We start from the raw sequence: 71552 nt of genomic DNA, 5'->3' as shown, positions 1-71552 counted from the left end.
GACGGCGACGTGAGGGGCGCGGCGACGGGCGACGGCGACGGTGAGGGGCGCGGCGATGGGCGACGATGAAGCAGTGCACGGCGACGGCGACGGTGAGGGGCACGCGGCGACGGGCGACAAGGAGGCAGGGGCGGCGGCGTCGGGGCACGGGGGCGCGGGGCGGCGATGGTGTCTGGGCGGCGTGGGATGGTGTCGGGGTGGCGCGGGACGGCGTCGGAGGCAGGGGCGACGACGGCGACGGCGACACGCAGAGGGGCAGCCTGGCGGTGGCGGCGGGGCGGGGAAGACGAACTGAATGAAAATTTTCACAAGTGCTAGTTATATAGACGAAGCATTGGTCCCGGTTCGTGACAGCAACCGGAACGAATGCCACCTTTAGTCCCGGTTGGTGCCACCAACCCGGACTAAAGGCCTCTTTTCAGCAGCCCAAAGGGCTGGAAGCAGAGGGCTTTGGTCCCGGTTGGTGGCACCAACCGGGACTAAAGGGTGGGCATTGGTACCGGTTGGTGCCACCAACCGGGACCAAAGGAGTGCATTGGTCCTGGTTCGTGGCACCAACCGGGACTAAAGGCCTTGTGCTGGCGCGGTGCGGTGGAAAGTTTAGTCCCACCTCGCTAGCTAAGAGAGCTCAACACCTGTTTATAAGCTGCGTTGCAGCTCAGGTGCTGAGCTCCTCTAATATGCAGGCATTACTTGCCTACCCTTGTCACTGCCATGTTGGGCCTATTGGGCCTGCGGGCCGGCATCCTGGCCCATGTGCAGATGGGTTTCTAGTCATACGCAGGCTGTGTGGCCCATTAGGCGGCATTTTTTTTATTTTTTCCAGTATTTTTTTTGTTTTTTGAATTATTTATTTTCTTTTGATTTTTGCTTTATTTTTATTCCTTTTGCTTTTAGCTCAGAATAATTATAAACTTTTTGTTACTCCATTAGTTTCCAAATTTGAATAGTTTAAATTTTAAGTCTTTGAAATTTGTGTGAATCACTAGTTTGTGAATAACTTCACTATAAAAATATATTTTGAGTGATTCTTTTTCCTGCTATTTAATATTACTATGTTTTATCATTATATTCAAAAACATATTCTGTTATTTTAGTTTCTATCAAAAAAATTATTTTGCTACTAAAGAATATCATAGTTTTGCTTTAGTTGAGAGGGTTATGGAAAAAACTGGATACACTTCGTGTACAAAATGGACAATCTCTTTCGAAGTATCAGGGTTTCATACGGAAACTCATCTGTTACACAGGGGTTTCATTTTTTAAAACTTATTTGAACTCCTGACTTTTTGTGTGTTCAAAATGCACCATTCAAAGCCACATCGCTAATTTTCAACCCTTTCTGACTTCATTAGTTATTTTTCATGCATTTACTGATTATTTTGAGCTATAAGACCCTAAAATTGAAAAGCATTTCAAATGAACTCTGAAAAACTGGATGCACTTCATGTACAAAACGGACAATATCTTTCGAAGTATCAGGATTTCATACGGAAACTTGTCGGTTACAACATGCATTTCAAATGAACTACGAAAAGGTTGAAAGTTGGCATGGTATCATCATAATAGTTGTGGAGAAAGTCTTCACTTTTTCTTCACTTGTGTCCTTTCCTTATTGCGCCGTAACCATGGATAATCTTCACCATTTATCAGGATGCTTGGGTCAGCCTTGACTTTGAAGGGAGGAATTTCATGAAAATTTTCATAATCTTAGGACATGTCTGTCTTGCCCTCCACTCCCAAGATGTCCCTTTTTCCTAATAGAACCATGTGGCGCTTTGGCTCATCGTATGATGTATTCGCTTCCTTATCTTTTCTTTTTCTCAGTTTGGTAGACATGTCCTTCACATAGATAACCTGTGCCACATCATTGGCTAGGACGAAAGGTTCGTCAGTGTACCCAAGATTGTTCTGATCCACTATTGTCATTCCATACTGTGGGTCTACCTGTACCACCCTCCTGACAGATTGACCCATTTGCACTTAAACAAAGGGACCTTAAAATCATGTCCATAGTCAAGTTCCCATATGTCCACTATGTAACCATAATATGTGTCCTTTCCCCTCTCGGTTGCTGCATCAAAGTGGACACCGCTGTTTTGGTTGGTGCTCTTTTGATCTTGGGCGATCGTGTAAAATGTATTCCCATTTATCTCGTATCCTTTGTAAGTCAATACAGTTGAAGATGGTCCCCTGGACAACAAGTACAACTTAGCACAAATAGTGTTCTCACCTCTGAGACGTGTTTCCAACCAACTGCTGAAAGTCCTGATGTGTTCACTTGTAATCCAGCCGTCGCACCGCTCCGGGTGTTTGGAGCATAGACTGTTCTTGTGTTCATCGACATACGGGATCACCAAGGTAGAGTTCATTAGTACTGTGTAGTGTGCTTGAGAACAAGAATATCCGTCCCTGCATATTATTGAGTCCCCTCCAAGCGTGCCTTTTCCAGTCAGTCTCCCCTCATACCGCGATTCAGGGAGACCTATCTTCTTAAGGCCGGGAATGAAGTCAACACAAAACCCAATGACATCCTCTGTTTGATGGCCCATGGAGATGCTTCCTTCTGTCCTAGCGCGGTTACGGACATATTTCTTTAGGACTCCCATGAACCTCTCAAAGGGGTACATATTGTGTATAAATACGGGGTCCAGAATGACAATCTCGTCAACTAGATGAACTAGGACGTGCGTCATGATATTGAAGAAGGATGGTGGGAACACCAGCTCGAAACTGACAAGACGTTGCACCACATCACTCCTTAGCCTTGGTATGGTTTTTGGATCGATCACCTTCTGAGAGATTGCATTGAGGAATGCACATAGCTTCACAATGGCTAATCGAACATTTTCCGGTAGAAGCCCCCTCAATGCAACCGGAAGCAGTTGCGTCATAATCACGTGGCAGTCATGAGACTTTAGGTTCTGGAACCTTTTCTCTGCCATATTTATTATTCCCTTTATATTCGACGAGAAGCCAGTCGGGACCTTCATACTAAGCAGACATTCAAAGAAGATTTCCTTCTCTTCTTTGGTAAGAGCATAGCTGGCAGGACCTTCATAATGCTTTGGAGGCATGCCGTCTTTTTCGTGCAAATGTTGCAGGTCCTCCCGTGCCTTAGCTGCATCTTTTGTTTTCCCATACACGCCCAAGAAGCCTAGCAGGTTCACGCAAAGGTTCTTCGTCACATGCATCACATCGATCGAAGAGCGGACCTCTAGGTCTTTCCAGTAGGGTAGGTCCCAAAAAATAGATTTCTTCTTCCACATGGATGCGTGTCCCCCAGCGAACAGCTAGTCCGCCGGGACTCTTTCCAAAGATTACGTGTAAATCATTAACCATAGCAAGTACGTGATCACCGGTACACTTGGCGGGCTTCTTCCGGTGATCTGCCTCGCCTTTGAAATGATACATATTAGTGGCCATAACAAGTCCTTATATTTTATTGGCCTCGCCTTCTTCCGGTGATCTGCTTCTTCCGGTAATCATTGACCATAGCAAGTCCTTATATTTTATTAAAATAAAAAACAGCTATGCGACAGAAGTTTAGTGGCGGTTGCAAACGCCCGGCACCCGTCTCCGGAGTGTGACACCCTCACGGACGGCACCGCCGCCGGCACCTGGAGGGGGAAAACGGATGCATCGGGTCTACACGGAGGGGATGTAGCAGTCGGTTTGGCCCGGATGTTGCTCCCAGGTCTCCCTCTGAGCTGACCTGACACAACCGGGTGGAGAGGTCCACTCTTCAAAGCCCGTCCGTGGGAAGTCAAAGAGTTAGATCTCGTGGTCAACCGCTCCTGGGTTAGTTGGGACGGGGGCCCTGGGGGTAGCAATGCCACCGGAGCGTCGTACCAGGCCCTCATACATGCGGCGTGGTGTTGTGGCATGTCCGAAGAGGCGGCACGCGTCTCCGGGGTGTGGCACCCCTCACGGACTGCGCCGCCAGTGGCACCTGGAGGGGGGAAACGAACACGTCGGGTCTACACGAAGTGGATGTAGCTGTGGGTTTGGCCCGGATGTTGCTCCCAGGTGTCCCTCTGGACTGACCTAACACAACCGGCTGGAGAGGTCCACTGGTCAAAGCTCGTCCGTGGGAAGTCAAAGTGCTAGATCTCATGGTCAACCGCTCCAGGCTTAGGTGGGACGGGGGCCATAGGGGTAGCAATGCCACCGGAGCGTCGTACCGGGCCCTCATACATGCGGGGTGGTGTTGTGGCATGTCCGAAGAGGCGACACGCATCTCCGGGGTGTGCCCCCCTCATGGACGGCTCCGCCGTCGGCACCTGGAGGCGAAAAATAGACGCATCGGGTCTACACGGAGGGGATGTAGCAGTCGGTTTGGCCCGGATGTTGCTCCCGGGTGTCCCTATGGGTAGACCTGACACAACCGGGTGGAGAGGTCCACTCTTCAAAGCCCGTCCGTGGGAAGTCAAAGGGTTACATCTACTGGTCAACCGCTCCTGGGTTAGGCGGGACGGGGGCCTTGGGGGGGTAGCAATGCCACCGGAGCATCGTACCGGGCCCTCATACATGCAGGGTGGTGTTGTGGCATGTCCGAAGAGGCGGCACGCTTCTCTGGGGTGTGGCCCCATCATAGACGAGCCACCGCCGGCACCTGGAGGGGGAAACGGACGCGTGGGGTCTACACGGAGTGGATGTAGCTATGGGTTTGGCCCGGATGTTGCTCCCGGGTGTTCCTATGGGTAGACCGAACACAACCGGCTAGAGAGGTCCACTGGTCAAAGCCGTCCGTGGGTAGTCAAAGGGCTAGATCTCGTGGTCAACCGCTCCTGGGTTAGTCGGGACGGGGGCCCTGGGGGAGTAATGCCACCGGAGCATCGTACCGGGCCCTCATACATGCGGGGTGGTGTTGTGGCATGTCCGAAGAGGCGGCACGCGTCTCCGGGGTGTGGCACCCCTCACGAACGGCGCCGCCGCCGGCACCTGGAGGGGGGAAACGGACGCGTCGGGTCTACACGGAGTGGATGTAGCTGTGGGTTAGGCCCGGATGTTGCTCCACGGTGTCCCTCTGTACTGAACTGACACAACCGGCTGGAGAGGTCCACTGGTCAAAGCCCGTCCGTGGAAAGTCAAAGGGCTAGATCTCGTGGTCAACCGCTCCAGGGTTAGGTGGGACGGGGGCCCTGGAGGGTAGCAATGCCACCGGAGCGTCGTACCGGGCCCTCATACATGCGGGGTGGTGTTGTGGCATGTCCGAAGAGGCGACACGCATCTCCGGGGTGTGCCCCCCCTCACGGACGGTGCCGCCGCCGGCACCTGGAGGGGGAAAACGGACGCATCGGGTCTACACAGAGGGTATGTAGCAGTCGGTTTGGCCCGGATATTGCTCCCGGGTGTCCCTATGGGTAGACCTGACACAACCGGGTGGAGAGGTCCACTCTTCAAAGCCCGTCCATGGGAAGTCAAAGGGTTAGATCTCGTGGTCAACCGCTCCTGGGTTAGGCGGGACGGGGGCCTTGGGAGGGTAGCAATGCCACCGGAGCATCGTATCGGCCCCTCATACATGCGGGGTGGTGTTGTGGCATGTCCGAAGAGGCGACACGCATCTCCGGGGTGTGCCCCCCCTCACAGACGGTGCCGCCGCCGGCACTTGGAGGGGGAAAATGGACGCATCGGGTCTACACGGAGGGGATGTAGCAGTCGGTTTGGCCCGGATGTTGCTCCCGCGTGTCCCTATGGGTAGACCTGACACAACCGGGTGGAGAGGTCCACTTGTCAAAGCCCGTCAGTGGAAAGTCAAAGGGCTAGATCTCGTGGTCAACCGCTCCTGGGTTAGTCGGGACGGGGGCCCTGGGGGTAGCAATGCCATCGGAGCGTCGTACCGGGCCCTCATACATGCGGGGTGGTGTTGTGGCATGTCTGAAGAGGCGGCACGCATCTCCGGGGTGTGGCACCCCTCACGGACGGCGCCGCCGCCGGCACCTGGAGGGGGGAAACGGACGCGTCGGGTCTACACGGAGTGGATGTAGCTGTGGGTTTGGCCCAGATGTTGCTCCCAGGTGTCCCTCTGGACTGACCTAACACAACCGACTGGAGAGGTCCACTGGTCAAAGCCCGTCCGTGGGAAGTGAAAGGGCTAGATCTCGTGGTCAACCGCTTCAGGGTTAGGTGGGACGGGGGCCCTGGGGGTAGCAATGCCACCGGAGCATCGTACCGGGCCCTCATACATGCAGGGTGGTGTTTTGGCATGTCCGAAGAGGCGACACGCATCTCCGGGGTGTGCCCCCCCTCACGGACGGCGCCGCTGCCGGCACCTGGAGGAGGAAAACGGATGCATCGGGTCTACACGGAGGGGATGTAGCAGTCGGTTTGGCCCGGATGTTGCTCCCGGGTGTCCCTATGGGTAGACCTGACACAACCGGGTGGAGAGGTCCACTGGTCAAAGCCCGTCCGTGGGAAGTCAAAGGGCTAGATCTCGTGGTCAACCGCTCCTGGGTTAGTCGGGACGGGGGCCCTGGGGGGTAGCAATGCCACCGGAGCGTCGTACCGGGCCCTCATACATGCGGGGTGGTGTTGTGGCATGTCCGAAGAGGCGGCACACGTCTCCGGGGTGTGGCACCCCTCACGGACAGCGCCGCCGCCGGCACCTGGAGGTGGGAAACGGACGCGTCGGGTCTACACGGAGTGGATGTAGTTGTGGGTTTGGCCCGGATGTTGCTCCCAGGTGTCCCTCTGGACTGACCTGACACAACCGACTGGAGAGGTCCACTGGTCAAAGCCCGTCCGTGGGAAGTCAAAGGGCTAGATCTCGTGGTCAACCGCTCCAGGGTTAGGTGGGACGGGGGCCCTGGGGGTAGCAATGCCACCGGAGCGTCGTACCAGGCCCTCATACATGCGGGGTGGTGTTGTGGCATGTCCGAAGAGGCGACACGCAACTCCGGGGTGTGCCCCCCCTCACGGACGGTGCCGCCGCCGGCACCTGGAGGGGGAAAACGGACGCATCGGGTCTACACGGAGGGGATGTAGCAGTCGGTTTGGCCCGGATGTTGCTCCCGGGTGTCTCTATGGGTAGACCTGACACAACCGGGTGGAGAGGTCCACTCTTCAAAGCCCGTCCGTGGAAAGTCAAAGGGTTAGATCTCGTGGTCAACCGCTCCTGGGTTAGGCGGGACGGGGGCCTTGGGGGTAGCAATGCCACCGGAGCGTTGTACCGGGCCCTCATACATGCGGGGTGGTGTTGTGGCATGTCCGAAGAGGCGGCACGCATCTCCGGGGTGTGCCCTCCCTCACGGACGGCGCCGCCGCCGGCACCTGGAGGGGGAAAACGGACGCATCGGGTCTACACGGAGGGGATGTAGCAGTCGGTTTGGCCTGGATGTTGCTGCTGGGTGTCCCTATAGGTAGACCTGACACAACCGGGTGGAGAGAGGTCCACTGGTCAAAGCCCGTCCGTGGGAAGTCAAAGGGCTAGATCTCGTGGTCAACAGCTCCTGGGTTAGTCGGGACGGGGGCCCTGGGGGTAGCAATGCCACCGGAGTGTCGTACCGGGCCCTCATACATGCGGGGTGGTGTTGTGGCATGTCCGAAGAGGCGGCACGCGTCTCCGGGGTGTGGCACCCCTCACGGACGGCGCCGCCGCCGACACCTGGAGGGGGAAACGGACGCGTCGGGTCTACACGGAGTGGATGTAGGTGTGGGTTTGGCCCGGATGTTGCTCCCAGGTGTTCCTCTGGGCTGACGTGACACAACCGGCTGGAGAGGTCCACTGGTCAAAGCCCGTCCGTGGGAAGTCAAAGGGCTAAATCTCGTGGTCAACCGCTCCAGGGTTAGGCGGGACGGGGGCCCTAGGGGGTAGCAATGCCACCGGAGCGTCGTACCGGGCCCTCACACATGCGGGGTGGTGTTGTGGCATGTCTGAAGAGGCGGCACGCGTCTCCGGTGTGTGGCCCCCCTCACGGACGGCGCCGCCGCCGGCACCGGAAGGGGGGAAACGGACGTGTCGGGTCTACACAGTGTGGATATGTAGCCGTGGGTTTGGCCCGGATGTTGCTCCCAGGTGTCCCTCTGTCGATGACCCCCTCCCCCTTCACTCACCTGACGAACTAAGCTAACCCCACCCCCAACCCCACCCTCTCCGTCGACGACCCCCTCTCCCTTCACTCACCTGACGAACTAAGCTCCAGATCGAGCACGCGATCGAGGGCGGCCATGGCGCTCCCATACCCGCGACCAGTCCACGGCCTTGGCGGACGAAGCTGCTCGAATTCGGCGCATCCCCTCCCCTCCCCTCTGTGTGGTTCCGGGAGAGGAGAGGGCCGAGCGGTTTAAAAAAATAAAAAATCTATATGAAATAATAATACATAAAAAAGGAAAATTATAACTATAAAAAAATTTATAAATCTATATGAAATAAAAATGAATAAATATATAAATATAAGAAAACATTAAAAAAGTTATATAAAATAAAAAAGGAAAATAAAACTATGCCGACGGCAAAGCCATCGGCATAGCTGCGGCCATACGGTGGGCGTCACGCGGATTAGTGACATGGGTAATAAAAAAAAGTATGCCTACGGCTAAGCCGTCGGCATAGGTGCCACGTGGCCTCCTCACCTATGCCGACGGCTTAGCCGTTGGCATAGGTTGCCTTATCCACCCGCGGGGCGCACCCCCTCCACTCATTCTCTACACCCCCCCGAGCTGCGCCGCGCCGCCGCCCCCCGGCTGCCCCTCGCCGCCGCACCCCGGCTGCCCCCTCGCCGCTGCCGCACTCCACCCCGCCCCCTCGCCGCACACCCCACCCCTGCCGCCGCCCTCCCCCGCCTCCACACCCGCTTAGCCGCTCCCGGAGTCGCTGCCGTCGCCCCACACTTCTCCCGACCCCGCCGCTGCCCCGGCCTCCCACCGACCGCGCGCCGGCTGCGGCTCCTGCCGGCCCGTTCGCCCGGCGCTCCCGTTCCCGGCCAGCCCTGCCCTCCACCGCCGCCCCCTGCTCGCCCGCTGCACCAGCCGCCCCTGCCTCACCGTCCCCGACCGCCCCGGTGAGCTTTTTTTTCTTCATTTTTTTGCAATTTTTACAGCTTGTTATATATGTGATAGATGCATGTTGTATGGATGAATGGATGGATTGATTTATATTGGTTAGTTATAGCTTTGGTCAAGTTGGTGATGTTGTCAAATAGCTATGTGAGATGCGCTAAAAAAATTTGAAGAACAAAATTGGTATATTTTAGATGTTGTCAAATAGCTATAGTTTCATTTTGTGATGTTGACAAAATTTGTATCTGATGAGTAGTTATTTTATCATGATGATCTTGCTAAAAAAAATTGAAGAACAAAATTTGACATTTGATGAAAATTAGGATTTGAAGTATCATGATGATCTAAAACCTTAACTAGATGTCATCAGCAATATGATTTTTTCATAGTTTGAAGTGTCAATGCTTTATGTGATGTGATGCCCTCAAATTTTTGACTCGGTAAAATTTACAGGCTTTGTGGTATTTCATCTCACTGGAGCCTTCGTCGTCTGGGTTTGGTCCATGATCCTGCCGCTGCTAGACTACTTCCTCTACAGCGGAGGGTGAGCTACGAATCCACCTTCAACTCCTAGCCTCTTTTAACTAGATTTAATTTTCACATCAAGTCGCGTAACCTAGGTCTCCCGTCCGAAAGGGTTGCATCGATAAATATGCATTCAATTGCATATTTATCACCGCAGCTCTTTCGGATTGTCCAGCGCTTTCCACGGACAGCCTGAGGATGTGTAGATTGGGTACGTTGTTCATGCTCTACCCCGTTCCGAGACAGGATTTCGGCGGCGCCTCCCTGTTGTTCTCCGGATGCACATTCTCTCGGCATTTTGCCGAGACGTGTATTTGGAGAACAGCGGGGAGGTGCTGCCGAAATTTTGTCTTGGAATGGGGTAGAGCATGGACCGTACTCAATCTACACATTCTCGGGTTGGATTAGGACCCATCTTTACCTATTAGAGATGTAGGTGGATTAAATGTCGTTTCTCGTCAACCTTGTAAAAAATAAAATATTGATGTGGGTAATTTAAATGAATCCTTAATTTTGTTGTGTGGCTTCCAATAAAGTAGAGATATGGCAGATAATCAGTGGATGTATAGTGGGTTTTTCCGTTGGAATCAAGTAACAATAGAGTGGGTCGATAAAACTGATGTGTTTTTGAAAGAGATATTCCATAGTCCAATGAGGATGGTGCCAGAATGCCCGTGTGCCAAATGTAAGAGACGTATCCGCAGAGGCAGTTGTGAATCAAAGAGACATAATTATGCTTGAAAAGTTAAATGAAGACGCTGACGCTGACGATGAGGAAGATCCTCCACCTCCGTCAGACAACAAAGAAGATATGCGGGATAGTGATGATGAGACCGGTCGACAAATAGATTACAATAGTGATGATTCATATGGGTTCTAGAAAATGTATGTTCTTTTAATAATGTGCTTTTCCGTTATTAATGTCTTTCCTGTATGCTTGTTTTTATATATACTTACTAATTGTTTATTCTCTTCTCAATGCAGGTTTGCTAATCATGGGCAAGTCCAGCGGTGCCAGTTTCCTGAGTAATCTCAAAGGAGGACTTACTCGGAGTGGACGAGCCCACAAGGTTCCCTCCCGACTACGCGAGGATGGCACCTCACAGGGAGGTGGAGGGGTCGGGGGAGGAGACCCTAGAGGAGGAGGGGGTGGGGGAAGAGTCCCTAGAGGACGAGGAGGTGGGGCGAGAGGCACCCGGGCCAAAAAACTCCGGGCCGTGTCCGAAATAGGAGGGTCTTCTTCGATGCCCTCCTATGCTGATGCAGCTTCTGAGTCTGAGGAGGAGGAGTATGTTCCTGATGTCGAGGAGGAGGAGGGTGAGGAGGAGGAGGCTGAGGAGGAGGAGGCCCAGGAGGAGGGTGAGGAGGAGGGCGAGGAGGGTGGAGGGGAGGTTGACCCTGAGTTGTGGGGTGACTTGCCACCAGGTGCTCCGCAGGGGTGGCTGCGTGGTAATGCCGGAGTACCTACACCACCTTCTATCGAGGCGCACAAGTGGCTCATTGAACCTGCGGGGACAGTGTAAGTGCATCTCAATCATATTTTCAACACATGACAACATTTTTTATTGTACACATGGCAACCCTTTGATTCTTTTGCAGTAACTCGATCCTTCGCGAAAAGGGTCGTAAACCGAACGGCCTTCTCACTGTCCTGTTGAAGCAGTTTTGGCCTGGCCTATTCTGCCGGCGGCCAGACAGGGACCCGCAGCTGCGTGTTTTGGCCACAAGTTGGGCCCACTACGAGGCTTGCAGCAACGCGGAGTACGGGACGGCCGCTAAGGCCGCGATCACCAAATTTTGGGTAAGTTCCCTTTTGAATCACTTGTCTTCATAGTTTATCATTGAATCACTCAACTCATGCCTTGTTTGCTTCTGGTTTATGCATGATTGCATCAACTCTATAGAGTTCTTGACGAGCACAAGGCCAGAGCCGACGTGGTCTTACTTGCGTCTGCAAAGAAGAAAGCTCGTCAGTTGCAGTATGAGGTGCGTTGGGTTGCCGTCTCACAGTACTACCACATCTACCTGCAACAAAAGATGACCAAAACTCAAGCACAGAGGCAAAAAATTACCATGAGCAGGGAGCAGTTCATGATGGTAACTATTACTGACTTTTCATTGTTTCAAGGAGTCAACTATATGTTTCGTGCTCACATGTCATGCTTCCAAAATTTGCATAGGCTGTTCCTCGTTGGTGCTATGGAAGACATGAAGGATGGGCGTGTTTGGTGGATAGGTGGGTCGGTGACGATCCAGAGTTTGCTGCCAAGAGCATCAAGGCTCGGGCTAACCGTGGAAAAGACGGGACACACGGCCAAGGAAACAGGAACCACTGGGGCTTCAAGGCCATGAAGGTATATCTATATGAAAGATGCATTTTGGTTCTTCTTTACCATCATGTTCTTATGTATGGCTAACTTCTGTTTGACGTTGCAGGAGGACAAGTTGCAGAGGCCGCTCTCAGACATGGAGTCGTGGAAGCTGGCCCGCGAGTGGAGTGATCGCAAGGAGGGCGAGAGCCAGTACTACGGCAACACCGAGCAACACCAGGAGTCTTACACTCAGAACTATCAGAAGTTGCATCCGGATGTTCCCGTTCCTGAGGTCGCCCAGTCTCAGATCGACGACACGGCGGTGGTGGCCATCCAGGGTAAGTCCCATGGCCGGTATCCGTGTTTCGATGGCTTGATCACTCCGTCGATCTCGTACACACGACTTCGAGCTACCAACCCGAGCCCGTTAGAGAGTACGGGGCGTTCGCAGCCTCCCTTAGTCCGCCAACGTGCTGTAAGTACTTCCCCTTATATTCTTTGTCTCTATCTTTCTTAGTTTATTTTCATCACCGCGCACTTAGAAACAACCTCAATTTTGTAGGCATATCAGGCCTTTCTCGAGCATAGGCATATTGAGGTGAGGGAGTACTTGCAACGAGTGAAGGCAAACGATGATTACAGCCGTCAAGTGATGGCGGTTAGTTTTGCCCTCTTAAACCAAGCTCAAATTTGCACTTTCATTCCTTCTGACTTTGTTGATCACGGCTTGTTTCTAAGTGGACTTGTTTAACTAACATCCAGGCTATGTTGGCGTCTTGGACTAACCGCACGGAGCCACCACAAGTTGGACCCCCACTGAGGGAGTCCCGGACTAGGGGGTGTCCGGATAGCCGAACTATCATCATCGGCCGGACTCCAAGACTATGAACATACAAGATTGAAGACTTCGTCCCGTGTCCGGATGGGACTTTCCTTGGCGTGGAAGGCAAGCTTGGCGATACGGATATGTAGATCTCCTACCATTGTAACCGACTCTGTGTAACCCTAGCCCTCTCCGGTGTCTATATAAACCGGATGGCTTTAGTCCGTAGGACGAACAACAATCATACCATAGGCTAGCTTCTAGGGTTTAGCCTCCTTGATCTCGTGGTAGATCTACTCTTGTAACACACATCATCAATATTAATCAAGCAGGACGTAGGGTTTTACCTCCATCAAGAGGGCCCGAACCTAGGTAAACCATCGTGTCCCTCGTCTCCTGTTACCATCCGCCTAGACGCACAGTTCGGGACCCCCTACCCGAGATCCGCCGGCTTTGACACCGACATTGGTGCTTTCATTGAGAGTTCCTCTGTGCCGTCACCGATAGGCTCGATGGCTTCTCCCATCATCATCAACGACGCAGTCCAGGGTGAGACCTTCCTTCCCGGACAGATCTTCGTATTCGGCGGCTTCGCACTGCGGGCCAATTCGCTTGGCCATCTAGAGCAGATCGAAAGTTACACCCCTGGCCGTCAGGTCAGATTTGGAAGTTTGAACTTCACGGCTGACATCCGTGAGGACTTGATCCTCGATGGATTCGAGCCACAGCCGAGTGTGCCGCACTGTCACGACGAGCATGATTTAGCTCTGCGGCCGGACAGTACCCTGGAGGCCGCACTTGAGCCCGCTCCGATCTTCAATTCAGAGCCGGCTGCGCAGATCAAGGACGGATGGTTAGACACCGCCTCGGGGGCTGCAACCTCTACGGCGATAGAGCCGAACACTGATCTTGTCCCTCACGAGGCTCGTGACTCCGAGGTGCCGGACTCCTTGCCGGACTCCAAACCTCCCGCGCCCCCACCAATCGAATCCGGTTGGGCGCCGATCATGGAGTTTACTGCCCCGGACATCTTTCAACACTCACCTTTTGGCGACATCCTGAGTTCGCTAAGGTATCTCTCATTATCAGGAGAGCCCTGGCCGGACTGCGGCCAGGACGGTTGGGATGCGGACCACGAAGAAATTCAAAGCCCACCCACCGCCCACTTGGTAGCCACTGTCGATGATATAACCGACATGCTAGACTACGACTCCGAAGACATCGACGGTATGGACGACGATGCCGGAGACGACCAAGAACCAGCGCCTACCGAGCACTGGAAAGCCACCCCAACTCACGACGTATACATGGTGGATACACCAAAAGGAAACGACAATGAGGAAAAACGGGACGTGGCGAAGGACAACTCCCCCAACAAACAACCAAAACAGCGACGCAAGCGCCGCCCGAAGACCGGCCTCGATAAAAACGGCCCACATACGGACCCGGCCCTCGAGGAGGGCGAAGCAGAGGACGACGCACACGCCACCAAGCAACCCATCCCTGGCGAAGACGATCTCACATCACCGGATCATATGAACCTTCACAAAAGGCTCGTCGCCACTGCAAGAAGTTTGAAGAAGCAAAAGCGGAAGCTCAAAACAGCGGAGGATGCACTCAGAATGAGATGGAACAAAGTACTCAACACCGTAGACAAATATGACGCTAGTCACCAGACAAAGAGCTACCCGAAGCGCAAGCTGTTGCCCGAATTTGACGAGGAGGCCTTAGAGCCCCCGCAGTCAAAAAGAAAGAAGCCGCCTGGCCGGATAGACGACCAGATGACAGGCCAAGAGCAACAAGGGGCGCCGCACACAAGCCGGCACACGATCAGCTTAAAGATCCTCGGAAAAAGGATGACCCAGCCAGGTCTATCTATGGGCCAAAAAAGAAGACTCCAGGAAGCAATATAACCCGCCGAGCATTTGAAGACAACGGCACACCCAAATACAGGGGCGCCGCACACCCACTATGTTTCACCGACGAGGTACTGGATCATGGATTTCCAGCGGGATTCAAACCCGTAAACATAGAGGCATATGACGGAACAACAGACCCCGGAGTCTGGATTGAGGATTATATCCTACACATACATATGGCCAGAGGAGACGATCTCCATGCCATAAAATACCTACCCCTCAAGCTCAAAGGGCCAGCTCGGCATTGGCTTAAAAGCCTCCCAGAAAATACCATTGGAAGTTGGGAAGAGCTTGAAGATGCGTTTCGAGCAAATTTTCAAGGGACTTATGTCCGCCCTCCGGATGCAGACGATTTAAGTCACATAACTCAACAGCCCGGAGAGTCAGCACGCAAATTCTGGAACAGGTTCCTCACTAAAAAGAACCAAATAGTCGACTGTCCGGACGCTAAAGCCTTAGCAGCCTTTAAACACAACGTCCGAGACAAATGGCTCGCCAGACACCTCGGCCAGGAAAAACAAAGAACAATGGCCACACTAACAAGCCTCATGACCCGCTTTTGCGTGGGGGAAGACAGCTGGCTGGCTAGATGCAGCACCAGCGACCCGAGTACATCCGAAGTCAGGGATGGAAATGGGAAATCACGACGCAAAAAAGATCAGCGCCGGAATAAGGAAAATGGCCCAAACAGTACGGCGGTCAACGCCGGATTCAAAAGCCCTCGGCCGAATAACAAAACACTGCCCCTCAAGGACAACAGTGACGAGCTATCCAACCTAAACAAGATTCTGGACAGGCTATGTCAAATACATGGTACCTCCGGAAAGCCTGCAAACCATACCCACAGAGATTGTTGGGTCTTCAAGCAGTCCGGCCGACTTAACGCCGAAAACGAGGGGCTCGACACACCAAGCGAAAGTGACGAACCCCAAATGCAGCACTCCGGAAAACAGAAGACTTTCCCACTAGAAGTCAAAACAGTGAACTCACTTCATGTGATAACACGAAAGCACAGCACGACACCTGTCATACCAGGACCACGTCCGCAGAATGGGGATAGACCCTACCGCAATTCACCATAACAGCACTTCCTTCAAAGGAGTGACGCCAGGCCTTCAAGCCAATCATACGAGCTTGGTACCACTAGAGGTTGTGTTCGGCTCATCCGACAACCTTCGTCGCGGAAAGCTCACTCTCCATATCGCCCCATTTTACAGTGGCCTTTGAGCCCTATTGGGACGCAAAGCTTTCGCCCACTTTAACGCAATACCAAACTACACGCCTCCTATACTTACAATGCCCGGTCCACGCGGCATAATCTCATTAAAGATTAACTACGAGTGTTCCTCCACCACGGAGAGCGTGGGGCTGCCTTGACAGCCACTCCGACCTTGCAGGTCAAAGCCCCTAAACATAGGTCATTGAGACCCCAGACACGGTTAGGCGAGTCCGGCGTAAATAAACAAGGGGCTTCCCAGCCGCATACCCTCTTAATAAGGGGCCGCGCGTTTCAACGATGAGAGCCAATAAAGCTCAATCTTCTTTATCTACCAAATTATACTTTATTTTAACACAACTTTTGCACGATATTTCTTAAGAAACTAAGTCCTTCTCTTTTACAGATGAAGCACGTGCTACACCCGTCCAGGATACAACACAACGGAGACACAGGCGCAGACGTGCAGCAGGGACCCGTTGCAAGGATTCTTTTCAGATTAAGACCCTGCGTAAACCTTTCTTACTGTCTCTTGTTGATACACATCCCCCGGTTTCTTACCATAGCCGAGGAGGAGGCTGGCGTTTTGGCATCGGCTGCGTCAGAAGTTCCAGTCTGTACCTGGACACTAGGGGCTTAGGGCATTGTTCTGCCCGGTATCATAAAGACCGAACACCTCAGGGACTGTTCGGCTCTCGAGTTAGGCCTTATATGCATCAGCTCCGAATCATGTCTTTGGTCAAATGTTGGGTTTGCCCGGCTCCTGTGTTTTGCTGCCTTACGTTCCGTATCATCGGCTAACGCGGCACCAGGAGAACTACTGCGATTGTGCCCCGGTTCGGCCGGGCGAGCACCTCAGTAGAGAAAGCCGAAAACTGACTGTCATGATATAGCGAGAGACTGGTCAACCACTCGATCGACCATTGGAATGTTTAGAATTCCTCCGCTTTGACGAAGGACCGCTTCCCGGTCAGGCACATACGCGCCCCGAGTTCGGAGAAGAGCGGTGCCGCCAGGGGCTATATAGTAGCCCCACATTCGAGCTCCTATGGCTAAGTGAAAGTGATAAAGCATTATAGTCCGGTTGCCTAGTTTGCTACGCTATCACCTCCTTAAAAGGACCAAGACGTTGGATTAAGTGTGAAAAAGCGCTTTTCTTTTTGCAAACACCCCCGCACCATGTGCGTGGGGGCTGAAGCCAAAGACTGCCATCTTTCAGATTATACATACACATACGGCCGCACAGGAGATAGTTCAATACTTGAACACACAAGTATAAAAAGCTATTGTATTATAAACATGATCTCAGAAATCATACATGTCATTCAAACATAACATTTTTCGAGCACTGCGACTCTATTAAACGAGCGCCCTGCAGGACTTCCTCAAAATAGTGCTCGGTGGGGAATCGGCTTTTGTCCGAACCCCGGGATGCAACAGCGGTGGCATCCATCTCCGCCCAGTATGTCTTACCACGGGCGAGAGCCATCCGTGCACCTTCTATACACGCCGACCGCTTCATCGCCCCAATACGCGGCACCGCCCCAAGGAATTGCTGCAACAAGCCAAAATAACTCTTCGGCTTGGGCCTTCCCGGCCACAGATGAGCGACCACATCCGTCATGGCAAGTCCGGACAATCTATTTAGCTCAGCCCACTCAACCAGCCGATCACTCAACGGAAGTGGACGCTCCGGACTATGGAATTGAGACCAGAAAAGCTCTTCCATTTCGTGATCCTTCTGGCTTCGGAAGTGCACGACTGCGTCCGCCGCACTCGCTGCCAAGTCCAGATAAGGATCCTCCGCACCATACAATCGGCCCAGCTGAGCATACTTCGGATCCGTGAACTTCCTACGCAGCATAAAGGGCTTTCCAGCCACAATGTCTCGGACCTGACGCAGTTCCTCCTTCATAGCCCGCATCGCACTACGGGCATCCTTGGCTTCGGCGTCGGCCTTCTTCAGGTCCTCTTGCTCCGCTCGGCGTTCTCTTTCAAGAACCTCCTGGCGGTCGGTAGAAACTTTTAATTTCTCGGCCATTCCGGCCATCTCCTCCCTGCTTTGGCAGTGAGCAGCCTTCTTGGCTTCTAGCTCTTCCGCTGCCTTCGAGGCAGCCGCCTCGCTTTTTCTGGCTTGCTCCTTGGCCCGAGCAAGTTCTGCTCGAAGGTCTTCCATAGCAGCCGCACCATCTGCATTAAGCATACAAATTGTAAGGAATGGGCGTCAGCTCCCTTACTAGGCGACCGCGGAGCAACCACATACCTTGTGACTCATCAAGTCGTTTATTGACCAGCGAGATGTCCGCATCCGCAACGTCGAGTTGCCTCTCAGCTCGGCAAATCCATCAGTCCGGCTGGCCACCGGACGTTCCGCCACCTGCATAGGAAAGGCAACATTCTATAACTGAGATTATGATCCTTGGCACGCTATCGCTTTCGACAGCATACCAAGTCTCAGGGGCTACTATCTATACAGGGCGCACTTCATGTGCAAAACTGTCAAAAGGCATGTCATTTTTTGCATACCTCAAAGCCCGTCAGCAAGCTTCCGACGGCCTCATATAACCCGCTCTCGGCGGACGAAATCCTTTCAATAACCGTACTCATTAATGTGCGGTGATCTTCCGAGATAGACGCCCTTTTAAGCAAGTCCTGCAGCTCCACCGGCCGTACTCCAATGGGTGCCGAACTCTCTGGCCCCGCCGGACTCGGGGAGACCCTCCGCGACGACACCTCAGGGTCGTCCGCCCCGCATGATGGGGCGGCAGATGGAGGCGTTTCACTCTCCATCATCTCTGGACGAAGGTCTCCCGAGGATGAGCTGTGCTGAGACGGGCTGAGATCCGAACTACAAGATGGAAACTTCTGTTACCCTTGAAAATTAAGCAGGGGTATCTACTATTACAAAATTCCTCCTTTTCTACTTACGGCTCGCTGGAGGGCTGATTCCTCCGAGGAGACAGTGCGGCCGGGGCTCTTCCCGGCACAGGACCTTCCGGTACAGATTTCTTTCCCCGCTTCGAGGCCTTGGCCTCCGGGTCTTCGGAAGCTGTCCTCTTCTCCCCCTGGAAGGAGGGACTCTTGATTCCTCCCTTACTGAAAGCCTCCTTGGCAGAGGTGGTAGTTCCCCTGTGCCCCCCTTCGCCCTCCTCCGAGGGTGCAACCTCCAACATTTTGATTAACACGGGATCCTGCGTGGTCTCAGGGAGGGGGGCCGGACACCGTATCAGTTTTGCTTGCGCTATCCACTCCTGTCCAAGGGATAGCTGGTTAAAAGGCAAACCCACGATAAATAAGTGGACAGTGTGTCCGGACGCAGGGCTACTTACTTGAGTATCCGGGCGATTGCAGCTTAGGCCAGCGTCCTCGGTCAAGACCGGACGCATCTCTTGCGATCCGAAGAACAGTTTGTACATCTCCATGGGTGTCAAACCCATGAAGTGTTGAAGAGCTCGTGGCCCCTCCGGATTAAATTCCCACAGGCGGAGGGGGCGACGTTTGCAGGGCAGTAGGCGCCGGATCAGCATAACCTGTACTACTGCGACTAGATTGATCCCCCTTTCTTGGAGGCCTCGAATCCGGTCCTGCAAAAGGGGTACGTCTTTGGCGGCCCCCAGTCACGCCCCTTGTTGACCCATGACGTCAACTGTTGTGGAGGGCCCGAGCGGAAGACGGGTGGCGGCCTCTGCCTGCTGCCCCTGGGAGCGGTGATATAGAACCACTCCTGTTGCCACAAGCCGAGCTCCTCCTGAAAAGAGCCCTCGGGCCATGGAGCATCGGCCCTCTTGCTTATGACCGCCCCTCCGCACTCTGCCTGACGCCCCTCAATCATCTTCGGCTCCACATTGAAGGTTTTGAGCCACAAGCCGAAGTGAGGGGTAGTGCGGAGGAAGGCTTCGCAAACGACAATAAACGATGAGATGTGGAGGATGGACTCCGGAGCCAAGTCATGGAATTCCAGCCCATAGTAAAACATGAGCCCCCTCACGAAGGGGTCCATCGGGAAGCCTAAACCCCGACGGAGGTGAGACACGAACACAACGCTCTCGCCGGGCTCGGGAGTAGGAATAACTTGCCCTCGGGCAGGCAACCTATGCGAAATCTCATAGGTCAAGTACCTGGCGTCTCTCAGCTTTAACACGTCTTCTTCCGTGACGGAAGAAGGCATCCACCAGCCCCGTAGGTCGGAGCCAGACATTGTCGAAGGTCGAAGGTACCCGAATCTGGAGCCCTGGGTGTTGGAACTCGGGGGCGAGGGGCGGATTCGATTGAGGATTGAAGAAAAAGAACTGGCCTTGGTCTCATTATAAAGAGGAAGAATACCGAGAGCCGTCCCCATGACCGTTTGGAACCCGCCTTCGATGGAGGGGGCGTGGCAACGGGCGCGGTTGGGTTACCCACGTCCGTATTGATGGGAATCCCGGAATAAGGGGAACACGATCTCTGCTTCGACAAGACGTGCCAAGGAAACCGCTTCGCTAAACGCGCTGAGGTAGTACAATAAAAATGATTCAAGTAAAGGCTTGGTAGTGGTGTGATGTCACGCCATCAAATACGTCAGCAGATTGAACTTGTGTAAATATTATTCTCTCTACGGTGGTATGTGGAAATTATTTTGCAGAGCCGGACACTATCCTGGTGTTCACAATCTTCTATGAATTATTCGGAGGAGAACCCGCCTTGCAATGCCGAAGACAACATGCGCGCCGGACTCGTCGTCATTGAAGCCTGGTTCAGGGGCTACTGAGGGAGTCCCGGACTAGGGGGTGTCCGGATAGCCGAACTATCATCATCGGCCGGACTCCAAGACTATGAACATACAAGATTGAAGACTTCGTCCCGTGTCCGGATGGGACTTTCCTTGGCGTGGAAGGCAAGCTTGGCGATACGGATATGTAGATCTCCTACCATTGTAACCGACTCTGTGTAACCCTAGCCCTCTCCGGTGTCTATATAAACCGGATGGCTTTAGTCCGTAGGACGAACAACAATCATACCATAGGCTAGCTTCTAGGGTTTAGCCTCCTTGATCTTGTGGTAGATCTACTCTTGTAACACACATCATCAATATTAATCAAGCAGGACGTAGGGTTTTACCTCCATCAAGAGGGCCCGAATCTGGGTAAAACATCGTGTCCCTCGTCTCCTGTTACCATCCGCCTAGACGCACAGTTCGGGACCCCCTACCCGAGATCCGTCGGTTTTGACACCGACACCCACCACCACCTGCGGGAGATGCCCCACACATTCCCACATTCGAGGAATGGCTGGCACTAGGCAGTGATACTCCGGTTAGTAAATTTGCCTAACTAATGACAAACTAGTTATCGTTCATTCAACACTATCATGTCATATTTACCGTTAGAATCTTCTTTCAAACATGTAGGGGACCGGTGGCTCGACTCCTGCTCCATCGACCCCAGTCACTCCGATCTGGCGGAGTGATGGTGGTCGCGGTGGCAGTTTTGGCGGAGGTGGACTTGGCGGTGGCGGTTTTGGCGGAGGTGGACTTGGTGGTGGTGGTGGTTTTGGCGGAGGTGGACTTGGCGGAGGTGGTGGTTTTGGCGGAGGTGGAGTCGGTGGTAGTGGTGGTTTTGGCGGAGGTGGATTCGGTGGTGCTTGATGTCGATGATGATTCCGTGTATGCGGCCGTTGTGCCATGTCTTTCATGTTTCAACTTTTATGATGTTTCATGTCTTGCACTACTCTTATGTTCGTGAACTTTCGCCGGTGATGATCTTTTGATGATGAACTTGACTATGTTTAAATGATGATGATGAACTGTTATATTTCATATTATTCTGTTTTGAAATGCTGTCAAATGAATTGGAAAAGAGAAAACAGGAAAAAAACTATGCCTACGGCAAAGCCGTCGGCATATATACGCTCAGGAGCCACCAGGAGGCGCCACGTGGCAGAGCTATGCCTACGGCAAAGCCGTCGGCATAGATGTTTGCCGTAGGCATATCTTTGCCACGTGTCTTCTCCTGAGTCGCCAGCAGTTTTGACGGCGCCGTCCGTTGCCGTCAGACGGAAAACTACGCCGACGGCTAAACTATGCCGACGGCTGCCCCAAGGCCGTCGGCATACCCTCCTATGCCGACGGCTATATTATGCCGACGGTCTGACATGAGTACGCTGACGTGATCTACACTGACGGGGCTATGCCGCCGTCAGCCGTAGGCATAGATCTATGCCGACGGCATAGGACCTATGCCGACGGTCCTTGGCCGTAGGCATAGCCCACGAGTCCGGTAGTGAGCCCCTGTCAATGGTCTCTCCCACTGACAGCACAGGCCCAGCGTCAATGTCTCTCCCACTGCCAGCATGGGCCCAGTCCAGATCAATGGCACAAGCGAGAAGCGACGGCGCCGACTTGAGCCGCCGGTTGGGGGTGGCGACCTGCCCCGCGCGGCCTTGGATCCCGACTCCCGAACCCAAAACCCCATTCCTTCCCATAGACGGCGCCCCCCATTCCATCAACCCCAAACCCCAGAGAGCACGAGCCGCGCGACGGGCGCCGTCGGCCTAGGGTTTGAGGTCGCCGGCCGCTGCCGCCTCCGGTCGCCGCCTACTCTCCCATCCGCCCCTCTCTGGAAGCCCCACCTGCCACCTGTCAGCACCCGTGCGGCGGCGCCTGCCCACCCCTCCCCCCTTCGGCGGCGCTTCCCCACCCCTATACCCCTACCCCTCCCCCCTTCGGCAGCGCGCGGCAGGCGACGGGTTAGTGTCTCCTCTCTCTCTCCCTCTCCTCCTCTCCCTCCATCTCTCTCTCTCTGACCTCCGCTTCGTCTCTGCAGGTGAGCGGCCGCCGACCAGGTCACGACACCGGAGCCATCTCTGCTGGTGGAGCGGCCGGCGATCAGGACGACGCCGGCGGCAAGGACGCAGCCGACATTCAAAGTAAGCACTCTTGCATTTGCATATTTGCAGAGAGCGCAATTGGTTGGTTTGTGTTGTCGCTTGGTAGCGCCTTGTTTCGGATTTTGTCAATCTAGACCAGGACTGGCCTGAAACGCCACGCAGAGGGGTTAGGCGCCCGTCTCCGGTAGCATGGCAGACGTGCCACATTAGCCTCACGTTAATCAGAAGAAATTGGACATGGATGGTGGGCTTGGCCACTTTGCTCCAGACTTTTCTACTCCGTTGATAGCCCCCAGGCCCAGGCCACCATCCAAACACAAAGTCGTTCAGGCACACATGTCTCCAACCACTAGTAAGATAACTACCAGTTTCTGCAAAGATCAAGTACAAAGGCTAATTTGTCTGTTTGAGATTGCTTTTACCATGCTTACCACACCCGCGTGCTTAATTCCGCAGTTCACGAGCTACTTTGTAGATCCACAAACAATTGGCATATCCATATTACATAGATTCACGTGTTTACGGAGAGACTACTGTTTCAATCGCACAAGTGCATCGATCTGGTTCACATCAACACACAAAAGACTTGACAAATTTATTGGATCTGATAGGAGAACCACGGAACTTACATAGGGAATGAGCGTTACGGCTTGAGGCTTATCTCTGCGGATGGATTACAGTTTTGAGTTGAGTTGCTCCTCCATTCCTTCAAGATATACCATCTATCCTCCCGCTGAGTTGCTCCATTCCTTCAAATCGGTGATGGCAGCATGTGTGTTGGAAAGAAGAGGTCAACTCCTAGTGTACGCCCTTGATATTCTCCCTCCCTTCAGATCTGACCTGGGTTTATGGGAACTGGTAGAGAAGGGATCATCCATCTGTAGAAATGGTGGAGGTTGCCGGTGGCGGCGCTCAGTGGAGAAAAAGAGGGAGAGAGAGAGGTGTGCATGGTGCTGTGTTTTGGCTGTCTTCTCCGAAATTTTGTACGACATGTGGGGTGTTTTTGCGAAAGGCGGTTAAGTGGCTCAGTGGCAATCCGACTGGATCTCAGCCTTTAATTTAAGATTGAATGGTATAGTAGTAGGAAGACTGACGAACCATCATCACCAACTGGCTCTTTTATAGGAGTAAAGAAATCCTAGCCATGGGACAGGCATGCAAGGGAAATACAGAACAAGCACTACACATTTTGTAACTAAAGATAAATGACCAAATTTGATCACCATACTGTTTTACTTCCAAACAGAAGCATAATCACTAGTAACATCACATACATAATTCGTCAATTTCTAGATGATTTTGTAATCTTAGTAACAATCTTTTTGATAATTTTGGTATTTATATTCTGGATTATAATAATTTGCGTTGCTTATTTCATGTTAGTAACATTCTTTTTTGATATCTTGATATCTGTTACCAGCAAATCACTGATAAGTTGACACCCTTCTCTTGCCCCAGAGTAAAACTGGAATGCGATGTCCAAGCAGAGGAGATGCAGGCGAGCTGGGGGTGCTCAACTTACCCCGGAGGAGTAGGAGGAGGATGACATGAGGATAGAGGAGGAGGTGCGGCGACGCCTTATGGGTGCATTCAGCAAGCTCACGGGGGGACAAATAGGTCCGAGCGCGCTTGGACAGAGGCGGGCATGCGAGGTACCCTCGTGGCAGAGAGGCAGAAACTCATTGAGGTGAGTTGTTTTATGCTTATTTTTGGCTACCAGTTTCTAGTTTCAAAAACATGTCAGGTATGCCATACTGTAAATCTTGCTGCTACCGGTGTTAAAAAAAACACCTTGCTAAAGCCTTTATTTTGAACAGAGTGAAAGTCTTCAAAAGTTTGAGCTCAAAGTCAATTGTTCAGGCCAGGAATTTAAGGAATATATCAGGAAAAGAAGACTTCACATCAGAAAAGTTGGAAAACAAATTGTGGCAACACCACCTGATCATGTGGTAAGTGGGTTACAATGCCTTTCTGTCCATGAACATGCTTTGCCTGCCCATGAGTTGTCTATATCTGAATGTCTCCATTTATGTATGAGTGTGCAGGTTACCTTCAATATGACCGAACTAATGGAAGGTCGCCCTGAGGTATCTGTATTGCAAATGCTCTGCTGTGATTGGAGTGGTTATTTCACGCTATTCCGAGAAACTCCAGACTACTCGCAGGACCCTAAGAAGAGGTACCAGAAAGGAGGTTTCTTGACATTTGCTCTCATGAAGGAGAAGAAGTATTTTCCAGATATTTTTGGATCCATCACTGAGTTAGAGCAGTATGAAGAAGCTTACACAGATGTGTAAGTCGCAATACTTCTTTACTACTCCCTCCGTCCCATAATGTAAGACGTTTTTTGACTCTAGCGTAGAGTCAAAAAACGTCTTACATTATGGGACGGAGGGAGTACAATATTTTATTATTTTTGGTTAGTGCAACAAGTACTTTTTTGAAAGAAGAATCACAGGGAACACTTGAAAGCCTTTTTGTGTGTTTGAAGAAAAACCTAACAAAATACTCACACAGTTCACAAATATAAGATGTTTTAGCCTTTTTCTAAATTGGATGTACATAGACACGTTTTAGCGTGTTTGTTCACTCATTTTACTCCGTATGTAGTTTATATTGAAATATCCAAAACATCTTATATTTGTGAACGGTGGAGGGAGTGGGAAATAACGTGCCACGGTAGTGCTCATGACATTGTTCAACTTCTGTGATGCTCAATAAAGTAATGACATGAAGACATGATGTGGCTTCTGTTCACATACATTTTTTCTGACACTTGGTCAGTCCTTATGTCTAATTCCATGTCAAATATTTAGTTGTGAATCTACGTCAGCTGAGTTTAGCCACTTCACTGAAGATACTGGCTGCTTCCTGCTCAAATAATTTATCAATAGGAATGTCTTGGCCTCTTCGCCGAAGATACATGGCACTTGAGGCTTGCATGGAAAGCAGGCGACGCCCTCCGGCGAAGCCCGCGTGGTCGCCCAGGACGGCGGCGGCGAGGATCTGGCCGCTTCGCTCCTCGCGGAGGGCTTAGGACGCCGAGGCAGCGGCCTCGGGTGGTGCGGCGGCGCCGTTTCTGCGGCGAGCGGCGGCGCAGGTGTTGTCCCCCGTCTTCTTGGCCGCGAGGACGGCGAGTGACGGCGGGCGCTGGCGCCGGTCGCAGCGGGGGCGCGGCCCCCCTGTTCGTGTCTGGATCTGAAGGCAGCTTCCACTTTCCCTTAGCGCGCTCCTCCTCGCCGGATCTGGTCGCCGGCGGCCTCTGGACGCTGGATCCGTGGCTGGTGGGGTTGCCTGGAGCTGCGAAACTGGACCGGGAGAAATCCTTTGGCTGGTTCTCCGGCCACGGCGGCGGCGACACAGGCAGGTGCCGTTTTCCTCCTCGGAGGCTTCATCGAGGTTCGTTTCCTCTCCCTCCTGCTCCATGACCCAGGTGAAAACCCTTGTCTTTTCAAGACTGGACGGCAACGGTGCAATGTGCGTCGCCACCTTCTTGAAGGTGTCGTCTTGGGCATGGTAGGAGTGCACATAGTGCTGTGAGGTGGGTGTCGGGTTGGCTGCGTCAGCAGCGAGGGAGATGAAGCTTGGTGCTCTGTTTATGTAGCAGTGATGCTCTGCGCTCGCCGGATCCTTGCTTGCTTGCTCGCCGGTTGGCGCCATTCTTGGGCAGGGAGGGGATAGGGCTCCTTTCTTCTGCTAGCAGCAACTTGATGCGGTGGCTTGGGCATGGAGCCTATCCTTTCGGGCTTGATCTGCTTCTTGTAAGGTTGCTTCATCTTACTCGCTGCTCGTTTGTTCAGTGTCAGTGCCTTTATGCAGTTTTTCCCCTTGGTGGTTGTAGCGGTGACCTGCGGTGCGGCAATTCATCTGGTTATCCTCGTGCAGCGATGTGTCGGGTTGAGAATCTCCCATGGTGCCTGGCATCATGTCCAATCCTGGCTCTAGGGTGAGCTTCTCCACATTCCAGCGGTCCGACGCCTTTCGAGCCAAGGCGAGGGGCAGGGGTCCCCTCTGGATTTGGAGAGGAGTGGAGGGAACAAGGTGTCACCTTCCGGTGTAGATGAAGGCGTGACCATCGCTGGACTTTGTCTCCGTATGAAGAACCCCTCCGTTTTGCTCAGCTTGATCTACTTCACTAGATGGACGCCATCGACTTCTTGCTAGTGCTTACTTTGCTTATCCCTATAGGGCTTAGTCTTTGGTGCTTGTAAGCTGCTTCGGCAACACTTTGTATCTGCTGCTTTTTTTTGTTCTTGTGTGCGGCTTTTCGCAGTTGTTTAGTGGTTGTAACGATGGCCTTGTGTTATCCCTGGCCGGTTGATGGCTTTGTTAATTTAAAGTCGGGCTCCCCTTAAGCCTTCGTTTCAAAAAAAAATGGAAAGCAGGCGACATATCTGTGCTTTAGGGTCGCTCATGAGTTTTGTAACCACATGATGATGGATGAATCACAAATGCGCATGTGCTTCGGCACATGGGTTGCCGGAAGGAATAACGTACGAGACCTATTTATGTGTAGCAACAGGTCTGACCAATTTATGAGTATAGTACCAAGGCCAATTAGCAATATGAGTGCAGTACCAAGGCTCCAAAGTACATACTAAGAGCATCTCCAACGCACCGCGCGCAAAAAATGGTTTTAGCGCGCGCCCATCATTTGGTTTGGTGCGGCGCGCAGCGCCAGCTCCAGCAGCCGCGCTAAAATGCAGCGCGCGTGGTGCTCAAGCAGCCGCGTAAAAATTGGAGCGCGCGCTCATTCTACAAACTAGGAGGTATGCATTGGAAGCATAGAAACTAGATAGATTGCATAGATTTTTTAACGATACAAAGGTATTTTACATCAGAAACATAGATTACATAAAATAAAAACGACAAACGATAAAAAACTAAATAGATAGCATAAAAAACTACTCTAAGTCGCTATCATCATCACCATTATCATCCTCGACGGTGTCGTCCGAGGTATCTAGCCATATGTCCAACCAACGATCATCGTTCTCCGTGAAGAACGACCTCCCACCTGCTGCAATGAGATCGGACTGCGCGTTCGCCAACGCCTTCCGCCGACGCCTGTCCAACCGCGCCTCGCGGCGCCTTCGCGTGTCCTCCTCGCGAGCCCTGCCCAGTAGACTTGCTCGTAGGCGACGTCCTCCGGGTGGCGCCGGCGCCACTCCGCCATGACCCGCTCGTCCTCCTGGGCGACGAGGAGGCGGCGCTGCCGCTCGGCGTGCTCCGCACGGTCTTGTGCCGTGTTCAGACGAGGCGGCGGGGTGACGTCGAGCGCCTGCTGGAGCGTGTACACATCTTGGAAGTTCATCTGGCCGCGCGACCGGCCTAGGCGCCACGCCGCCGCGTCGTACGCGCAGGCGGCCTCGCGCGCCGTCCCGTACGTGCCGAGGCCGAGCCGGAGATCGCCGGAGCGTATCTCCGTGTAGTAGCCGCCGTTGGGGCGCAGGCGGACACCGCGTTAGCCGGACGCTCCTCGGCGGCGCGTCGGTGGCGGGGCGCTGGGGCGGTGGAGGCGCGTCGGTGGCAGGGCGCTGGAGCGGCGCGTGGCAGAGAGGGAGAGGAAGAGGAGAAGAGGAGGCGTGGAGAGGTGCGTGGCGTGCGCCGCACTTTATAGGCGCGCCGGAAGCGGTGTGTAAAAAATGACGCGCGAGCTGGCGCCTTTTCGCGCGCGGGCAAACGATTCCAGCGCGCGTGATTTTCCCGCCACCGCTGGAGCGCGGCAAAACGCCCCGCGCGCGCTAAAAGCTACGTTTACCGCGCGCGCGTCGTTTCACGTGGCCGTTGGAGATGCTCTAATATGCAGTTTATTAGGCTGGTGGTTGCTATTTCAACCCTGGCAAGCTTGGAAGTTGGAACAATTAAGTTTCCTGATCGTGTGAAAAATATTATAGCTGCTGCTCTGTTTTCATGAATTTTATCTAAAGTAATCATGTTCTGATCTCTAACTAGCGGAAGTTAATTGAGTTCTGTTGTTGTCATTTGTTTCACACAGAAAACAAGTTGAAATATTCAAGAACTTTCTGAAGAGAATGAGATATGGACTTAGGACCCTCAATGTGGACAATTGACGAGAATTTGGTCCTTATATCGTTCGTTTGCTGAATCTGGGGATGTTCTTACTCGGAGAGTGCCCACGCTTCCCTGAAAGTGAGGACTTTGTGGTTGCGAATTGGGACAGGCCCCTTTCTCATCTGTCAAGGGTGACCCAGAGGCTGGATGGACTGATCCATGTATGGTCTTTTCTATCAAAAAACTGGCGTTCAAATTTTTTGTCGCCATCATAGAATTCGACATGCATTTCCAGGGGTCTCGAGCTCGTTTTGATGAAGCTAGGAAGCTGATGCATACGGCACTTGGGAGAGGTAGGCCTGCCCTGGAGCTGGATGACAACCTCAATTTGAAGACCTTGCAGCTACTCCCTCCGTTCCCAAATATAAGTCTTTTTAGATATTCCAACAAGTGACTACATACGAAGCAAAATGAGTGAATCTACACTCTAAAATATGTTTACATACATTCATATGTTGTAGTTTATTTGAAATAACTAAAAAGACTTACATTTAGGAACGGAGGGAGTAGATTTTTGTGGAGCAGATGGGAGGTTCAATTTGAGAACACTGCTGGGGAGTTATCTTCGGGTCTTGAAGTGTGAAAAGCATGATATCATTAGGATCATCATGCGGACTAAACATAGAGTCACCAACGTCCTCACGAGTACCCACCCAAACCTGAAGAGCAAAACCCGAAAGAGTTGTCACCAAGGATAAGATTGCAGAAGAGCTTAGGAAAAATGAAGACGATGCTGAATATGTTCGATGGGGGACTATCAGAGATGAGCATGGGTTGAAATTGATAGATTTTCTCTTGAATGATTTGCCCATTGATGAGGTCCAGTAACTCCAGGAGTTGAGATGAAGAGGAAGCTGTTTCGAGAAGGGTGATGACAAGTGGTGTGAAGATGCCAGAAGTCGTTTTGTGGAGGTCAACATGTATAGTTGTTGCGGTGTCCTGGGAAAATGTATAGTCGTTTTGGCCCTAGTCTTGCTTGATGGGCGCTGAACTTGTATATGAATCTAGATGTTGGCAGTTTTGGAACTCGGTTACTTGGTACAGTACTAGTCACTTGTGTAGTTGTCTTTTCGCATTGGAACTCGGTTACTTGGTACAGTACTAGTCACTTGTGTAGTTGGGCCTTTGGTTTTTGGTATGGTTTGGAATTGGGTTACTGCTTCTGTTTTGTACCCTTTTCCGTTAACGAGGAGTAATGGAACCTGGCTCAGGCTCACAGTTGGGAGGCGTATGGAGAATGCTGTAATGTGTTTGTTTTTTCACTTCTTCTTCGGTACAACCCCCTGAAAACATCAACGGTCCAGATCGTCCTATACCCTTTCGCCTGAAAACTTAAAAAAGGGTAGGATGGTCATTACCCCTGCCCCTCCCCCAGTCCCGCCCCCGCGACGTACCCGCGGGGCCCGTCGACGTACGTACGTGTACGCGTTTTTTTACTGTGACGACGTACGTTCTTTTTACCGCGTCGGTGGTCAAACCGCGCGTCGCCCGGTGAAAGCGCGTCGTGGCACGTGAACTGCGGCCCGCCGCCCCGTCCCGTCCGTCCCCTCGTCTGCCGCCCTGCTTCCCCGTCCCCTCGTCTGTCGCGCCGCCGCCCTCGACTGCCGTCGAATTGATAGCCCAACGACCCGTCCGCCCGCTGCCCCGCCGTCTCCCTATAAATCTCACCCCCGTCCGCCTGTCGCCGCAAACACCGCTACTCCCCGCCCGTCGCCGCAAACACCGCTCCTCTCCCGTCTCCACCTCCCAAAAGGCCGCCCGCGACATGTCGTTCCACCGCGGCAGCAGCTCCGGCACCGGCGGCAACGACGGACCCAGCGCGTGGCCGTCGAGCCTGAGCACGCTGGAGACGGAGGAGCTTTACCGGTTCGGGCTCCTCGTGCCGCCGGGTTGCCGTCTTCCACACGACTGGAAGCTCGACAAGGACGGCTACCCGAGGCGCGGGCCCGACGCCACCGCGGAGGAGAAGCAGACCGGCGGCCGCAACAACATCGCCGGCCGTCACGCGTTCTGGGACGGCAAAGACTACGCCGCCATCATTGTCGCGTACCGGCTGGCGGAGTCCGGCGTCACGCCTGACCTCATCGGCGACCGTCGCCGCCTTCTTGTCTCGCGCCCCCGTCCAGCAGCGCGCGGTCGTCAGGCTCCTCCACCACCTGCGCCGGCGCCCGCTGATCCCCCCGCCCCGCCGGAGGTGGAACTGCCGCCGGAGCAGTTGGTTCTTTGGGAGGACGGCGATCCCGACGATACGCCGGGTTACCTCGTCGCCCTGCACGCGTCGACGGCTGCAGAGGCGGCGGTGGCTGCAAGGGAGGCCGCCGAGCAGGCGGCAGCGATCCAGGCGGCGGCGGCGATTCCGCCAGTGGTCCCGCAGGCGGAGGCGGAGGCGCCGAAGTCGTCGGACGACGACGTCATCGACTGAGAGCGGTTAGCCCAGGTCAGCGACGACGATGACGACGACGACGGGGGTGACGGCGGTGACGGTGCGGAGGTCATCGATCTGTTGGCTAGCGACGAGGAGGAGGAGTAGTTTTTTTTTAAATGTTCTAAGTATGAACTATGTATCGTTTAGGTTCGAAAAAACTCGTTTGGTTTTGGTATTGTTGAATGGACTATGTAAAATATCTCTATGTTCAATCTAGTTTGTTCGAGTCGTGTTTAAACTTGTCTTCAAAGTTTGTTTAAAAAATTAGCTAAATATTGAACGCTTATTTTGAGAAAAATTGAAAATTTTCCGACCCATGCATAAAAATGTTCACAATATATTTAAAAAATTTGCATCGAATATACATAGCACAGAATAAGGTATGCAATTATTGAAAAATTGTAGAATAAAAAAAATCATGAAAACACATAAAATAAAAAATAAAAAGTGTATCTAAATGTTATAAAGTGTTTTAGAAATGTTCAGATTTTGTTTAAATATGTCCATATAGTAAAGCCGGTGGATGAAAAAATTAAAAATTTGAAATAAAAAATATAACAAATAAAAAACAAAAAAATAAAAAGGTGAGATATTTTAATCCATTAAAATTTTGTGAAATATTATTAAATTCATTAACATTTATGAATCAGAGAATATTTTTAAATTCATTAACATATATGAATGAATACAAGAATTTTTAAATTCATTTACATTCTCCGAAATATTTTTAAATTATTTAAATTTATGAACCAGAGAATATTTATAATTCATTAATATTTATGAATCCGAGAATTTTTTAATTCATTAACATTATCTGAAATAGTTTTAAATTCATTAACATTTATGAATTTTCTGGAAAATCGTAGAAAATCCATACGGACTCGAAATGGGACAATTTTTTGCGTGCGTGCCCTGCTAGGGCACAGTAGCACGTGGAAAAAAATTGGGCACGTTTGGCGGATGCGAAGCGGAGACGTGCGACCGAGGGTCCCCTCCGGCCATACCGAAACCACCCCTTCCACAGCAAGTACCTGAGCGGTTTGACGAATTGCACCCAACTTTTGCGAGCGTGTGTGGGGCCCCACCCGGGCACCCCACGGCCAAAATGAACGAAATCCGACAACGAACGCACATTGTGTCACGTCCGGGCAGTATTTTCTGGGTTTTCGGCCCGGAAAATCGTAGAAAATCCATACAGACTCGAAACGGGACAATTTTTTGTGTGTGTGCCCTGCTATGGCACAGTAGCACGTGGAAAAAAATTGGGCACGTTTGGCGAATGCGAAGCGGAGACGTGCGACCGAGGGTCCCCTCCGGCCATACCGAAACCACCCCTTCCACAGCAAGTACCTGAGCGGTTTGACGGATTGCACCCAACTTTTGCGATCGCGTGTGGGGCCCCACCCGGGCACCCCACGGCCAAAATGAACGAAATCCGACAACGAACGCACGTTGCGTCACGTCCGGGCAGTATTTTCTGGGTTTTCGGCCCGGAAAATCGTAGAAAATCCATACGGACTCGAAACGGGACAATTTTTTGCGTGCGTGCCCTGCTAGGGCACAGTAGCACGTGGAAAAAAATTGGGCACGTTTGGCGGATGCGAAGCGGAGACGTGCGACCGAGGGTCCCCTCCGCCATACCGAAACCACCCCTTCCACAGCAAGTACCTGAGCGGTTTGACGGATTGCACCCAACTTTTGCGAGCGTGTGTGGGGCCTCACCCGGGCACCCCACGGCCAAAATGAACGAAATCCGACAACGAACGCACGTTGCGTCATGTCCGGGCAGTATTTTTTGGGTTTTCGGCCCGGAAAATCGTAGAAAATCATACGGACTCGAAACGGGACAATTTTTTGCGTGCGTGCCCTGCTAGGGCACAGTAGCACATGGAAAAAAATTGGGCACGTTTGGCGGATGCGAAGCGGATACGTGCGACCGAGGGTCCCCTCCGGCCATACCGAAACCACCCCCTTCCACAGCAAGTACCTGAGCGGTTTGACGGATTGCACCCAACTTTTGCGAGCGCGTGTGGGGCCCCACCCGGGCACCCCACGGCCAAAATGAATGAAATCCGACAACGAACGCACGTTGCGTCACGTCCGGATAGTATTTTTTGGGTTTTCGGCCTGGAAAATCGTAGAAAATCCAAACGGACTCGAAACGGGACAATTTTTTGTGTGCGTGCCCTGCTAGGGCACAGTAGCACGTGAAAAAAAATTGGGCACGTTTGGCTAAGTTAAAAAAGAGCCTATCTGATTAAGTTAAAAAAATTGGTTAAGGTAAAAAAATTTGATACAGTTAAAAAAATGTGCCTATGTTATTTAGTTAAAAAAATGAGGCCCTGCAAAAGAAAACACCGGCCGTCTCGCTAACCGACGTGCATGCGTGCATGGGGCCGTCCCACTAACAACGACGCCACAATCAGCGCTCGGGCGACGTCGTTAGCCGATGTGCATGCAAATTTTCCTTCTACGTCAGCCCGTCTCGCCGCCGCCGCGATCCGCACGTGCTGCCAGCATACGCCGCCCGTCGCCCCACACTCCAAAACGGCGCCGGTGCGGCCGCGCTGGCCTGCCCTGACCTGACCCGTCGCCCTGTATACGCTGCCGCTGCCTCTCCCACCGTCGCCCCATCGTACAAACGCTGTCGGTGCGCCCGCGCCGGCTTGCGTCCCCTGACCCATCGCCACTATACGCCGCCGGTGCCTCTCCCACCATCGCCGCCGTGTAAGTTTTTTTCCAGTTTTTTTATACGACGAGGCTCATAGCAGTATGATGATATGTGACAGAAATCTATTTGATGCAGTATGAATATCGACGGTGTGATTCCATGTTTTGTTCAAAAGTGGGTTAGCCTAGTTGACAAACTGTCACCCAGTCAGAAATTCAGGTTTTATGAAACGGATATGCATGGCATGTTTAGAATACCATCGATAAAGATGCGTGATTTTTTGCTTCACCTTTTACTCCAAGGTTACAATCCGAGTAGCAAAAAATTCATGGTTGAAGAGAGTTCTGGAAGTACTGCTGGATGTAAAGGTCTTATTTCACTAAGGCCTGATGATGTGTACTCCATATTTGGTTGGAAAAACAATGGAGTGGATGTTTTTGGGTTTCTTAGTACTGAAGGAGAAAAAGCAACCAAAAAATACCTGTTAGTTTTGTTAGCAAGAAAAATGGTAAGATCATGATTGATGATCTCATAGAAAAGATTGTGAAGAATAAGAGCACTGATGATGACTTTATTCGGATGACATTTCTAGTTCTCTTAGGAACTATAATTGCACCAGTGTCTCATGAATACGTTCCGAAAAAATACTATGCCTTAGTGCAAAATATTAAGTTGATAAGGAAGTTCAACTGGAATGCATTCACTTCACGATTCTGTTTATCGGAGATTGGTAAGCTTCTGCAGGACGGCCATGTTAGGCAGTGGCCCCAGGGGAACCTCGCCCTTTTGCAAGTACGTTCTATTTATTAATTTCAACACTTTTGTTATAAAATGTCACGGAAGAACATGTAATTTAATTAGTTTATGTGTTTTGCAGTACCTATACTGGGAGAAGGTGCAACCAATCACCGGTCCAAAATATGATCCGTTGGCATTGTTGAGCCCGCTGATGAGGAACTGGACGGAAGATATGGCTGTGAGAAGAGACAAATACGACTATGAATATGGTCGTGGTGTTGGGATGGTAATCCTAGTAATCATGTTTTTTTACATTTATGAAATAAAGTAAAGTGTGCATATGGTTTGTACGTATAATTCTCTTGTTGCACTTGTAGATCGATGACAACATTACAGAGGAGTATAGGCTGAAAAAAATTGCGGAAGAAGAAGCTCAAAAAACCAAGAAAGCTAGTAGCAAAAAATCTAACGTTACTGGAACGAGGAAAGAGGGCAGTACCTCGGAGGCTTCGAGCCAGAAGCCTACTATGGACCGGATTTTGAGTGAGATGAATGAGCTTCGGAAGGAAATGCTTCGTTTGCCAGAGTTATGCGCACAGGTAACACTTGAGCACGTCTCTTTAATGTCCATCACTGAATTGAAGAACTAAGATGAAATGTTTTCTTGCAGAGAATGATTGAGAAACTGAACAAAACCGGCATCTCCTACAAACCCAGTAACCTGGAAGAGGACGAAGACAATCTGTACGGAGGCATTAATGAGTCTTCAAACGATGGTGGACGTTCGAAAAAAGAGTTTGTATATCAAAAAGATGATTCAGACCGGTTCCGCACACCTTCCAAAATGAATTTGCAAAATAATGATGACGGCGTTGATGTAACTTCTCGTGAAAACACACCTTTTTACTGCACACCTGAGTACTGGCATAGTTTCAAGGGTGATATGGATGATCCTATCTAAGTACCAGAAGTATTAGATGAAAAAGCTGCCACATCTTTAGAGACGGACGAAATCGCATCGCATGCGTCGCTTGGTTCTAAAGGAGTACAAGAGGAAGTGGAGGAGGTTACTGGCAGGCGCAAGCACAAAGGATCACAACATGTCAAGTCTCCTTATGTGGTCCCTAAACCGAACAAACGTGCAAAACGTTCTGCCAAAGGAAGTAAGTTTTTTATGTTTTTAATTGTTATTGCGTAATAATTATTTATGTATTTGCATTTATAATTATTTGAGTTGTGCGTTACAGAATTGTTCCAAAATGGTGGTGTTAACAAATCTGGTGATGAGTATGATGTGGTGAAAGCGTCCATCAAGTACGTGCGCGCGCATGAGCATTCACAAAAACATGCCAAAACAGAAATTTTCAATGATGGCATGGAAGAAGGTCTCATTGTGCGGAGAGCTTGTCACATTATTAACCATGAGTGGCTAAGTGGCGACTTAAGTTAATTTCATATATTGTTTTACAATTAATTCGAAAATACCATTGTTAAATCTAACACATTATTTATAGGTAATTAATGCATACTCATCATTTTTGGTCGACAAAGTTAATGATGATCATTTCATGTTGACAACTTGGAGGATACATTGGTTGCTTCACATTAGACCCGGAAAGAAGACCGCCGGTAACGATTATGAAGCAGAGTCGCATAGTAATGGACCCGTGAACAGATGTGAGGACGAGTATTTCAAAAAATCAAAGGTAAGTTTGATTGTTAACACGGTACATACATACGATAGTATGTGATGATTGTGTTTTATGGTCCTTGTGATGCAGACTTACATTCCTCTAAACAAGCAAAATAATCACTGGATTACTGTCGTCATGCATAGCGGGAAGAGAGAGTTTCAGGTTCTTGACTCGTTGATGACCGGAAAACTTGACAGTGTTACTAGAGAACTCGTTGAGGACCTGGTAGGTTTAACTTTCTAATGTGCATTTGGTAACATTCATTTTCTTTAGTACACTGAATGACATTCTTTCCACCATGTTTATTATATCTTTAGAGAAAACAACTAGCAGAAGATATCCAAGAAGCAAATGCAACCGGAATTGTGAATTATCCGAATGTTTCCAATTGGCCTATTCAAACGTATGACATGCCAAAACAACATGATAGGTGAGTTCTTACTTTGACAAAATATTTAATCTTCTTAAATTGTATGCATTAGGAATTCGTGTGGAATATTTCTCCTTCGATGCTTTCAATATTGGGATGGAGACAAATGGACATGCTTATTTTCACAGGTACGCAAGTCATGTTTGAACTACAATGTACAATGAACGATGTGCTAACACCATTTTTTTAGAGCTCAATTGATGATTCGAGAGAGTTAATGATTGCGCAACTTATCTTTTCAGAAAGAAACAAGCTTGATGAAGTGAAAAACAAAGTTATTCGGATATCAAAGAAGAAGAAATAGATGCGGCACGGAGGAGTTTTGCATGTGATTGGGTGGTACTGGAGGACTTTATTTTCCAAATGCTTTGCGCACTTGCTTATAAATTTTATGTAATAGACTCTGCTTCCGAATAGTTATATGTAATAGACTCGGCACTTTTCCAAATGTTTTTTATGTCCACATGATATTTTGTTTCATAAATATTATATAATCATTCTTTTTTTTGTTTACATGATTTTTTTGTTGCCGAATAGTTATATGTAATCGTGTCGTCGTTAAATTTTTGTACACTAAACTATGGCAGCACACTGCGTGTTACTTTGTTAGCAAAAACTTGGTTTACAACACACTGGGTGTTAGTCTAGTTTAGAAAAGCGCAAAAAATATTTTACATAAAAAAATTGCCCGCCCGTCTCCACAGCGTGTCTTAGTAAGCCTGTTGTTATCAAGCCCAACGGGCGACTACAACAGGCATTTCAGAACAAGACGTGGAAACCAGGCCCAACAGGGCAGCATCGACGCGGCACATCGACGGGGTAGTAATCAGAGGAGTTCAATGTGACGACGGGAGCTGAGTATATAAACTGGTCGTCGTCCCCTTCGGCCGGCGAGGTGGGACTAATGCCTATCAAGTAACTCTTGCTGATATTCATCATAGCACATGTCAAGGTCAAACTGATCATCATCGCTGTGCTCATCATTCCCGCTAGGACCATCAACACCTCCCTGCAAAATATGACATATAACCTTGCATGTCAATCTGTTTTTGTATTCTTACTAACCATAAATAATGTAAAGAACTTACTTGGCTACCGCTCACACTACGAGATGCATCGACCTCGCTCTCGGCATTGTCATCATCTATATTATTACGCTCATTGTCACCATTAGCATTTATCTGTGCACATGTAAAGTAATATAAATGGTCATACAATTTTAATGTCAATCATTTCTCTACAATTTTTTCAACATACCTGGCTCACACTATCTGCATAAAATTGTTAATCTATATCATAATCCTCATCGTCAGCATTGCCATGTAGCTGTACAAATTTAAAAGGACATGTTAGTGTCAAATAACTAGTTTGTATTCAATATGTTTTGGTCAACATTGAAGGCACTTACATTACCACTGTACGATTCATCCTGACTCATATAGTTGTCTCCGGGAGGTTGGTTCGCATTCAATGACGAGGATCCATTATCTCTACCGGAATCATCACTGGCGTATCCGGTTACTTGCTCCATCTATGCACATACAAATAAGGTGTGAGATCAATGCCAACATTCCACAAAACATCATCGCGAATACAGTAAATTCGTCAACAGTGACATGACTATGTGGCATGCATACAAATTTGAACATACAAAATCATTATGAGGTCACTACTCTCCTCTCTTATTTACCTAAGTAGGGAATCATTTTGCATAAAAAAATGCACAAAAATGCAATGGACAAATAAAAAAAGAACAAAAAGAGCCATCCTAACCTACTGTGCGCCGTCGAGGGGTCCTCGCCTGGGGTCGACGCCGATGCGTTGCTGCCACCCACGTCGTGGAGGGAGCGTACCAGGACAGAACGGCGAGCGAGCGCTGGGCGTTTCACCGGCGACACGGCGTGTGGTGACTATGGACGCCGTCGGTGCTCGCGACTAGACGGGCACATCGGGGTCGACGTCGTGACGGCGGTGGACCACGGCGGCGTTGATGCCGCTAGGGTTTCCTAGGCGGGGATGGGGTGTCGGTTTCACGGCGCGTGGGTGACCACGGACGCCGCCCGACGTCGTGACGGCAGTGGACCACGGCGGCGTTGATAGGTTTCGTACGCGGAGATGGGGTGTCGGGGTGGGACGTACTTTTTTTTCCTTTCCCGGTCGCACTACCGAACCGCATCGCGTAGACGCGGGAGTACGGGGCACGACGTACACGGGCGGCCGGCCCTACGACGGACGGCGGGTACAGTGTACATAATTTAGTATGGACAATACTACCCCTTATACGTTTATTGGGGGAGGGGGGGTTGTACCGAAGTCCTTCTCTTGTTTTTTTATCACGTCATTATCCTCTGCAATATCTATAGATTGCTCAATTCCCAGTTGGGAGCTTTGCCTAACGATTCCGGTAACCTTGTGCAACTCAAGTTTCATGCAATGAAATGTTTAGAATTCGACAAAAATCCCAGTCAGTCAAGTAGCTAGCTAGGCTCAAATGAAAATAAACGTGAAGGCCTCCTTGTTAGAAGTATAAACGTAGAGATAAAGAGAGATAGAGATAAACTTAGTTTAAACACATAATATCTTGCCTTGTACTCCAAACCTCTACCCCTCATGTACTTTTATATATACCCCATACAAGGATCGGTTCAATACAACACATTATTAGCCATCTCATATTTTCCACATGGTATTAGAACGGTTTGTCCAACGACGCCGATTCTAGAACCTTCCACCACTTCCGCAGCTCGCCGCCCCCGGGGAGATTAATCTCCTCTTCCCGGGGACGCGGCACCCGATCAATCAGAGATTAGATCGGTTCTTGTAGTTTAGATCAATTTCTTAGATTAGATACAAAAATTCGAGATTCCAGTTAGATCAATTTTCCTTAGCCACAAATGAATTCCTAGATCTCCACAATCTTATGTCCGGTGAAAATTTGTGTAGATCAATCGTTAACGTGTGCAAATGCGGTGACACAAGCGGCTGCTTCTCCATCATGTGCGCCGGCCGGGTCATCCGATGCAAGCGACAACATCAAGCACCACTAGACACCAGTCGGCTTCCAGACCGCTTCGATCCGATCGCCATCGACGTCATGCCTTGTCTGCCTCTGCACCGAGCACCGCCCGCCAGAGAAGTCTGGGATCGCGGGAGTGCGTCTCCCGCCCAGATTTCCATGGCGAACGAGTGCGCAGATCTCCCGGCGACATTCGCGAGCGACTTCAGTCGGCTTCCTCCCGTAGGCGCCACTTCCGATCTACATCGACCCGATCAAGGCGGATGCATGGCTTCGGTCACGCGCACAGCTTGGATCCGATCTACAGTGGGCCTTACTGCCTTAGGCTCACACGCAGGGCGCAGCTACCCCGATCCATGCGGCGACGGCGGCGGCGCCAACCTCGGCAGCCGACACATCGCCGAGCCATACAAGTCTACAGCCAGCCACGAGCCGTCCGTGCGAACTACATCTAGCACCCGAGTCTTCCCCGAGCCAGCCCCGCAAGCTTCGTCGAGCAGACCAGAATCGCGTGGCTTCTCCGCGGCGGCACGTGCATGATCCAGCAGGCGCGCACCAAGCCTAGGCGCTGGAGAGCCGGCTTCAATCAGCGACGCCCTGCGGCGGCGCGGGACTCCGTCCAGCTCACGCGCAAGTCAGCTTCGATCCGGCAGGCAACGTGCATGCAGACATCACTCGGCCACATATGCGAGATTACATGGTTGCATGCAGGTTATTCATCGATGCTAATTACTTAGGGTTTTCGGCTGCGACCAGATGCAATCCTTGAACTGGCTGCACCTCCAACCGCCCTGCGCGCACACGGACTCCATCGAGAGTTATGTTCCACGAGACCACGACGCAAGAATTTGTCTCGGATCACGGGAGGGCACTATGCCAGCATCAGCCGCGGGCGCCCCAAGCACGCTACATCGACACGCCATCTGCACAGTTATTCTTCTTCGAGCCACTGCATCGACCGATCTACACGATCCGCGCCGCATCATCAAGCTGTAAGACTACGTCAGGCTACAAGCCAACATACTTCGTCGAGCATACCTACGAGAAGCGACCACGACATGCACCGTCCACACGCCAGGCCTGTGTGGAAAGCGATGCAATTGTTCATCAACTTCTTCGACGTGACACGACATCGACACTTCATCGCCGCGAGGGACGCCTTCAAGCGACACATTGTCGACACACCGCTGCGGCGTCATAGTCGACTCTTCATGAGCCAAGGTCTTCATCAACATAGTCTACACACCAACATCTTCGTCAACACACCGCCCGCCGCCTTGTCCACAAGATGGACACCTAGCATCCTCTGACAGAGTTTTCTGCAAGACGCGAGCACGATGACGGCAATGACCGCGTCACGACGACGGCATCGACCGCGTCATCCACGACGGCACGACTGCATCGACACGGCGTCACTACAGTGACGACCCTACACAGCCGCACGGTTCTGGCAAAACCGATGTGTGCTCGATGGGCTTCCTCCGGTCTTGGCAAAACCGGTGGACTCATTGCCGACGGCGCCCTCTGACATCCGCAAGGTGCATAGTCCACGTCTGCAGCTCCGTCATAGTGCATTTTTTTGCGCCTCCGGCTTTATGCGGTTTCATCATCCACGACGACCACACCATCGACCACGACTACCTCGACCACGGCTACATCAACATCGACATACACGACCACGACTACCTCGACCACGGCTACAACACATCGGCGACAACTCCAGTCAACAGCGTCCGCGTCGTCACCAGCATCCACGCCACTCCCGCTGTGACTGCTGGAGGGAATAGAGGAGAGACAAAGGAGGCATCAGAAGGGGACGCAGGCATCGCCCTAGGTGTCGACCCATCAAAGACGTAGTGATGATGGCGCAGCGGAGAAGACGACAGAAGCACAAGACTTCAAATTCAGTCGTAATCATCCGCTTCACTCCCGCTACGACTGAGGAAAAATGTTAGAAGTATAAACGTAGAGATAAGGAAAGATAGAGATAAACTTAGTTTAAACACATAATATCTTGCCTTGTACTTCAAACCTCTACCTCTCATGTACTTCTATATATACCCCATACGAGGGTCGGTTTAATACAACACATTATTAGCCATCTCATATTTTCCACACTCCTACCTTGACCAAGGAAAGAAGACGAGTGAGTCGTTTCAATAATGACCATGTCCCCTGCGATCTGCGCCCGCTACTCATGTGCTCGTTCCCGGAGGCCAGAGTTCGTCGTGGCCAGCGACCGGACTGGAGGCTGGAGCAAGTGCTCACCTACGAAGCTATGACACGTGCTCACCTACGAAGCTACGACACGTGCCGCCAGATCTGCAACTTCGAGGCGTTGGGCTACAAGAAGGGCATCGCGTCGGATAATGCTACCCAAAGATGGCCCTATGGAAAGGCCGGACGGCATGCAGATGCAGGTCATCCACCTCAAGTGCCTCGCCGCGTCCAGAACCCGGAGCCCTTTGTGCTGCATGCGCCTTGGCGGCCACGCGAGCACCGTGCGGGAGGTGCTCAACTTCGTCTATTTCTACTCCTGTCTGGCCATGCTGTTTGTCACGGAGGCCATCTTCATAGCTGTCGGGTGCCTGTTCGTCTTCCGAGCCGACCCGGTATGGCACACTAGTAGAAAACGAAGCTTTAATACCGGTTCATAAAGGCCTTTAGTGCCGGTTCTGCAACCGGCATTAAAGAGTGGAGACTAAAAGCCTCCCTCTTTAGTACCGGTTCGGCACGAACCGTCACTAAAGGCCCACCACGTGGCATGAGCTCGCGCCGTGATATGGGGGACCTTTAGTACCGGTTGCCCAAAATTTTTTGAAAATTTTGGAAGAAAAAATTTTTGATTTTTTTTTTAAATTTTGGAAAAAATTTTGATTTTTTTTCGATTTTCAATTTTCTGAATTATTTGATGATTTAGTCTCGAATCGCCCATCTTAACTGCTCGAGTGTGGATCACTCATTCCAAATCGTCTAACTTCCCGGCCGGTCACCCATCCCTCTCACTACTCCAGCCTGAGCATGCTTAACTTCCAGGTTCTATTCTCCCTCGTTTCCAAGTCTGCACTTGTTGTTTTCCTGACCCTAAGATGTGAATCCTATTAACCCTCAGAAGTTTAGCTTGAGTATGAAGTCACACGTTTCACTGTTTGAGTTTGAAACTATTATTCTAAAAAACAATAATTATGTAGTAACACTAATATTTCTTGAATAAGTAGTTTGACCATAGTTTGACCACAGTTTGACCAGATTTGACCAAAATTCAAAAAAACTGAGATACTTATTTAGTAACACTAATATTATTGCGTAATTATTTAGTAACACTCTATATTTCTTGAATCAGTTGTTTGACCGGTTTGACAAGATTTAACCAAAATTCAAAAAAACATTCTATATATCTTTTTTTCCTTTTACAATTTTGTCATTTCAAAAATTGTCCTAAACCCTAAACCCAGGACTTAAAACGTCGGAAATTCTATGCTAAACAGTAAAAACTAAGGGTTTAAACCATAAAACCTAACCCTAGACTCTGAAATCTAAACCCTAGCACTAAACGCTAAAAACGTCTAAAACGCCCAAAAACTCTATTTTTCCTTTGGAATTTTAAGATTTTAAAAAATCGTCGAAACGGAAAACTTGTTTGGCGGATGCGAAGCGGAGACGTGCGACCGAGGGTCCCCTCCGGCCATACCGAAACCACCCCCTTCCACAGCAAGTACCTGAGCGGTTTGACGGATTGCACCCAACTTTTGCGAGCGTGTGTGGGGCCCCACCCGGGCACCCCACGGCCAAAATGAATGAAATCCGACAACGAACGCACGTTGCGTCACGTCCGGGCAGTATTTTTTGAGTTTTCGGCCCGGAAAATCGTAGAAAATCCAAACGGACTCGAAACGGGACAATTTTTTGCGTGCGTGCCCTGCTAGGGCACAGTAGCACGTGAAAAAAAATTGGGCACGTTTGGCTAAGTTAAAAAAGAGCCTATCTGATTAAGTTAAAAAAATTGGTTAAGGTAAAAAATTTTGATACAGTTAAAAAAAATGTGCCTATTTTATTTAGTTAAAAAAATGAGGCCCTGCAAAAGAAAACACCGGCCGTCTCGCTAACCGACGTGCATGCGTGCATGGGGCCGTCCCACTAACAACGACGCCACAATCAGCGCTCGGGCGACGTCGTTAGCCGATGTGCATGCAAATTTTCCTTCTACGTCAGCCCGTCTCGCCGCCGCCGCGATCCGCACGTGCTGCCAGCATACGCCGCCCGTCGCCCCACACTCCAAAACGGCGCCGGTGCGGCCGCGCTGGCCTGCCCTGACCTGACCCGTCGCCCTGTATACGCTGCCGCTGCCTCTCCCACCGTCGCCCCATCGTACAAACGCTGTCGGTGCGCCCGCGCCGGCTTGCGTCCCCTGACCCATCGCCACTATACGCCGCCGGTGCCTCTCCCACCATCGCCGCCGTGTAAGTTTTTTTTCCAGTTTTTTTATACGACGAGGCTCATAGCAGTATGATGATATGTGACAGAAATCTATTTGATGCAGTATGAATATCGACGGTGTGATTCCATGTTTTGTTCAAAAGTGGGTTAGCCTAGTTGACAAACTGTCACCCAGTCAGAAATTCAGGTTTTATGAAACAGATATGCAGGGCATGTTTAGAATACCATCGATAAAAATGCGTGATTTTTTGCTTCACCTTTTACTCCAAGGTTACAATCCGAGTAGCAACAAATTCATGGTTGAAGAGAGTTCTGGAAGTACTGCTGGATGTAAAGGTCTTATTTCACTAAGGCCTGATGATGTGTACTCCATATTTGGTTGGAAAAACAATGGAGTGGATGTTTTTGGGTTTCTTAGTACTGAAGGAGAAAAAGCAACCAAAAAAAATACCTGTTAGTTTTGTTAGCAAGAAAAATGATAAGATCATGATTGATGATCTCATAGAAAAGATTGTGAAGAATAAGAGCACTGATGATGACTTTATTCGGATGACATTTCTAGTTCTCTTAGGAACTATAATTGCACCAGTGTCTCATGAATATGTTCCGAAAAAATACTATGCCTTAGTGCAAAATATTAAGTTGATAAGGAAGTTCAACTGGAATGCATTCACTTCACGATTCTGTTTATCGGAGATTGGTAAGCTTCTGCAGGACGGCCATGTTAGGCAGTGGCCCCAGGGGAACCTCGCCCTTTTGCAAGTACGTTCTATTTATTAATTTCAACACTTTTGTTATAAAATGTCACAGAAGAACATGTAATTTAATTAGTTTATGTGTTTTGCAGTACCTATACTGGGAGAAGGTGCAACCAATCACCGGTCCAAAATATGATTCGTTGGCATTGTTGAGCCCGCTGATGAGGAACCGGACGGAAGATATGGCTGTGAGAAGAGACAAATACGACTATGAATATGGTCGTGGTGTTGGGATGGTAATCCTAGTAATCATGTTTTTTTACATTTATGAAATAAAGTAAAGTGTGCATATGGTTTGTACGTATAATTCTCTTGTTGCACTTGTAGATCGATGACAACATTACAGAGGAGTATAGGCTGAAAAAAATTGCGGAAGAAGAAGCTCAAAAAACCAAGAAAGCTAGTAGCAAAAAATCTAACGTTACTGGAACGAGGAAAGAGGGCAGTACCTCGGAGGCTTCGAGCCAGAAGCCTACTATGGACCGGATTTTGAGTGAGATGAATGAGCTTCGGAAGGAAATGCTTCGTTTGCCAGAGTTATGCGCACAGGTAACACTTGAGCACGTCTCTTTAATGTCCATCACTGAATTGAAGAACTAAGATGAAATGTTTTCTTGCAGAGAATGATTGAGAAACTGAACAAAACCGGCATCTCCTACAAACCCAGTAACTTGGAAGAGGACGAAGAGAATCTGTACGGAGGCATTAATGAGTCTTCAAACGATGGTGGACGTTCGAAAAAAGAGTTTGTATATCAAAAAGATGATTCAGACCGGTTCCGCACACCTTCCAAAATGAATTTGCAAAAGGATGATGACGGCGTTGATGTAACTTCTCGTGAAAACACACCTTTTTACTGCACACCTGAGTACTGGGATAGTTTCAAGGGTGATATGGATGATCCTATCCAAGTACCAGAAGTATTAGATGAAAAAGCTGCCACATCTTTAGAGACGGACGAAATCGCATCGCATGCGTCGCTTGGTTCTAAAGGAGTACAAGAGGAAGTGGAGGAGGTTACTGGCAGGCGCAAGCGCAAAGGATCACAACATGTCAAGTCTCCTTATGTGGTCCCTAAACCGAACAAACGTGCAAAACGTTCTGCCAAAGGAAGTAAGTTTTTTGTGTTTCCAATTGTTATTGCGTAATAATTATTTATGTATTTGCGTTTATAATTATTTGAGTTGTGCGTTACAGAATTGTTCCAAAATGGTGGTGTTAACAAATCTGGTGATGAGTATGATGTGGTGAAAGCGTCCATCAAGTACGTGCGCGCGCATGAGCATTCACAAAAACATGCCAAAACAGAAATTTTCAATGATGACATGGAAGAAGGTCTCATTGTGCGGAGAGCTTGTCACATTATTAACCATGAGTGGCTAAGTGGCGACTTAAGTTAATTTCCTATATTGTTTTACAATTGATTCGAAAATACCATTGTTAAATCTAACACATTATTTATAGGTAATTAATGCATACTCATCATTTTTGGTCGACAAAGTTAATGATGATCGTTTCATGTTGACAACTTGGAGGATACATTGGTTGCTTCACATTAGACCCGGAAAGAAGACCGCCGGTAACGATTATGAAGCAGAGTCGCATAGTAATGGACCGTGAACAGATGTGAGGACGAGTATTTCAAAAAATCAAAGGTAAGTTTGTTGTTAACACGGTACATACATACGATAGTATGTGATGATTGTGTTTTATGGTCCTTGTGATGCAGACTTACATTCCTCTAAACAAGCAAAATAATCACTGGATTACTGTCGTCATGCATAGCGGGAAGAGAGAGTTTCAGGTTCTTGACTCGTTGATGACCGGAAAACTTGACAGTGTTACTAGAGAACTCGTTGAGAACCTGGTAGGTTTAACTTTCTAATGTGCATTTGGTAACATTCATTTTCTTTAGTACACTGAATGACATTCTTTCCACTATGTTTATTATATCTTTAAAGAAAACAACTAGCAGAAGATATCCAAGAAGCAAATGCAACCGGAATTGTGAATTATCCGAATGTTTCCAATTGGCCTATTCAAACGTATGACATGCCAAAACAACATGATAGGTGAGTTCTTACTTTGACAGAATATTTAATCTTCTTAAATTGTATGCATTAGGAATTCGTGTGGAATATTTCTCCTTCGATGCTTTCAATATTGGGATGGAGACAAATGGACATGCTTATTTTCACAGGTACGCAAGTCATGTTTGGACTACAATGTACAATGAACGATGTGCTAACACCATTTTTTTCAGAGCTCAATTGATGATTCGAGAGAGTTAATGATTGCGCAACTTATCTTTTCAGAAAGAAACAAGCTTGATGAAGTGAAAAACAAAGTTATTCGGATATCAAAGAAGAAGAAATAGATGCGGCACGGAGGAGTTTTGCATGTGATTGGATGGTACTGGAGGACTTTATTTTCCAAATGCTTTGCGCACTTGCTTATAAATTTTATGTAATAGACTCTGCTTCCGAATAGTTAATAGACTCGGCACTTTTCCAAATGTTTTTTATGTCCACGTGATATTTTGTTTCATAAATATTATATAATCATTCTTTTTTTTGTTTACATGATTTTTTTGTTGCCGAATAGTTATATGTAATCGTGTCGTCGTTAAATTTTTGTACACTAAACTATGGCAGCACACTGCGTGTTACTTTGTTAGCAAAAACTTGGTTTACAACACACTGGGTGTTAGTCTAGTTTAGAAAAGCGCAAAAAATATTTTACATAAAAAAATTGCCCGCCCGTCTCCACAGCGTGTCTTAGTAAGCCTGTTGTTATCAAGCCCAACGGGCGACTACAACAGGCATTTCAGAACACGCCGTGGAAACCAGGCCCAACAGGGCAGCATCGACGCGGCACATCGACGGGGTAGTAATCAGAGGAGTTCAATGTGACGACGGGAGCTGAGTATATAAACTGGTCGTCGTCCCCTTCGGCCGGCGAGGTGGGACTAATGCCTATCAAGTGACTCTTGCTGATATTCATCATAGCACATGTCAAGGTCAAATTGATCATCATCGCTGTGCTCATCATTCCCGCTAGGACCATCAACACCTCCCTGCAAAATATGACATATAACCTTTCATGTCAATCTGTTCTTGTATTCTTACTAACCATAAATAATGTAAAGAACTTATTTGGCTACCGCTCACACTACAAGATGCATCGACCTCGCTCTCGGCATTGTCATCATCTATATTATTACGCTCATTGTCACCATTAGCATTTATCTGTGCACATGTAAAGTAACATAAATGGTCATACAATTTTAATGTCAATCATTTCTCTACAATTTTTTCAACATACCTGGCTCACACTATCTGCATAAAATTGTTCATCTATATCATATTCCTCATCGTCAGCATTACCATGTAGCTGTACAAATTTAAAAGGACATGTTAGTGTCAAATAACTAGTTTGTATACACCCGCCACACACAACAGGATAAAATCCGATAAGGCTCCGTTCGGCCACAGGCATCCTCCCCGCAACTCCGAGCTTGCGTCGACTCTGATCTGGGAACTACACCCTCCCGCCTCCTTCGACAGCCACATCTGTTCCCAGCTTGGACCACCACTGCTCAAAAAGGTCAAGCTCTACAAACCCCTCGTCAACGCCGGCCAAGCCTCCAAAGAGAAAGAGCGAGGGTCGGGAGACCCTTATTCCGAGCACCACATCCCGCTCCTTAGAGATCATGGCGCCATGGACACTACATGCGACGAGCCACCCCGACCTATGTACACACCGCACCCGGATCCAGGGTTTCACCAACCTCCAGCCGCTGCAGGAGGCGAGGGAAACCACACGAGGAGCCGGCAGGATCACATGAAGGACGAAGATGCCTGGGATTCACCTCTATCTACCGTTGAGGAGAAGAGACGCGAAGCGCACCACGGACGTAGGGGCGGCCTATTCCGGTGGAGGACCTATTCCAGTGGAGGAGAGGGTTTGGCTAGAGGTGGAAGAAAGGGCCAGCGCAGTGGTACACATAGGGCCGTCCATTAGAGGCTCTGGTACAAGCCAAAAAAAAACTGCTATACATAGGCGAGTTGTTATACAACAATCAGACATCTTCATCACTCTCTTACCTATTGCAAAAAGGCGGCAACAGTTGCACAATATCGTGCATAGTGAACACAAGAGGACGCTAGCAATGCCAGAAATACTTCAGCACGCACTCAACCGCACGTCCCCTGCCAGCTTGGTAAGCACTGAACATCAGCAATGATGAAAACACAAGGCTATATCTCCAGATCCACGATGAGTCAACAGAAACAACAAGTGCAAATTGGCATTCAATCCAGAAATAAGATGCTCCATGAATAAGCTAGGAATGGCAAAATAGGCTTACCTAGCTAAGCAAAAATATATATACATAAAAGCAAGATGCAATATAGACCTTGTATTGTACTCCGTATTTACAGGAACAATTAGCATACACGCAAGACCGAAGTTAAGAAATCATTATCATAGTCTAGCCTTATCATAGTACTACGAACAATTAGCATACACACAATAAGCTATAAGTAGCAGACAAGTTCAAGATGGAACAGTTCACATGTTCTCGGATGCACACATTACTCTTCACCGAACATCTTCAACAAGCGTCAACGAGCTTCATGGTAGGCCTGCGTGGAATTGATTCCCATGCGTAAGGCTGTATAGATCCCATCACCGAGATATCATACTGGCTTCCAATGAGCAAGGACCAAGCAACAGTTACCTCCACTTTACAATCACCAAGCTCAAAACCTTTTTGACTTATGTTGCTGGATTTGGTTGGAAAGACAACACTTCCACTGAAATCTCCAGCCTGCACGACAATTTCCAGCCTTCCTCCTGATTTTACAGATACAACTTGCCTTGAAAGATCTAGATAACCCTGTTCACTCACTGGTATTTTTTCAGCCCGTGAATCAAGCAGCAAAACATGCCCAGATGGGTGCTTACCATTGCCTTCAGTATCGTCCTCAGGCAGTACGGAGCAAACGACTTTGGTTTTGCCACAAGGCAATGAGCCCCGTATCACACGGACACCGAGGATAGTGGCTTGGTGTGATTGTTCAAGATGATCACAGCATAACTCTATTTCACAAAGGCCACGGAGAAGACGCACAGAAACACCGTCATAATCATAGAAGAAGGCTTTACTGATCAATGTGGTATCTTTAGACTCCACTGTGCCCTTCAACTTTAGGTGAACTTCAATCGTAACAGTGCCCTCGGACATAATTGCACGAGAAGGGCCAGTCAAGTGCAAAAAACGATCCTGCAAGCATCATTGTTCACCATTAACTTGCCAACAAAGATGCAAACAATAAGAAAAATAACAGGAAAATACCCATGCATACCTGTTTTGTCAGGATTTGGCAGTCATCCCTAGTGCGAAAGAAGAGAAGGTTGCGACGATAGTCCACGGAATCTCGGGCAGCAACTACACCATATACCTTCAGCGGCCACTCAAGGGCATAGCCTTCTCTTTCTGCAACTTTAATATAGTAGACCTGCATGGTCCTCCCGACTTCAGCACCCACTTGGGTGTGGCCTGGTAAGCTTCGGGTGAAGATCATGGGGCTCAATAACGCTGCATGCAACCAAGTCAAGTGTGTTACAAATCTGACGTCAACTAACAAAAGATTGCACAAATTGCTTTTGCTATCCATTCAAGAAGAATAAATAATCAATGATTAAAGTAAATCACTATGCTAACAGAACGAATTAGCTTGCTTGAGACATGCAGTAAATGGAAGAAGAAAAGAAACTAACAACAACCATATCACAAGCAAATTACTCACTTGGGTCTTCGAAGCTGCCAAAGTTGCTGCTCCTACGTTCCCAGCCTCTACGGTAGACATTGAAATAGTACTCCTCAGCCGCCTTCGCCGCCTCATGCGGATTCACAACTTTTCCGCCCATATTCTTGTCCTCATCATCTTGCCTCATCGATTCTATTTGCTCTCCGAAATCTGGCACCCATCGACCAAGCTGGTCGAAAACTTCAGAGATAAACTTCAATGTGGAGCAATAGCGTGCGAAGGGCTTTCTAATAAGCATGCATTTCGCTAGAAATTTTGGTTCTGTTGAGACTAGCAGGCTCATCTGGTCCCACAGCTCATCAAACTGCCAGGAGAGCAAACCTAATTTGAAGCTTACCCTCGGCACAGCCTCCTCCGTCAGGGTCCCAGCCTGCTTCTTCTCAATCTTGCTTCTGACAGACTCGGCTACGGACATCGAGTTACTGACTGGCAGCTCCTTGAACTGCTCCCGCTCATTGAACTGCTTGGAGACTGATTTGCAACCATCACGAATCTTGCTCTGTGTCTGCACCGTTCTGCCTTCGTTGCCAATCCTCGCCAATTCAAACTTGCCACTCCTTCCATTCGACGACTTCCCTCCGGTTTCCATCTCTATGTCGTCGCCAATTTTTGTCTGGGTATCGGTCAATTTCCCTTTATTGCTGATCCAACAGGCATTCTGCATCGTGCTGATCCTCTTTTGGGCCTCATAGTCGACCCGACCAAAGATCTTATTCGACAACTCATACATAACTGATTTCAACTCTAGAAGATTCTTGTATTCCTCGGAGCCGTAGTGTCCAAACTTCCCCATCTTCTTCTCCAGGGCCTGGATCCAGCAGATACTCTTCTGCATGAAGATGGCAGCCTGACAGAGCTCCTCGCTTAACATGGACTCGCCACTCCTTCCCTTCGAATTTCCTGCAGTCGCCATTCCACTGTCCTCACGACTGTCACCTGACTGTAGCATCGTCGAGGGAACAAGGGACCAAGCAACAGTAATCTCAGCCTTAGAGCCATCAGTAAGGGGAAATTCGCATTTACTTGTGTTGTATTTTTCGGGTTTAAGGAGGAATTGAGCAGCAATCTCAGTCTGTGATGGTGAACCGGCCATTATGAGGACTAGCAGCTTGCCATTTAATTCCACAGAAACTACATGTCTAGTCAGATAAAGGTAGTCATTGCTGGCCATAGGCATTCTTCCACCTTTTGAATCAAGCAGCAAAACTTGCCTAGATGATACTTGCGCAGCGATATCTTCATTACCATCCTGAGGCACTGAATAGCAAACAACTCTGCCACCATGAAAAAGCAATGGTTCCTGTTTGGGTGTAACAGCCACACTGAGGATAGTAGCCTGGACCGACTGTTTAAGTTGCTCACAGCACAACTCCACTGTGCACAAGGCGTTTTTAGCGAGATAGGTACAGGAATTATCAGCATTGTAAAAGTCAAATGTACTGATCAATGCTGTATCTTCAGATTTTGTTGCGCCCTTCACTATTAATTGGATTTCGATGTAAACAGTATCTGTCGAGACAATTGCACGAACCGGGCCAATCAAGTGCAATAAAGAATCCTGCAAGCATCATCATTTGCCATAATCAACAAGGATGAAGGCAACAAACAAAGGATCGAGAACACGAAAATACCATACGTACATTTTCTTTAAGGATTTGGCAGTGCTGTCTTGAACGGAGGAATAGAGGGTTGCGATGACGGTCCACAGCATCACGGACTGCGACCACTCCATACACCTCCAGTGGCAACTTTTGGGGTTCTACTAGTGAGACTTTGATGGAGTAGATCTGCAAGGTACTCCCTGCGACAGCTTCAATTGGAATGTGGCGTGGTGTGCAATGTGTAAATTGCATGGGGCTCAATATCGCTGCATACAAGTTAACAAGTTAGAGATCTACTACATCAAAGTCTCACTAGTAGAACCTCAAATCGTGGAGTAAACTTCCATTTAAGAATCAATCTGCTTAAGTGAGTAAATTCCAAAATGCAAGTAATCAGGTAACTAGCATGCATGCAAGTTTACTCACTCTGATTTTCGAAGCTGTGGCCATCCTTGCCCCATATACGTTCCCAGTAGAGACGGTAGGCAGTGAATCTCTTCTCCTCCATCTCCACAGAATCTTCTTGGCCTGCCCTGCGAAGTTCGTCTTCCATGGCTGAAGAAAAAGATTCTGATTTCAGCTTAATCATCGTTGATTTCACTATGTAGTCGAAGTTTGAGTCCATTCGCTGGAGCATAGTGATACGGTCAGAGATCAACTTCAATTTGCTGATACGGGATACGTACGGCTCAGAAACAAACTTCATCATGGTGCTCCTTATATCTTTGTTCTCTGACGAGAAGGATCTCAGAAAGTTGCACATCTCGTGCCTCAGCTCATCGATCTGCTCAGAGAATGCCGGCAATCTGAAGCCGAACCTTAGCACTGCCATTGCCTCCTCCCGGATCTTCTTCTTTTCAAATACCTTAGCAATGTCAACGACCACTTCTTCAAATTTCAACAGGATTTCGGTTGTCAATTCGGGCACGGTCTCCCAGCGGAGTTGACTGTCTGACTGGCTAACGATCCACTCCTGGGTCTCCATTGCAAGGAAATCAAGCAGCTCCTCACTGTCTGCGCCTCCGCCTCTCTCTCCGTCGGCAAGGATTCCGGAACGGTGGAGCAGATTCTCGAGTTCGAGGGATGCGGAACTCCTGCTTCCCTTGGACGACTTCCCTCCAGCTTCCATCTCTCCGCCGTCGCCAATCTTGCTCTGGGTCTCCATCGATTCCCCTTCATTGCCGATCCAACCGGCCCTCTGTACCGCGCCCATCCTGTGCCACAATTGGAAGATTCTCTCCGTCAAGACGACCATATCCATTCTGAAATCCGGAAGATTATCATGGTCAGAATCGCTATGTGCAATCTCCTCCATCTTGGCCTCCTGGGCCTCGATCCACCGGATACTCTCCCGCATGCAGATTCCAGCCTCATAGAGCTCCTCGGTAAACATGGACTCCATCGAACTCCCTGCGGTGTCCATCTCACATCCTCACCACTGTGCGGTGTCCTTTCTTCTCCCCGCCGCCGCCGCCGCCGCTCTCATATTTTTGTTCGGGGGAAGGCAACGGTCCCCCAGCTTAGGGTTTTCAAGATACGGTACAGACGGGCGTAGCCAGGCCCAGTAGATCGACACGGACCTTCCCAGCACGAACATGGCCCAGCCCAGTAAATCGACACGGACCTTCCCAGCACGAACATGGCCCAGGCCCATCCCAGTATCAGTGTCGTGAATTCAAAATAACATCACGAATTTGGAAAATGTTAGCAAATTCAATAACGAACATTTCTAAAATTCTGTAAAAAAAGGAGAAACAAAATAAATCCCGAACTTTTATAAAAATGTGGTCAATTATTGGAAAAAACGAATATTTTTTGAAAAAACTGAACATTTTTTTAAGATAGCGAAAATTTGTTGAAATTTTGATTAATTTCCAAAATGCAAAAAAACTCTGAAAACATGATTTGTTTTTGGAAAACATGATTTTTTTTGAAATCTCAAACATTTTGCAAAACCGAATATTTTTTGACATTTTGAATTTCTTTAATGATTTAGAAAAACTTTGAGCAAAAAAACAAGGAAAATGAATAAAGTAAAAAGTGAAAGAAAAATACAAAACAGAAAAAATGTAAACCAAAACCAAAAATAAAAAAACCGAAAACCAGTAAGAAACAGAAAAACCGCTAGGAACCTTTTGAAAAGTTCCCAAAACCGGCTTGGGACCGTCTAGGGAACCCAGAAAAATGTTAATATGTAAAAGTAGTCCGACAAATATATAAAAGGTCTCATACCATTCAAAATATGTTACGTGTATTTTAAAAATGTTTAACATTCATTTGGAGAAATGTGCAGACATGAAAAAACGGTCATCATGTGTTAGAAAAATGTTCTTGACATTTTACAATAATATTGTCCAATGTACTAAAATGCAACTTGGGCGAAGCTTGTCATGCTCTGTGTAAGCTCAATTGAGTATCGGGTTCGGTTTAATTCTAACGAGACAGAGAGATTTAAGCCCACCAGAGGGTTGCGGCAAGGGGACCCTCTCTCCCCTTATCCTTTCCTTCTATGTACAGAAGGTATCACGGCTTTGCTATCACATGCTGAGGAAACGGGTGAGCTTATTAGGGTCAAAGTTTGTCGGGATGCTCCAACTGTGACAAATCTCTTGTTTACGGATGATTTGTTAATCTCTAGTATTAAAGGGCAATTTGCCGTCATCATGATGGTTCAACTTCGTACAATCCCCTCGCTCCCCTCCACCCGCTCTTGCGATCCCACTCTCCCCGCACGATCAAAAAAAAGCCATGATACCCTGACTCCAGATCCACCTCTCCTCGTCCCGGACCTAAAAAAGCAGCAGAAAAAAAAGGGAAACCAGCACGATCAACCCGCCCCACGAGGCCACGACTCCCACCCGCATCTCGCACAATCCCCTGCCGATCCTCCCTCCCATCGGCGCTGCCCCAATCCCCTCGCCTCCATGCTGCACCCCCTCTCTTTTTTCCAGCTCTGGCCGAGTCAGCCACCATCTTCGCCGGGGCCCTGCGCGCTATGTGAACGGTGGGCCGCGTCCTCCTCCGTGGCTCCACCTCACGCTCATCACCTCCCCAAAGGATCCTTCTTGTACCTCCGTGAAGGTCGTGGGAGCGCCTCCGTGGTTAGTGGCTTAGTGCCCCCGGGATCACCCGACGGCGGTGCGAAGGAGGGGTCTTTTGAGGGATTCTGCGACGACGAAGACGACCGGAAGGCAGCCAGTCAACATTTTCGGATCCTGAAGGATTGCGTCGTGGTGGCCGACGGCGGCTATGAGCTCAACCGTTTTCCAATCAAAGTTGCTATGTTCCACTGCTCGACCCCCTATGCCTCATCATTGGAAATAGCCTCGGTAAGAAAATCGCGCATGGTTAGCCCCCTCCCCCTCCTCTCTTCTGCCGGTGGTCATGATCAAAGGCATTATTTACATCACTGAAATATGCATCTTTCTTGAGCTTTTGTACTGATGCGATCTAGAAATTGGGTCCATATGAAGCGTTCAATCCTTGTTCTGGTAGCATTGCCCTTATGTAGTTCTAATCATTGATCTGGTTTGACTGGGATCCATGACTACGGACATACCGACATATATGTACGCACATATGACATGCGTGATGCAACTAAAAGCTTTAATTTGGTTCATCTTTCATTCATTGCAGATCCATAAGCCTTTGGCTGCAAAACTAAAATTGGGTTGTACAATGCCTAATTGACGAAGAGAATGCAGAGAGGAGCGTGGTAGTAGTGGTGCGGCCATGGAAGAGGTGGGTAGGAGCGCCAGAGCTAGCCAGGGATAGAGCATACATGGGGGTATTATCCGTAGGGGTATTCAGGTGACAAAGAACAGCAAGGCACTAAGCTCAAAGGATTCTCGGAACAACAGAGAGAATTTCGAGGTATCTTGAAGTAACAAGATCAACTGGGAAACATTGTATGAATGGAGAGTATACGTGGTTATTCATAGGGGTTTATCGATGGAAGGGAATTGCAAAAGCGATGGCACAAAGTATCAAAGGAACATCGGAGAGCAACTTCGTAATCTTCTAGTGCATCAGGCGATCACCTGTATCGAGTGGCTCTCCGGGAGGAAGTAGTTACGAGAACCTAGAGTTAGATTTAGTAAAATCATTTAACCCGAATAGAAGAGAGATCAGAGCCCCAGAGTATAGACGAGGAGTAAAAGATCCTAATACCACCCAATGGCGACGTGGGCCCATGGGCCGCACAGCCATGTCAGTAAAACAGTTTTCATCGACTAGACTCAACTTCGGCCAAGGAGTTGGAAAGGGGATTCCTACAGGCAGTCGGCTCTGATACCAACTTGTGACGCCCCCGATTCAATCGTACACTAATCATGCACGCAAATGTGTACGATCAAGATCAGGGACTCACGGGATATCACAACACAACTCTAAAACATAAATAAGTCATACAAGCATCATAATACAAGCCAGGGGCCTCGAGGGCTCGAATACAAGTGCTAGATCATAGACGAGTCAGCGGAAGCAACAATATCTGAGTACAGACATAAGTTAAACAAGTTTGCCTTAAGAAGGCTAGCACAAACTGGGATACAGATCGAAAGAGGCGCAGGCCTCCCGCCTAGGATCCTCCTAACTACTCCTGGTCGTCGTCAGCGGGCTGCACGTAGTAGTAGGCACCTCCGGTGTAGTAGGAGTCGTCGTCGACGGTGGCGTCTGGCTCCTGGACTCCAGCATCTGGTTGCGACAACCAGAAAGAAAGGAAAGGGGGAAAGGGGGGGAGAAAGCAACCGTGAGTACTCATCCAAAGTACTCGCAAGCAAGGAACTACACTACATATGCATGGGTATATGTGTAAAGGGCCATATCAGTGGACTGAACTGCAGAATGCCAGAATAAGAGGGGGATAACTAATCCTGTCGAAGACTACGCTTCTGGCAGCCTCCGTCTTGCAGCATGTAGCAGAGAGTAGATTGAAGTCCTCCAAGTAGCATCTCCAAGTAGCATCTCCAAGTAGCATCTCCAGTAGCATCGCATAGCATAATCCTACCCGGTGATCCTCCCCTCGTCGCCCTGTGGAAAAGCGATCACCGGGTTGTCTGTGGAACTTGGAAGGGTGTGTTTTATTAAGTATCCGGTTCTAGTTGTCATAAGGTTAAGGTACAACTCCAAGTCGTCCTGTTACCGAAGATCACGGCTATTCGAATAGATTAACTTCCCTGCAGGGGTGCACCACATAACCCAACACGCTCGATCCCATTTGGCCGGACACACTTTCCTGGGTCATGCCCGGCCTCGGAAGATCAACACATCGCAGCCCCACCTAGGCACAACAGAGAGGTCAACACGCCGGTCTAAATCCTATGCGCGCAGGGGTCTGGGCCCATCGCCCATTGCACACTTGCACGTTGCGAGGGCGGCCGGAAGCAGACCTAGCCTCCCTTATACAAGAGTAGGCGTTCTAGTCCAATCTGGCGCGCGCCGCTCTGTCGCTGACGTCAAGAAGGCTTCGGCTGATACCACGACGTCGAGTGCCCATAACTGTTCCCGCGTAGTTGGTTAGTGCGTATAGGCCAGTAGCCAGACTCAGATCAAATACCAAGATCTCGTTAAGCGTGTTAAGTATCCGCGAACACCGAACAGGGCCAGGCCCACCTGTCTCCTAGGTGGTCTCAACCTGCCCTGTCACTCCGCCACAAAGTAACAGTCGGGGGCCGTCGGGAACCCAGGCCCACCTCTACCGGGATGGAGCCACCTGTCCGTCCAGCCCCCACATCGGAATCACTTGCGGGTACTCAACGAGCTGACCCGACTTTAGTCACCATCTGTATAATATGTATGTATGTATAGTATATACCCGTGATCACCTCCCAAGTGATCACGGCCCAATAGTATAGCAAGGCAGACTGACAAGAATGTAGGGCCAATGATGATAAACTAGCATCCTATACTAAGCATTTAGGATTGCGGGTAGGGTATCAATGGCTGTAGCAACAATGACAGGCTATGCATCAGAATAGGATTAACGGAAAGCAGTAACATGCTACACTACTCTAATGCAAGCAGTATAGAGGAGAATAGGCGATATCTGGTGATCAAGGGGGGGGGGGCTTGCCTGGTTGCTCAGACAAGGAGGGGTCGTCGGTGACGTAGTCGACCACAGGGGCATCAGCATCGTCATAGGGTCTACCGGAGAGAAGAGGGGGAAGAAACAGTAAATACATAGCAAGCAAGTGCATAACAGGACAACAAGCAGAGCTAGACGTGTTCTAACGCGGTATGAGGTGATATCGGTGAGGGGGGAAACATCCGGGAAAGTATCCCCGGTGTTCCGTGTTTTCAGACAGATGAACCGGAGGGGGAAAGTTGTGTGTTCGATATGCTAGGGGTGTGTGGCGGACGAACGGGTTGCATATCCAGAATCGTCTCGTTGTTCTGAGAAACTTTCATGTTGAAAATAATTTAATCCGAGTTACAGATTAAAAGATATGATTTTCTAAAGATTTTATTAATTTCAGGAATTTAATTAATTATTTAATTTAATTCGAAAATGGATTTATGACATCAGCATGATGTCATGCTGATGTCAGTAGTCAACAAAGTTGACTAGTCAACCTGACCAGTGGGTCCCACTGGTTAGTGACACATTTTAATTAAACAATTTAGCTATCCTAATTAGTATTAATTAGGGGTGGGCCCCACTGCCATTGACTACTAAATTAACTTATTAACAGATCAGGTTAATTAGGTAACTAATGTGTAATTAGTTTAATTAGTTGGTTAATTTAATTAATCACAATTAAGTAAGTTAATTATTTCTTAAATTAATTATTTTTATTTTATTATTTTATTTTTATTTTTTTAAAATACGTTATGGGCGTGGGCCCCATCTGTCATAGGCCCATAGGGGCCTATCGGGTTCGGGCGTGGTTTCGGGCATGACCCAATCAGGCGCACGCCCAGGGGCGCCGTGGCGGACGAGGCCAGCGAGGTCGGGCGGCCACCGGAGGGGGACGCCGACGGGGGAGCAGCAGGGCGCCACCGGTGGCGCGGGCCGGCAGAAGCTGCCCCAGCAGCGACGAGCAGAGGGGACGACACGGCAACACAAGTGCCTGCCGCAGGAACCAGAAGGGGGCGCGGGCGGCAAGGGGACGAGGCCGCGGCGGGGCACGCGGGCACACGGGGAGGGCACTAAGGAACGGCGAAGGCAGGGGCGCGGGAGCGCTCCGCGAGCGGGCGTAATGGCCGTGACGGCGTTCGGTGATCCAGACGGCGCGACGGGACATGACGGGAGGGGGGGAGAAGAGGAGATCGGGGCCTCACAGAGGGAGTGTAGGGGACGGGGCAGTGGGGGTTGAGGAGGAGGACGGGGACGTCACGACGAAGAGGAAGCAGGCCGGCGGGGTGGCTCCGGCGTCGTGGTCTTCATCGAGGAGGCGATCCGGGTGGCGCTGGACGAGGGCGAGGCGGCGACGCACGTCGAAGAGGATGGCGAGGCGTCCAGCGAGGAGGCGAGGCGGTGAGGCGGCGAGGGCAGCGCCAACGCGGACCAGGTCGGCGACGGCGACGAGCGCAGGGGAAGGGGCGGTGACGCCGTCAAGCGGCGGCGTCCGGGACGTCGAGCGGTGACGGGGTCGGGCCTCTCCCCGATCCAGATGGGATCGAGAGGAGAGGAGGAGGAGTGGAGGAAGGCGAGGCGTCCGGCGATCTTGGGGCGGCGGGCGGCATTCGACGGGGCCGGGGCAACTGCCCCGATCCAGATCCCATCGGGGGAGAGGGGGGAGAGGCGTGGGGAATCGAGGGGAGGGGAGTGGAGTAGGGTTCGGTGTCCCCTGGGGGTTAGTAGGTGAGGTGGGGTGGGCCGGTCCGGCCGGGCCAGCTTGTAGCTAGCTGGGCCATTCGGCCCAGGGAGAGGGGTTCTTTTCTTTTGTCTCTTGTCTTCTTTTTTTTAGTTTTGTTTTCTGTTTTCTTTTAACCTTTGTATTTTCTTTCATTATTTCTTTTCTGTTTTAATTCATTTAAAAGTATTTAGGCATTTTATAAAACTGTGTTTACTTTATTATAATTACCCTTGTAATATCCGGCACCCACCAAACATTTTTGTTTCAACTTTTGAAAACTTTTATTATTGACATTAATTTGAGTTTGAATTTTGAAGCGGTTTTGAATTAACCCGAGGTTAACTACAGTGACAGAGGTGACGTTGCACCATTAACATGAGATTACTGTAGCATGATTATCCGGGCGTCACAATTCTCCTCCACTACAAGAAATCTCGTCCCGAGATTTAAGAGGTGGTGAAAGGGGGGAAGGTTTGGTAACGAATCTAGTGGGTCTTCTCATTCTGGTTTGCTCTTCTCCAAGAGACCGGTCCAATACATTGATGTCTTCATTCCTTTGCTTCCGGTCATCATGATGAAGTCGACATCCTTTCTTTGGGATCTTCATCGTACTTATGAATAGGTAACGGGGCAGATCGGCAACGACAGAATGCTATAAGGGTAATAATCTGGGATTAACCCATGAATGAGTATATGAGTACCTCTCGAGTTGAACAAATAAAACACATCGAGAGTGAGGTTCGAAGGTACAATAAGAGGTCCCAAGCAGATAGATAGTTGCTCGAAGTCCGAACCAGAGTGAGAAAGGGGTTCAGAGCAGCGAGAGTAAGTATAGCGTCTGATACCAGAATAGAGCACTAGGAAGGTGGCCCGTGAGTTAAATACAAAGCCAAGCATGGGGAATAACCATTAGAATTAGGATTGTACAGGTGAGTCAGGTTTCGATCCTGTGGAACTGTGGGTTATGGGCCCACCATATGGTTGAAAGTAGGAAGGGGGCCGACATCTTGCACGGTCATGATATTAAGGCGTGTCAGAGGGTAGCCTATCAGTTATGTCGGCAACAACATCGATACCAAGGGCGAGGGACGAAGAGAACCATTTTCCTACTCGTTGAACGAGGCAAACCAATAGGCAAAGTTCTCGTCCATCGGTGGTTATCGGGATGTCATCAACAGTAGTAAGAGGGTCTTATTGACAGAGTTGTACAACCGAGGTGTTTATATAAGCAGCGAATCATTACCGCTTAGATCATATAAACCACGAGAAATGTTAAACAAGACAATGGAAAGGAAAATGTGATCATCAGATTAAAAAGAACAATGGAAATAAAAATGTGTTTAAACACATATGTCAGGGGTATATCCTTCCCAAGGACAAGCAGAACATGATAACCATGACATGATATTAAGTAGAAAAGCCTCTAGGTGAGGGGAGATAAATTTTCATGACATTATCCATATAGCGGTGTTTGGATAATTGAGCAAGAAACGTTTAGCATTGGGCTTCAAATGTTCTTGTTGAAACATCGGAGTACCATATACATGCTTTGAGATAGCATTGACATGGTCAACAGGTGAAGATCAGACTTTGGAAACAAAAAGGATCCATCAGGAACAACTTATAGAATAAGTCTTACAATTTCCTCATGGAAGAATGGATAACCTTGCTAAAAAGGAAACTATAACAGTAGGTCCTCCGGCCAGGTGTGCTGGGCATGACATCACCTTACCGGGTCATATACAGACCAATGTTGTGACTCTTGGAAAGTGTTCCAACCATCATATCTGACCGAGATTCAGATCTGATCGGTGTTAGGATACCTCAGACTCAGGATGCTTGAGAAGAAAAGGTGCGACACAATTTGATGGGATGACACTGTAAGATTCTCGGGAAATGAACTACGAAGTGATTTCCGTTAACAAGAGTTCATCATTAACCCAAGGAGAGGACAAGGAGGTGGCTGATGAACTCAGCGACAATTCATCAAGATTTCCAAAGGATGGATTTCCACAATTATGTGAACAAGGAGATAACATTTGTCAGATCAAAATGATATATTGATGTATGCTCGAGGAAAACACACACAATTTAACAATGGTTGAAAGGTGCACCCGAAATATGGGCTGGGTTGCACAGCCAACATTGGAATGGTGATTCAATAATCAATAGTCTAAGAATGAACGGTCGACCATTAACTTCAAAGCAATAGGGTTGCTAGAAGGGCGGAATCCAAACAACACCGCTCACTTGTTGGTACCCTGGTTGGAATCAACACGAGGACCCAAGAAAGAATGGTGATGGTGAGAAGTATCACCATACCAAGAATTCTTAAGAGGTGGTGAAATTCTCACAACATTGATGACATAAGAGATGTTAATGTTCGAAGGCAAGGGAGAACAATTGCTGGATAGCAAGGAACTCAAGGTATAACATCAAACACGAATAAGCTTGTGTTGGCAGGAAGGCAATAAAGTGGTCGATGATAACACAGATCATCGAGGGCAAGGATGGTATTTCTCATCATGAACTCATTTGATATCCTGGAAGATCTCATGAGGTTGATGATGATCACGACACACTTTGTTGAGAGATTTCAAGATGTAATCAATCGGCGATGACATCAAGTCAAATGAATGGTAAAGCAAAAGGTTATTGGAACCAAGGGTACGACACAAACTCGAAACCAAGCTTGTTGTCCAAGGCGAAATGATATGATGAGGAAGATCAACGTAAGCTTAGCTCATCGTCAAATAATTGTGCTAGGGGAAGAAGGACCGGGTAGCACAGTTAAAATTTAACATGGTAATGATATAGCCGATCAGGCTAGGAATGACTTGAAGGATTATTAAACTCATAATCAATGGAGATTACTTTATTGAATCGGAGTGCGGAATTGATTCACTTATCAATGTCCTTGAGTGTCTAACAACTCAGAACCCGGGGAAAATTGGAATCAGTGAGATATAATACTTGAAGAACTCATAATAAGTTATGCAGTTCCATGATATTCTTGAGATACCAGAGTTTAATACTCAACAGTAGAGCAAAGTAAAGGTTGGACAGGTGCAATGATCTGCAGAAGACAAGTACTTCAACTTGTCCAAGAAATGATATTTAAAAGGAGAACATGGCCGGAACCACGATTGCAAAAGGCCGAATCCCAGATATAAGAACTTATACCAAAGAGGGTTTAAGAGGAGCATCCATGATAAGATTAGCATCATGTCCATGGGCATGAACACAAAGTTCAAGGTCGACTCCCACTTCTTCAATGCATGACCATTCATTCACTTCTCGTCTTCAAAGAAGTTGCAAGGTAGAAAATTATCTGGTAAAACACCAGAAGGGTATGACTTATGAAACCCTTGAGGTTCATACGGTTTTTGGGAAGGTATAGCTTCAACCCATTGGGGCATCTTGGAAACATATACCACAAATTTCAAGAGTAATTATCACCAGCTCAAAAGCAGAGCATGGTTTGGCCAAATCAGAGAATAGGATTTACCAATGGAATTATGTATCAGTGAAAGAACTTCTCGAGGTTTTGTATACAAAGGACATTATCGGATGATAATTCAACAAAGGATCCAACGGTCCATAATGGAGCTGATGTGAGCACCGGCACACAATCAGAGGAAGAAACAATACAAATGTATTGGATTACAGAAACAACTGACCAATTCAAAGCTCAATGTAAAGAATCATGATTTCTGATTCAAGGGATCAGAAGCAAACGCTTTGATTAAGGATGGGCAAACTGAATAGACTTAGGGGTACAACCTACGGCAATTGATTGGTCGAGAACCAGCTCATGTTCAAAAATGACGTCTGAGCCGGAAGGATAATCCTAGGATTCGACTGATGATGGTGAACATTCGCAGCCTATTGAATCAATGGACTCAAAATGATAGTGACAAGGGATGCCAATAAGATTACTAGACTTATGGGATTAACCATAATGTAAGCAAGCAAGAATTTCAAGAGCAATAGGCTCCTGAGGATTTTCAGAAGATCAAATGGTATTTCGAAGATTGGTGACATACATGAATCAACTGGGATGAGTGGATACTCGGTAAGTGCGGGTATTATCCGTAGGGGTATTCAGGTGACAAAGAACAGCAAGGCACTAAGCTCAAAGGATTCTCGGAACAACAGAGAGAATTTCGAGGTATCTTGAAGTAACAAGATCAACTGGGAAACATTGTATGAATGGAGAGTATACGTGGTTATTCATAGGGGTTTATCGATGGAAGGGAATTGCAAAAGCGATGGCACAAAGTATCGAAGGAACATCAGAGAGCAACTTCGGAATCTTCTAGTGCATCAGGCGATCACCTGTATCGAGTGGCTCTCCGGGAGGAAGTAGTTATGAGAACCTAGAGTTAGATTTAGTAAAATCATTTAACCCGAATAGAAGAGAGATCAGAGCCCCAGAGTATAGACGAGGAGTAAAAGATCCTAATACCACCCAATGGCGACGTGGGCCCATGGGCCGCACAGCCATGTTAGTAAAACAGTTTTCATCGACTAGACTCAACTTCGGCCAGGGAGTGTGGAAGGGGGATTCCTACAGGCAGTCGGCTCTGATACCAACTTGTGACGCCCCCGATTCAATCGTACACTAATCATGCACGCAAATGTGTACGATCAAGATCAGGGACTCACGGGAAGATATCACAACACAAAAAACATAAATAAGTCATACAAGCATCATAATACAAGCCAGGGGCCTCGAGGGCTCGAATACAAGTGCTCGATCATAGACGAGTCAGCGGAAGCAACAATATCTGAGTACAGACATAAGTTAAACAAGTTTGCCTTAAGAAGGCTAGCACAAACTGGGATACAGATCGAAAGAGGCACAGGCCTCCAGCCTGGAATCCTCCTAACTACTCCTGGTCATCGTCAGCGGGCTGCACGTAGTAGTAGGCACCTCCGGTGTAGTAGGAGTCGTCGTCGACGGTGGCGTCTGGCTCCTGGACTCCAGCATCTGGTTGCGACAACCAGAAAGAAAGGAAAGGGGGAAAAGGGGGGAGAAAGCAACCGTGAGTACTCATCCAAAGTACTCGCAAGCAAGGAACTACACTACATATGCATGGGTATATGTGTAAAGGGCCATATCCGTGGACTGAACTGCATAATGCCAGAATAAGAGGGGGATAACTAATCCTGTCGAAGACTACGCTTCTGTCAGCCTCCGTCTTGCAGCATGTAGCAGAGAGTAGATTGAAGTCCTCCAAGTAGCATCTCCAAGTAGCATCTCCAAGTAGCATCTCCAAGTAGCATCTCCAGTAGCATCGCATAGCATAATCCTACCCGGCGATCCTCCCCTCGTCGCCCTGTGGAAAAGCGATCACCGGGTTGTCTGTGGAACTTGGAAGGGTGTGTTTTATTAAGTATCCGGTTCTAGTTGTCATAAGGTCAAGGTACAACTCCAAGTCGTCCTGTTACCGAAGATCACGGCTATTCGAATAGATTAACTTCCCTGCAGGGGTGCACCATATAACCCAACATGCTCGATCCCATTTGGCCGGACACACTTTCCTGGGTCATGCCCGGCCTCGGAAGATCAACACGTCGCAGCCCCACCTAGGCACAACAAACAGGTCAACACGCCGGTCTAAATCCTATGCACGTTGCGAGGGCAGCCGGAAGCAGACCTAGCCTCCCTTATACAAGAGTAGGCGTTCCAGTCCAATCCGGCGCGCGCCGCTCCGTCGCTGACGTCAAGAAGGCTTCGGCTGATACCACGACGTCGAGTGCCCATAACTGTTCCCGCGTAGTTGGTTAGTGCGTATAGGCCAGTAGCCAGACTCAGATCAAATACCAAGATCTCATTAAGCGTGTTAAGTATCCGCGAACACCGAACAGGGCCAGGCCCACCTGTCTCCTAGGTGGTCTCAACCTGCCCTGTCGCTCCGCCACAAAGTAACAGTCGGGGGCCGTCGGGAACCCAGGCCCACCTCTACCGGGATGGAGCCACCTGTCCGTCCAACCCCCACATCGGAATCACTTGCGGGTACTCAACAAGCTGACCCGACTTTAGTCACCATCTGTATAATATGTATGTATGTATAGTATATACCCGTGATCACCTCCCGAGTGATCATGGCCCAATAGTATAGCAAGGCAGACTGACAAGAATGTAGGGCCAATGATGATAAACTAGCATCCTATATTAAGCATTTAGGATTGCGGGTAGGGTATCAATGACTGTAGCAACAATGACAGGCTATGCATCAGAATAGGATTAACGGAAAGCAGTAACATGCTACACTACTCTAATGCAAGAAGTATAGAGGAGAATAGGCGATATCTGGTGATCAAAGGGGGGGGGGGCTTGCCTGGTTGCTCAGACAAGGAGGGGTCGTCGGTGACGTAGTCGACCACATGGGCATCAGCATCGTCACAGGGTCTACCGGAGAGAAGAGGGGGAAGAAACAGTAAATACATAGCAAGCAAGTGCATAACATGACAACAAGCAGAGCTAGACGTGTTCTAACGCGGTATGAGGTGATACCGGTGAGGGGGGAAACATCCGGGAAAGTATCCCCGGTGTTCCGTGTTTTCGGACAAATGAACCGGAGGGGGAAAGTTGTGTGTTCGATATGCTAGGGGTGTGTGGCGGACGAACGGGTTGCATATCCGGAATCGTCTCGTTGTTCTGAGCAACTTTCATGTTGAAAATAATTTAATCCGAGTTACGGATTAAAAGATATGATTTTCTAAAGATTTTATTAATTTCAGGAATTTAATAATTATTTAATTTAATTCGAAAATGGATTTATGACATCAGCATGATGTCATGCTGATGTCAGTAGTCAACAGAGTTGACTGGTCAACCTGACCAGTGGGTCGCACTGGTCAGTGACATATTTTAATTAAACAATTTAGTTATCCTAATTAGTATTAATTAGGGGTGGGCCCCACTGCCATTGACTACTAAATTAACGTATTAACAGATCAGGTTAATTAGGTAACTAATGTGTAATTATTTTAATTAGTTGGTTAATTTAATTAATCACAATTAAGTAAGTTAATTATTTCTTAAATTAATTATTTTTATTTTATTATTTTATTTTTATTTTTTTAAAATACGTTCTGGGCGTGGGCCCCATCTGTCATAGGCCCATAGGGGCCTATCGGGTTCGGGCGTGGTTTCGGGCACGACCCAATCAGGCGCACGCCCAGGGGCGCCATGGCGGACGAGGCCAGCGAGGTCGGGCGGCCACCGGAGGGGGACGCCGACGGGGGAGCAGCAGGGCGCCACCGGCGGCGCGGGCCGGCAGAAGCTGCCCCAGCAGCGACGAGCAGAGGGGGCGGCACGGCAGCACAAGTGCCTGCCGCAGGAACCAGAAGGGGGCGCGGACAGCAAGGGGACGAGGCCGCGGCGGGGCATGCGGGCACACGGGGAGGGCGCTAAGGAAAATACGGGGCGCGCGAGAGGAACGACGAAGGCAGGGGCGCGGGAGCGCTCCGCGAGCGGGGGTAGTGGCCATGGCGGCGTTCGGTGATCCAGACGGCGCGACGGGACGTGACGGGGGAGGGAGAAGAGGAGGTCGGGGCCTCACCAAGGGAGTGTAGGGGACGGGGCAGTGGGGTTGAGGAGGAGGACGGGGACGTCACGACAAAGAGGAAGCAGGCCGGCGGGGTGGCTCCGGCGTTGTGGTCTTCGTCGAGGAGGCGATCCGGGTGGCACTGGACGAGGGCGAGGCGGCGGTGCACGTCGGATAGGATGGCGAGGCGTCCAGCGAGGAGGCGAGGCGGTGAGGCGGCAAGGGCGGCGCCAACGCGGACCAGGTCGGCGACGGCGACGAGCGCAGGGGAAGGGGCGGTGACGGCGTCAGGCGGTGGCGTCCGGGACGTCGAGCGGCGACGGGGTCGGGCCTCTCCCCGATCCAGATGTGATCGAGAGGAGAGGGGAAGGAGTGGAGGAAGGCGAGGTGTCCGGCGATCTTGGGGCGGCGGGCGGCGTTCGACGGGGCCGGGGCAACTGCCCCGATCCAGATCCCATCGGGGGAGAGGGGGGAGAGGCGTGGGGAATCGAGGGAAGGGGAGTGGAGTAGGGTTCGGTGTCCCCTGGGGGTTAGTAGGTGAGGTGGGGTGGGCCGGTCCGGCCGGGCCAGCCTGTAGCTAGCTGGGCCATTCGGCCAAGGGAGAGGGGTTCTTTTCTTTTGTCTCTTGTCTTCTTTTTTTTAGTTTTGTTTTCTGTTTTCTTTTAACCTTTGTATTTTCTTTCATTATTTCTTTTCTGTTTTAATTCATTTAAAAGTATTTAGGCATTTTATAAAATTGTGTTTACTTTATTATAATTACCCTTGTAATATCCGGCACCCACCAAACATTTTTGTTTCAACTTTTGAAAACTTTTATTATTGACATTAATTTGAGTTTGAATTTTGAAGCGGTTTTGAATTAACCCGAGGTTAACTACAATGACAGAGGTGACGTGGCACCATTAACATGAGATTACTGTAGCATGATTATCCGGGCATCACACCTCGTCTCCATGAGGGAGACCTAGGCGTTGCGGGTGCGAAAGCCTGGTCGCCGCCGCCATCGACGAACCATTGCACGCACGGATTGCCCTGCCCAACATTGACACATATCGCCGCCCCTAGAATGCCTACTCCCTGCACTCAAGGCTCAGGCACAGCTGACATGCATGCTGGTGTCTTTACCCTCCCTACGAGGGCCTCTAAGAGGACTTCCACCTAGTCTGTTGCTCGTGCATCATCACCGGCGCCACCTGATGCTGTTGTCACACAGGTCTCCTCATACCTCCAGCCTCGTTCACCATTGAATTAAGGTTTGATATGTGAATGTACTTCAGAAAACAGAAAAACCGCTAGGAACCTTTTGAAAAGTTCCCAAAACCGGCTTGGGACCATCTGGGGAACCCAAAAAATGTTAATACATAAAAGTAGTCCGACAAATATATAAAAGGTCTCATACCATTCAAAATATGTTACGTGTATTTTAAAAATGTTTAACATTCATTTGAAGAAATGTGTAGACATGAAAAAACTGTCATCATGTGTTAGAAAAATGTTCTTGACATTTTACAATAATATTGTCCAATGTACTAAAATGCAACTTGGGTGAAGCGTGTCATGCTCTGTGTAAGCTCAGTTGAGTATCGGGTTCGGTTTAATTCTGACGAGATAGAGAGATTTAAGCCCACCAGAGGGTTGCGGCAAGGGGACCCTCTCTCCCCTTATCTTTGCCTTCTATGTACAGAAGGTCTCACGGCTTTGCTATCACATGCTGAGGAAACGGGTGAGCTTATTGGGGTCAAAGTTTGTGGGGATGCTCCAACTGTGACAAATCTCTTGTTTGCGGATGATTCGTTAATCTTAATGAAAGCCAATGATCAAAATGCTGAATGTTTGAAATCTGTACTGGACCTATATTGTTCGGCCTCAGGACAGAAGGTGAGTGTTGAGAATTCAAGTGTATTTTTTTCAGCCCTAGTACACCAGTTGAGATGAGGGTTCAAGTATGCACAATACTAGATATTGTGACAGAATCTTTAAATGGCAAATACTTGGGGCTTCCGACCATAGTTGGACTAGATAGGAGTGATAGTTTCCAATACTTGATTGACAGGATAATTCAGAGAATTAGTGGATGGAAAGAGAAAGTTTTATCATCGGGTGGAAAGGAGGTATTACTCAAATCGATGGCACAAGCAATACCATCATATGCAATGTCGGTCTTCAAAATCCCTAAAAGAATTGCAAGGGAATTACGGTTGTGATGGCGCAATATTGGTGGGGTGATGATCCTACCCAAAAGAGAATGCACTGGTTTGCCTGGTGGAAAATGTGTGTACCAAAGAAAGAAGGGGGAATGGGTTTCAGAGATATACATTGTTTCAATCTTGCTCTATTGGCCAAACAAGCTTGGCGTTTGATAGATAATCCCGAGTCCCTTTGTGCCACAATACTTCGTGCAAAATATTTTCTTGATGGCGACTTGCTTAGTGCCACTTTGAAGAAGAAGGCATCTTATACATGGCAGAGTATTATGGAAGGAGTGGTACACTCAAGCTGGGACATGTTTGGTGAGTTGGAGATGGGAAAAATATTAATGTTTGGTCTGATGCATGGATACCACAGTATCCATCTATACTGTCGTTGACTAGAAGGGGCAATGAACTACTCTCTAAGGTGGCTGATTTGATTGACCCGACCACAGGCCAATGGGATATACAATTAGTTGAGCAGACCTTTTGTCTTGTGGATGTGTTCCGTATACTCTATCCCGCTACCATCATATGATATGGCAGATTTTGTGGCTTGGAACTTGACAAAAACTGGAGCTTTCTCGGTTAGGTCAGCTTACTATGCGGTCTGGAAGGATAAATATGGATCAAGGGTTGCAACAGATCGTCCTAGTGCGGCAAATATAAACCCAATTTGGGATATTGTGTGGAAATTGGGTTGCCCAACCAAGGTTAAATTTTTTCTTTGGAGAGCTCTTCATGGTACCCTGCCATGTCGTGTAACCCTAGCTGATAGACATATGAAGGTAAATACAAAATGCCCAACATGCGAGTTGCCTGAGAGTGTTAAACATATGCTTTTCCAATGTCAGAAAGCAAGACATGTTTGGTTGGGTTTGGGGTTGGAAGATTTCATTGAGCGAGCTTGTAAAGTGGATCATGCGGGCGAGGCGGTGCTTGAATATCTCCTTCATCTTCCTGCAAACAAAACATGTGTCCTCGGGCAAGTTAGATCATACCATCTGATAGCTGTTGCGACCTGGTATTTATGGTGGGAAGAAGGAAGATGGTGCATGGCGAGCAAATGCAACAACCTGCACAAATAATTTCTGCTATCCGAGCTCTGACAGAAAAGTTTTCAGTAGCCTATCAGCCTATGACAAAGGTGAAAGGATCCTATGGACTCGCCCTAGTGCTGCCTTTGTGGGTGCTGCTTATGACAGTGATTCACTCCAAGCCACAGTGGGTGTTGTATTACATGACAGTTCAGGGAAGTTCTTGGCCGCAGGGAATAATGTTGCAGGGGATTGTGTGCATGCTCTTATGGCTGAAGCTATTTCTCTTCGCTTTGGCCTGAATCTTACCCAGTCATTCGGATGCTCCAGGTTAATCATAAATTCTGATAATTCTCATGTGATTGCTGCAATGCAAGATGGTGGTACTTTCTCGGGATTGGCTGCTGCTATTTTCGACGATTGTTATTACATGGCTCGCGGATTTATCACGAGTCCATTACGAGCACTGTCATAGAGAAGGAAATTTTTTAGCGCATGAACCGGCGAGGATCGCTAGATTTTCTCCACCAGGTACTTGGTTTGATGAGGCACCTAGTGTCATTGCCTCTAATGCTTGTAAATGATGCTACTTTGATTACTACTTAATAAAGGGGTTTCGTTTTTTCAAAA

General features: G+C 49.1%; 3 protein-coding genes across 3 annotated transcripts; 2 read left to right on the top strand and 1 right to left on the bottom strand.

Moving 5' to 3' along the window:
- The first annotated feature begins 34137 nt into the window (after window positions 1-34137).
- On the top strand, window positions 34138-35263 carry LOC123042342 (uncharacterized). Its single transcript, XM_044464817.1, has 3 exons — window positions 34138-34622; window positions 34708-34854; window positions 34946-35263. The coding sequence occupies exons 1-3, from the start codon at window positions 34347-34349 to the stop codon at window positions 35216-35218; spliced, it is 696 nt and encodes a 231-aa protein (XP_044320752.1). The 5' UTR covers window positions 34138-34346; the 3' UTR covers window positions 35219-35263.
- Window positions 35264-45025: 9762 nt separating this feature from the next.
- Window positions 45026-45547, top strand: LOC123042341 (uncharacterized). The gene is made up of 2 exons (XM_044464816.1): window positions 45026-45139; window positions 45231-45547. The coding sequence occupies exons 1-2, from the start codon at window positions 45065-45067 to the stop codon at window positions 45501-45503; spliced, it is 348 nt and encodes a 115-aa protein (XP_044320751.1). The 5' UTR covers window positions 45026-45064; the 3' UTR covers window positions 45504-45547.
- Window positions 45548-49277: 3730 nt separating this feature from the next.
- On the bottom strand, window positions 49278-53846 carry LOC123047014 (uncharacterized). Its single transcript, XM_044470493.1, has 5 exons — window positions 52765-53846; window positions 52378-52604; window positions 50717-52295; window positions 50273-50505; window positions 49278-50190 (listed from the first exon to the last, which is right to left on the bottom strand). Exons 1-5 carry the CDS (start codon window positions 53759-53761, stop codon window positions 49519-49521), a joined length of 3708 nt encoding a protein of 1235 aa, XP_044326428.1. The 5' UTR covers window positions 53762-53846; the 3' UTR covers window positions 49278-49518.
- Between the last annotated feature and the right edge of the window lie 17706 nt (window positions 53847-71552).

The sequence above is a fragment of the Triticum aestivum genome, chromosome 2B (genome assembly GCF_018294505.1).
Source record: "Triticum aestivum cultivar Chinese Spring chromosome 2B, IWGSC CS RefSeq v2.1, whole genome shotgun sequence".
NCBI classification, from domain to species: domain Eukaryota; kingdom Viridiplantae; phylum Streptophyta; class Magnoliopsida; order Poales; family Poaceae; genus Triticum; species Triticum aestivum.
The sequence above is the reverse complement of the archived record's forward strand: the minus strand, read 5'-3'. Positions and strand labels throughout refer to the sequence as shown.

What these genes read in the sequence shown, in the direction of transcription:
- LOC123047014 (XM_044470493.1), bottom strand. Translation starts at nt 53,761, where the DNA reads ATGGACACCGCAGGGAGTTCGATGGAGTCCATGTTTACCGAGGAGCTC. An exon ending in GCCAAATCCTTAAAGAAAAT is followed by an intron (nt 52,296 to 52,377) that starts GTACGTATGGTA and finishes TGATGCTTGCAG; the next exon opens with GATTCTTTATTGCACTTGAT. An exon ending in TGGCAGCTTCGAAGACCCAA is followed by an intron (nt 50,506 to 50,716) that starts GTGAGTAATTTG and finishes GGTTGCATGCAG; the next exon opens with CGTTATTGAGCCCCATGATC.
- LOC123042342 (XM_044464817.1), top strand. Translation starts at nt 34,347, where the DNA reads ATGATTGATGATCTCATAGAAAAGATTGTGAAGAATAAGAGCACTGAT. An exon ending in GGAACCTCGCCCTTTTGCAA is followed by an intron (nt 34,623 to 34,707) that starts GTACGTTCTATT and finishes TGTGTTTTGCAG; the next exon opens with TACCTATACTGGGAGAAGGT. An exon ending in ATGGTCGTGGTGTTGGGATG is followed by an intron (nt 34,855 to 34,945) that starts GTAATCCTAGTA and finishes TTGCACTTGTAG; the next exon opens with ATCGATGACAACATTACAGA.
- LOC123042341 (XM_044464816.1), top strand. Translation starts at nt 45,065, where the DNA reads ATGAGGAACCGGACGGAAGATATGGCTGTGAGAAGAGACAAATACGAC. An exon ending in ATGGTCGTGGTGTTGGGATG is followed by an intron (nt 45,140 to 45,230) that starts GTAATCCTAGTA and finishes TTGCACTTGTAG; the next exon opens with ATCGATGACAACATTACAGA.